Source organism: Cyrtonyx montezumae, unplaced genomic scaffold, assembly GCF_038088225.1.
Source record: "Cyrtonyx montezumae isolate F1298 unplaced genomic scaffold, pur_monq_1.0 scaffold_21, whole genome shotgun sequence".
Lineage (NCBI taxonomy): Eukaryota > Metazoa > Chordata > Aves > Galliformes > Odontophoridae > Cyrtonyx > Cyrtonyx montezumae.
Window position 1 is genome coordinate 115438 of NW_027071948.1, and position 67620 is coordinate 183057.

Below are 67620 nucleotides of genomic sequence, written 5' to 3' on the forward strand. Positions count from 1 at the left end.
CCCATGGGATACCTCTCCCGTGGAGTGGGTAGGGCCATAAGGAAACTTATAACCTTAATTAAAAGTCACTGTTGCTCGTAATGGGAGGCACTTACCCCCTCAGATCCATCATTTGGTTTTATTGCTGGTAATAACTCCCAGGAAGTCACCAACAGATGGAAATTTTATTTGGTTAATCATCACCATCTGAGCTGCTGTGGGAAGGCGCTGGGCAGAGAAAGCAGAATGGGGGCAGAGATGGGGCTGTGCCCACCCCAAATCAAGTAAAATCCACAGTGCTGCACCTTCCCCAGCCTGACCCATGAGTTTTTCATGGCTCATAACTTGCAGGAGGTTTTAATTTTGCAGGGGGCATTGCAAAGCTCCCTGAGCATCACATGCTCCTGCAGCAGACCCCAAGAGTTTGTAGCCCTGCAAACAGCAGAGCCAGCCCATTTCTGCTAGGCACACATCATGGCAAAGTATGCATTTATATCTATGGGAGGAGGCAGTGCTGCATAGGCCTCTCTATCACTGCTGTACATATATATATATATATATATATATATATATATATATATATATATATATATATATATCTATATCTGTATATGGTTACATATCTTTTTAGTCTGATTCCCATGTAAACCACTGCAAATCTGCTGCTCCCCACAGGCAGCACCCAACCCTACAAACTGGAGCTGCTGCAAAAGGCTGCACTGAGAACCTGTGGGTGGGTTCAGGGCACGACCCCGAGAATTTGCATTAATTTGGAGAATTTCTGGGAGAATTAAACCCGAATAGGGCATATGCATCAATATATAGGGTGGAAGGTGTAACCTAGTTCAAAGGCTTCATGCCCTGATGAAAAGTCCCTGAGTGTAATGGAGGATACCAACCCTCCCCAAATCCAGCTCAGGATCAATATATCACCATACAAAAATCCATTCAGTACAATAATAGAGGGTTGGGGTTGCATCCCCCAAAGTAAAAGCATGGGGGGGGAAGAAGGGGGGATTAGAGCCACTCCTGCCCAGAGGGAAGATGAGCTCATTATCTGCAAGTTAAGCTGGATTAAGCCCAAATTGCAAGCCAGCAGCATGAGGCAGCACCAGGGGCTTTGCACTCTGCTTTGGTTACAATGTAAGAAAAATAATAATAGGAACATGCTCCAAATTCAACCTCCTCTCATTTTATTTTATTTTCCCCTTTCCCTCTCTCTCTTTGCTAGGGGATAGCACTGGGGGAAGTGTTATGTTGGCACTGCTGAGCCCATGGGATTTTGAAGCTTGCTGCAGCAAGGAAAATATTGACAGAGCAGGGCTGCTTTGTCAAGTCTTTATATCAGAGCAAAGCTGACTTTCATCCCGCTCTGCAGCCGCTTGTTACTTTGAATGGAATAATTTGCACATCGCCAGCAGTTCAGGGCTTAATAACTGTGCACCTTCAGCAAAGACCCCAACTTCTTTGCATGGGAACACTGTTCTGCTTCCATGCTGCATCATTGCAAGGGGCTTAGCTCACTCCATCTGTATGCACTGATGCTCTACAAATGCATGCCCTCTCATAGAGCAGAGCTAGGAGACTGGAGGAGGATTGTTGTGCCAGGGCACTGGGATACACTATCTAATTCATTTTCAAAGCAAAAGAGGCAGCACGCAAGCAGGGTCATGGTAAGCTTGTTCGCTGCGCTACACACACAAATACTTATGCACGTTATCTGGATGCTTCTAACCACGGGCTGGGGAGAGCAGAGAACACCGGCTTGGTGCCATGCATGCAGCCCCCACCACAACCTCAACCCTCACCATTCCACCCTGCATTTCTGAAGTGAATTCATAACTTTCGTCTTTTTATTGTTCAGGTCTACCATCCCTTCCAAGTCTCAGCTGAGCCCACCTTCAGAGCAGACCTTCCCCTGCAGCTCAAAGCAATTCCTCCTCCTCTGCTCCTCCACCCTCACTGGGGGGGGGGGGGGCGGAGGCTCCTGTTCTGTTTGTTATCATTAGAAATTTCTGCACTTTTTTTTTTAAGGCTCTCCTCCAAAGGGCATCACTGGAGGGTACCACCTATCTGCTTTGCTGGGAAGGGACACGGGGACCCTTTGATATCACCAACCCTTTGGGAAACAAGTGTCCCCTCCCTCCCCAACCACACACAGATAAAAAGACTCTTTGGGGAGAAAGGTCACTGAGGGGAAGAAAAGCCTAGGAGGCATCAAAATACTTTGATCAAAGGCAATGCAGGGGGAGAACATTTTCAGTACCTCAGTTTTCTCATAGCCACTCCATGGCACAGCAACACCACTTACCACTACATCCTTTGCTATTGCACCATTGCACTGCTTACCAATCCACCACAACTGGACCATTTTGCAGATATTTTTTCTTACCTTACCTTTGACAAAGAAGCACAAAAAGAAAAAAAAAAACATGAAAATATTTTCTGCTGCTCAATCATTTGTCTTGGAAAATCAGGTTGGCATCTCCCTTCGACTCCAAATAATAAGACACCCCCTCATGCAGAGAGGCTTAATGAGAACAATGAAATGAATGCTGGTTTGGGGGCTGAAAGCCCCCAGGGGCTGCTTTGTCCCTTTCCCAGCCTGCCCCCACAGCGTGGGTTTGCAGAGCTCCCTTTCCCAAAAATAAATCCCAGCCACAGATCATCTCCAGCGCTGTCAGGTTGCATTTAAATTGCAGAAGCACTCAGCGACTGCACCCAGGCTGAAAGCAGGCCAGGGCTGCTGCTTGCTTAGCCCTGTGTCCCAAAAAACCATCTGCTGGTGGCTAAGCAACCCATGCTGTCCTCTGCCCCAGATTCCCACAGCGTGTTGGCCCTATAAGGCAGTCCTTAGTGAGCACAGTGATCTTCGTTTGGGGGAGTAGGTCGCTAATTTCTCATTTTAATTCCCTAATGACTCAAAGCAGGGAAGGGCCATGAGCTACTACTGAAGTCACCTGGAGCTGGTGACAGCAGAAACAGCCTGGATGTGAGGGAGGGACTGATCCTCATCCACACAGGATCACTATTCCCATCTGCATCACACCATTAGGAGATGTCACCTAGATGTCCACTGAGAGATGCAGCAGAGACAACCTGGGGACACACCACAAGGACACTCCCTAGGAGATGCCACCATGGCAGCTTTGGGACAAATCGTTTTTAAGCACTTAAAAGATGCCACCAGAGCACCTCTGGTATTTAACATCGTGGCACCCCTGAGACATAACTCCATGGCACTCTTCGGAGGTGCCACCAGGGCCTCCTTAGGACCTACCATTGTGGAACCTCTGGAAGATGCCACTATGGCATTTTGAGACTCCATAGCACTCTTCAGGAGACACCACCAAGGCCCTTTTGGGACCTACCACATCCACATCCGTCCACCCAGTTACATCAGTGTGCCCACAAACCATTCCAGCGGGATTAAAAACTGTGGGAAAAGAGCCACTACCTCTTTGGCACCATTCCCCATCAGCCATAAAACTGGTTTTCATCAGCTTCACAGCTACTAAGGAATGTCACCAGCCCCATTCACACCATATCTCATTTCTGAGACAGGAAGAAAACTTAATCAGAAAAAGACTTTGAGGGCAAAAAAAAGAATAATCCCAGCAATGCACACGTGATGGCTAATTAGAAAAGTACTCAAAAATTGGTGCAGGACAGATAATCTTTGCTCACCAGCAGCAGACGCCACACTGTCCCATTTCAAGGTTGAATTGCTGGGAACATCAATCTGATAATTGTAGTGCTACAAATGAAAATCAAATTGGAGGCAGTTAGAGAATTACATTATAAATTGATTTAGTCCGCAGACAAGTTTCCACCTCCCTGGCCTTGGGATTCTCTATGCAGATGGAGAGGTCTAGGTATCAGAGAAAAGAGATGGGGTGCCATTAGAAGCAGTGGGGTCCCCGTTCATGGTGGCTTTCAAGAAATATAGAGATGTGGCACTTGGGGACATAGTGGTGATAGGCTGATGGTCAGACGATGTTTTTAGAGATCTTTTCCAACCTTAATTATCTTATGATCCCCTCTGTCCATTATCCCCTCCATTCTACACCATTTCTGGGGAGAAAAAGGGCAATTTTTGGGCTGCTTCTTGATTTCTGAGCATGAGGGTCAAATCAATTCGCGGAGATGTTGTTGACAAAGCTGAAGAGAGAGCTGCAATGGAAAGAAAACATCTGCACAAAACAGGTTACAAGTATTGCAAGAAAACATGGTGATTCCTATGGGGTTTATTCCAGGCTGAATTTCACCCCAAATTTCCTGTCATTCAGAAACAGCTCCAGTGCAGCAATGGGAAGTCCCCAATCCAGCTCCCAAAACATGGGATTACGTACCACAAATCCTCAATTCATGGTCATAAAAAGGGCTAATTCAGCAAGAGCCCATTTCAGCACGGCCAGTAACCAATGAGCGTTCACACCTCTTCTTTATTTCTGCATCTCCAAGTGTCCCAATATATACAGATTCCTTCTTTATACAGGTCATAATATACACTATATTTATATATATATATATTTATAGATATTCACACACACACACACAAATGCCTTCAGCACAACCTTGGCACCTCCAAAGCCCGCAAGGAGGTCACTGCTTCCCACATTTAAAAATTCCTCTGACCCAACATGCAAAGTGGGGAAGTGGGGTGGGATTCTTCTTTTTCTTCTTTTTTTTTTTTGGGGGGGGGGAGTAAAAAATGACAATTTTTGTGGTGTTTTTCCTATCATTTTCTTTTCCTTATTTCTCCTTAAAAAAAAAAAATAGGGGTGGTGCACTCACCGACATGACCGCCCCATGGCAGCGAGTAGGGTGGCTTTGAGGTAGGTGCCACCTGGGCATCCCCCAGTTGCTATAGCATCAGTGGGAGCTGCCAGATGAGCAGAGTGCTGTCAGCATCACCACCCCGGCGCTGTGGCTCAGAGCTGAAGTTACGGTAACCTCTGCCCCCTGAAATGATGGCAACAGAGGAGATCTCCTTGCGGGGAGCATCACGGGTGCAGGGCCGGCTCCGTACCCACACATCAGGGTCATCGGCCATCTCATAGATGGAGCCATCTTCCTCTGTATGCTCCGGGGTGCCAGTCCCAACCGGAGCATCCCGCACCGATAGCAGCTGCCCGGGGAGGTGGGAGGTGGAACGGAGGCGGTACTGTAACAAAATCCCTTTTTTCCTTATTTCCCGTGGTGGGGGTTCATCCAGCTCTGGGGGTTTCTCTTCCTCACCTTCCTCTTCCTCTTGGTCACCTTTTAGCACATCAGGGGCCAATGTGCTCAGTGCCACCGCCAAGAAGTCCACAGGGCCACCATGCCCATTGAGAGACACCATGCCTTTTCCTGTGCAAAATAGAGGGATTTAATTAACAAAGAGCCCCCAGATCTTGTCTTATAAGGGAATTTTTGGGGATGCTCACCAGTGATTTTGGGAATGCCCTCCAAACGGGGCACAGGCAGCAGAACAATGATGCCCTGATCAGTGCCGACCCACAGCAAGCCCTGGCAGATGAGCAGGCTGGTGACACGGACATGTCTTTGCCCTGAAAAAAGGGAGAAAAAGGGAGAGAGGGGGTTTGCAGCAGCATCATCCCCCTGCAAAGTGAATAACTGCTATCCCAAAACTGAGCATCACCCATGCATGAAGATCTTTGCACAAGAAAAAATGCTGAAAATATCAATAAATAAAGAAGAAAAAAAAAGAAGGAAGAGGAGCAGAGAGAAGTGAGGCTTCTAATGACACATGAATATTTTATTGCAGGGACTTAGTGCTGCAGCGTCGCACTCAGTGAAGCGATATATCTGCAGAGATGCAACTCCAGTTCTCGGCAAGAACTTTATTAATGGGCTGTCTGGTTTAAAAGGATGAGGGAGCATGAGTTCAAAAACGCATTAATACCCAATGCTCACTCGCCCAGGAAGAAAAGGAAGTGATAAATATTTTAATATGCCCTAAAAAAAAAGAAATACCAACTTACATGAGTAGCACGCGTATAACAACTAATCATGCAATTACGATGTTTTGTAGCTGGAACAAGGGGGAGGCAACCTTGCAAGCCCAGGGCTGAGCCTTGTCCTTTCCTTGGCACATCAGAGCAGCTAAGAGCCAAAGAGGTGGAAACAGAGTGCATGAGGTAGAAGTGTGCATGCTTGGCTGCATGCACAGTGCAAGAATGGGTGCAAGAATGAGGTTCAAGAAGGCATGCAGCAGTCCATGGATTCACACACAAGTGCAAAGATGAGAAACATGGACGGATGCAAGGGCACAAATATGGGCACAAGGATGAGCTGCAAGGATGTGTGCAAGGGTGAAAACATGGGTACATGGATGCGTACTTGGGTGCAAAGATGGGGCGCATCCATGCAAGCACAGATGCACATAGGTATAAGAACGGGGTACATGGAAGCACATGGGGGCAAAGATGGATGCAATGATGGGATGCATGGATGCATGCCTGAGAGGAGGAGTGGGATGCATGGATGGCACGTGTTGATGCGTACACACATAGGAGTGGGATGCACAAGTGTGATGAGTAAATGTATGAACAGATGCCCAAGTGCCAAGACTGGATGCGTGGATGAAGAGAAGGGGTCTCATCTTCCCAACAAAGCTCAGCTTTGCTAACACCCCACTCAGACCTGTCCAAGCCCATCTCAAAGCTCCAGCAGCCTAAAAATTGTTCCAGCAGCCTAAAAACACCCCTTTCCCTCAAAACATTAGAAGCTTTTGAGATAAATGCTAAGACTCCACAGTGATGCTCTCAGCTCCATCCCTGCAACCTATAGAAGGAGACCACAGGACAAAGCTCCAACCTGTGGAACAGATAAACTCCCTACACAATTTCTCTGCAAAGCAAGGCACCCAGAGGATAGATGCCCCAGGTTTTCAGTCATTGGGATGAGAAGCCCACCTGGGAGGACAAAGGTGGTCCTGGTGGCAATATTGATCTCCTGTAGGTGCTCCAGTGTCTCAGTGTGGAAGAGGCGGATAGAGGAACCTGAGGAAAACGCCATCCAGACACCACTGCCTGCCTTGATCATGTGTGTCACACTGGCCTCTGTGTCTGGGTGAGCCTCAAAGGTTTGCTGTCAAAGGGGAACATCAAGACGAGGTCAAAACAAAGATGGAATCACAATAAAAGGTTGCTGGCTTGGACTCTAGAAGCTGTTATAGGGCTGCAGGCTCATATGGGGAGGGGAGGGGATGGAGGTCCTAGCCTTCCTCACCAGCTTTGCTTTTAGCAGAAACCAAACTCAGCCCCTCACCAATCTCCTCTCGGTTCTGTATGGGCACAATTCAGCCTTTCCCACTTCTTTTTCCCAATTCTCATTTACAAGGCTTATTTGCTGAACCTAGATGCATCTTTCATCTTTCAAGCTTACACCAATGTGGAACAACACCTTCCTGCCTTCTTCCTGCCCCAAAAGCCAGCAAGCAAAGACTCGGCCCCTCCACACGACCCATTTAAGATTTGGTGGTGTGTGGTGACTTCTGAACAAGAGGAACAGAAACCAAAACATCCTCTTCTGACATATTCCAGCACATCCAAAATTCCAACCGACGCCACGTATACATGTTTTCTACCTATTTTACCACCTCTCCCTGCTGCAGTGAGCCCTGTTTCATGATCCCTCCAAATATCACAATGCAGAGCACTGGAGTTATGGACCTGAAACCATCTCCATGAAATGAACACCCTGAAAAATCTCCCAAGCAGCAAGTAAGGCATAAAAAACTCAGGTTACTATTGAAGGCAGGTTGGCAATGGCTTGAGCCTGCAGATATGGAATGCTCTGGAGGAAAGCAGGCTCTGGTAGCACAATAGTGCTGAGAAAAGGGAAAATTTATGGGATTAACATGATGGAATCTGCTGGGAGCAGGAGTGTGGCTGCAGCATGCACTGCATGTGATTCTCTGGGTGCTGATTTGCTGCTTAATTGCAATCTCAGGGTCTTGCTGCAGTGCAGCTCCTGCTTTCCACATTGCAGCAACAAGCCCACAACCCAGCAGGCTGGTGAACAATGTGCAGGACTGAATCACCTCCATGCACCCACTGCAACGTGACTTTGCTTATGGATTTGAAATTTTGCTTTTTAAAGAACAGGAGTGGCACTGGAGCCCTCCTTGGAGAGCATTAGTGTGGTGCAGCATCCCAAAATTCTTGCACAGAGCAGAGGTGGATGAAGATTACTGGGTCATCTCCTGCTTTCTCCCATCCCATGTGGGATTTATTCTCTAGGGCTACATTCCCAAGCTGCTATTTATGGACCTGAGTTTGCAGAGCTGCTCTTATACAGGACAAGTACAAGTTCCCATAGGGAATCCAACCCAATTCAGACAAGCAGGGAGCAGCAACTGGAGCTGTAACCCACTGCTTGCATATTATCAACCTGCACTGAGCCCCAGACCCCATTCCATCCACCCCTTAGAGATGCTCTGTGTATCGCCCAGGCTGTGCCCCCCTCTATCTCTCCCATGTTTTTCTTCTGCAAGAATTCCCACCTGGCTCCTGCCATAAATCAGATCGGAAACAGAAAACTAATACAGACCCTCAATGCATTATTCATCCTCAGCACTGGTTTTAGGATGGATTTATGACAGCTAACACATGCAAACTACGTTTAGGCGCTAAATTTGAAAATTAAATGTAAGACAAAGGTTTGTTGTTGTTTTTTAAATAGAGGTGACTATTCAGCATCCCCTGCTCACACAGCTACAGGAAAGCTGCCCCAAAAGGAGCACAAGGAGGTGATGATGACGCTGGGTGTCCCCAAGGTACCTGAGCACAGAGGGTGGAGGCATCAAGGACAGTGACCTGGTTGGCACAGCTCGCCCATAGGGTTTCATCCAGCATCAAGAGGGCTTGCACAGGGCCAGTGCCCACAGGCAGGCAAGTGGGCTGCTCAGTCAGGTCCCACAGCCCCCCTAAGACAGAGCACAGAGAACAAAATGAGGCTCAAAATTACGGGGAAAAAAACCAGATATTTTCACACAAGCCCAAACAGAGCATGGGGATGTGCAAAGAAATGCTAGCACTGGGAATCCCTATTGTGCAAAGGTATCGCTTTTGGGTGCTGGGGTCACTTCCTGCAGACCCAAACCTCAATACCATCACTGGGAACACAGGTGCAAGCTTTGCCCCAATCCCTAAGTCACATAAGCAGCAGTCAATCCTGGGACATGTGGACATCATCTCCCTTCTATCATCTGAGCAAAAAGTAAAGGACAGGGCAGTATGCACAGGCAGCAGGCTCCCCCAGTTTGCAGCACCCCGAGCTGGGAACACTTTGCTATGCAAACACCCTGCCTGCAGCTGCAAACAGCTGCTATTACACAGCAACCTGCGATGCTTGGGCACAAAAACTGCTCCCCCACACACACCTTGTTTTTTGTTTTCACTCCTAAAGTGCTACTCCAGAGTTGATTCATCTGGGGCCAAACTGGAGTGTCTCAGTGAACAAGATCCAGTCTGCATTCCCATGAATTCCCCACAACCAATTGGTAATTGCCATTGCTTTCAAGTGGGCAACCTATTTTCACTGCAATTTTAAAACCAGATACTCAGGATAAAAGAGCCTTGAGACTGTCAATGCTCTGCTCTCAGCAGCAGGACTTTGCTGCTGAGCAAAGCACACTGTAGGTGGGCTCTGCTTACTGCTATTTCAGGAAAGCTTTGCTCTAACAAAGCCACACAGCAAATTTGCAAAAGACAGGGAGGAGATACGAAAAGGAAAAAAAAAGAACGAAAGAACGAACGAAAGAACGAACGAACGAACGAACGAACGAAAGAACGAACGAAAGAACGAACGAAAGAAAGAACGAACGAAAGAAAGAACGAACGAACGAACGAAAGAACGAAAGAACGAAAGAAAGAAAGAACGAAAGAACGAAAGAACGAAAGAACGAACGAAAGAACGAACGAAAGAACGAACGAAAGAACGAACGAAAGAACGAACGAAAGAACGAACGAAAGAACGAAAGAACGAAAGAACGAAAGAACGAAAGAAAGAACGAACGAAAGAAAGAAAAAAGAAAACCCTGCTAGCAGCTTGTTGTTTTCCATGTGCATTTGTGCAACGGAGGAGAAATTAAATCCATGCTATTCACTTGTTTGCACACTTGCTAAATGGGAAAGTGGGGTGCAGAGCACCCAAAAATGCACTGTAAGTAGCACTGGTGCTCCTTGCTGCAGATCGTGAGCGAAGCCTTTTTTTCCAGAACAGAGCGCTATTTAAGGCCCTCTTCTGTCCTCTAGTGATAAAGCAGAGAAAAACAGCAGGGAAATGCCTCCAACAAGTTCTCAAGTGCCACCCACCAGGCAGAACATTTGCTCCCACATCTTCCCCTTTTTGGCTACTGAGACCACTTTCTGCACATTACAGGACCCAAACTGAGCCCTATTCATTGTACCAATGCAAAATGCAATCCTCCCACCATCACTCAAAGCTGCAAAGCAGGGGATGAAACAGTGCAAAAATGGGGCTTCCAAGGCTATTTTAGCAACCAGCACACCCAGCTCCCCATTTTCGAGGGGTCACAGCAAAATATGCACAGGGTTGCTTGTCCTCACCATTGTTCCTGGGGTATGCGGCCACTGTCCCATCCTGCAGCCCCGCAAACAGGAACTCAGGGCTGTGCTTCAGGCAGAGGACAGGCTGCATGCCGGGGCTCTTGCAGGTCAGCAGGCATTGCGTCCCCGTGTCCACGCTACCATACACAGCGATGCTAATTGGAAAAATGCAAAAGCAGGATGCAGAACAGGAGGTGCTGCTGGTAACTGCATCAAAATGTTGTTGCAGAGCTCCTTTGTAGTGACTGCATACAAAAGAGCAGTGGATGCACAACTGCACACTGGTGCTCACCTGCCATCTCGTAGTCCCAAGCAAACAGTGGGATGCAGAGCTGCAGTGGGCTGCTCAGCACCTGCTCTGGGCTCTTCAGTCCCCACTTTGTCCCCCTCAGCCACTTCTGGTATATACTCCATGCACAGCACTGGCGATGCCACTGGGAAGGATTTTACTGTCCGTGGCACCGAGCGATTGAGGGAGAAGATCTCCACTTGTCCCCCTGCACCTTCCTGGCCACCCCCAACCTGTGGGGATCACAACTACGATTTAGCATCTCAAGGGTGGAAATAACCCAAATCTAATGCTTTTTGCCCCATTTTGCTCACCCAGAGGTAGCCCTGCGGCAATGAGGTGCTGACAGCAGAGAAACCCAACAGTGAGGATTGCACAGGGTTGTGCACTGCAGCGCTGAGCTGTAGGAGACACATGCATTTACCCTACTCATGCCCCAAAAAATCAAAATGCTCTACCATAGCCATTTGCTTTTGTACCCCTGCCAGCCCAGATTGCATCAATTTCTGGCAAGCAATTTTGCCACCCCCTCCCAAACTGTCCATCAGGGGATTTCAGTCCATCACCCCAAAAATGGAGCAGAAGGGGAAAGAGCTATATGGCAGGTGGACAATACTTTTACCTGCAGATCAAGGGCTTTGGAGGAAAAGGCAGGCATGTGGCAGGAAAGGATGGGGCACCAGAAGGGAGCCTTGCTCTTCTTGTCTTCATCGGGACAGAGCCAGCCTGGCTGGTTCTCCTCCCCTGCAAAGACCAGAGTGGATTAAGGACAGCCCAAAAATAAGCATGGTTGGATGCAGCAGGAGATGCAACATCACCCACCCCAACACCAGCCTTTGGGATGCTGCAAGCCACCACCATCCAAGACGGACATCCCAGCATCTTCTCCAGCTCTTGCACAAGCAACCACATTAAGCAGCATCAACCCCCTCCTATACATCCCCCCCACAAAAAAAAAAATCATAAATAGATATGAAAGGAAAAAACTAATGCAGTTCTTCACATTAGACTTTAATGTGTTTTCGTTTCTAACTCATGGATACAGGATTATCCCCCAGGCACTGCAGATTAAAAACAACACAAACTGCTCAAAACAAGAGAATTAAAAATCATTTGAAATCGTGTTTGAGTGCCTGGATTCCCCCCTGGGCTGGAATGATTTTTCTGCCATTAAACTTTTTTTTTTTTTTTTTTTCTGCAGTGACTCATGGTGTTAAATAGGAGTAGTGATACAAAGATGCCAGGAAGAAGGACTCTTCCCTTGTTATTTGCTCTATTTCATGGGAGAACAGGGCAATGACAGCAGCATACGGCCAAGCTGAGATCCATCACTAAGCATCCCAGAGATGCCACTCAAGAGTATCAAAACAAAACATTTTGAGGACGAAATGCTATTTCCCACTTCCAACCAATCAAACACTTCTCCCACCACCTTCATCCAACTTTGTCCCCTGCTCCCAAACAACCATCAGGATGCAAACCCTCCCCTGTTTCCAGATTTTGCTTTTTAGAACCAAGACCACTCCAAGAGGTACTCACGCAGACCAATCTTGGCCAGGTGCAGGCAATTGACCCAGGAGATCTTGCTCAGAGGATTTGGAGTAATGAAGACCACCATAACACTGATGGGGCGGCCAGACCTGTGGGGGAAGTCATTAGATGCCTTCATCCTCCTCCTCCTCTGAGTGGATGTAGCAGCAGGGAAAGCCCAGAATTGGAAACTCACTTGTCTGGTTTGCCAGGCAGCAGGAGACGGAGGCGGCACTTGTTGGCAGAGTGGATCTCTTCCTCCTTCACCTTCATCATCCTCTGAAGGGCCAAGCACCAGTCCTGGGCCACTGTCATGTTCAGGTTCTGAGGGAAATAGAGCAATGGTGGAAATACCTCCAGAAGGCTGAGTCCCCAGGATCCATCTGCAGGTCAGTTAAGGAACTCAGGAAACAACCACCCATCCATCCAACAAACCACTGAATGACTTGGGTTAGGAGGGACCTTAAAGGTCATCCAGTTCTAGCAAGAACATTAAAGAAGGACTGACAGGTATTCAAGGGGCTAGCACAGAGCATGCAAATAAGCCCCCTGCAGCTCCCCAGGCCAAGGCTTAGCAGGTTTTGCTCTCAAAACCACAAAATATTTGCCCCAAAGATGACAGTACTTGGGTCCCCAAAATGGTGGAGCTTTGCCAAAGATCCAGCACTTTGGTACCTGGTAGGTGCCATGCAGCGTGCTGATGAGCAGAGTGATCTGTTCCACCACTGCCAGGTCCTTCTGAAGGTCCTGCAGCTCCTGGAAAAGCCGTGGTGGCCCCAGGTAGACTTTATCTTGAAGAAGAAAAAAAAAAAAAAAAAAGGAGAAACGTGGGATTGGAAGCAGTGCCACCCACACAACCCAAAACCACGTGGCTCAGGGCCAGGTGCTCACTGTGTGAAGCTGGCCCAGTGGGTGCATGCTTCTTGGCACCAGCGTTGTGGATGACCACGTTGTCCTTGTCATAGCCACCGCTCTCCTGCCCTACTTCCACCACCTGCACCTGTGGGAGGGCTGTGCTCCACTTCACCACATATTTGGGCCCCAGTGGCACCAGGCTGCTAATTTCCAGCTGGCCTCTGCCAAGGGAAGATGTAAAATACCAATCAATCAGCAGCTGCTATTGTTCATTCTGCAAACCCCAATGGATTCCCCTTGCAAAAAGCAGATGGTGAGCACAGCTTGCAAAACCATGGCGTGCACTAGTGCATGCCTGCACCCCCAAACACAGGGCACAAACACAAAAAAACACACTCAGTGCCTACCTTGGGTTCACTGGCCTGGAATTGGGGGGGGGGGAGGAGGAAACATTAATAAAAACGCATTACTGGGGACAAGAAGAGGGTTTTCCCCTCAACACCATCAAACAACAAGACCCAAAAAACCCCATGGGAACTCCCTAGCATCATGGCACAAGGATTATGGGGCAAAATAGCCCCAAATCTGGGCTTCCTCCTCTGAAACAAGGTGAAATGGTTTGGGGGTAAGGCTGGTGAAACCCTCTAAGCCCAAAATCAGAGTGGGGAAGGGGAGAGGTGCTGGTGGGGTCATTTTTGCAAAGTGGCTCTGGAACTTGGGGCTGCTGGCACGTACTTGAAGTTGATGTTGGCACAGACTAGCATGTCGTTGAGGAGGAAAACTTTCCTCTCCTTGGACTTGATGAGCTGCCCCCGGTCACCATACACAGTCTCCGTCAACGTCTCACAGAGCAGGAGCTGCCGCTGCCCTGAGTTCAGCAGCTGCAGGAGGATACAGCAGGTAAGGGGCTCAGACCCAGGGTTCTTGCACGCCTCCTGCCCTGCAATTTGGTCTGCAATGGGTTTGTGCAAATATTTTCCATTCCCAAGTGGGACACACAACTCTAAGCACTGCAGAAATGCCTGTGCAAAATGCTCGATGTATGGCAGCTGTGCAAAACACTCCAGCTCTGCATGACACAGGCCATTTGCACCACACTGCAACCACTTTGCACACAAATTTCACTCTGCCAAATGCAAAGAGCCCTCAAGGATGAGCGTGACCCTTCTGCAGCCCCCTTTTGGATTTTGTTTTGTCCTCCATCCCTAAATGCTGTCCTCAGGGCCAGGCTGCTGAGGTCATCACGTGCTCCAAGTGCAGCTCAGGATGTGTTGCAATAGCTTGGTGCAGGGTTTTCCACAAATGGTTGCAAAATCAAGCAGATGGATGGAGGGGAGGAGGCTACAGATGAAAATTTCCTGAGTCGCAGACTTATTTTTGCTTTTGCTAAATGCCATTGTTTCAGGGAAAACAAGAGCTCAGCTTCTCCAAAAGCCCCTCCTGGGAGCCCCAGACTTCAGCACTTCTGCAAACACCAACCAAAGGGGACAGATGCAAACCCAGCCCCTAAAAATCCCATTGCAAGGGAATGAGCAAGAGGAGCGAGGCTGAAACACCCACCTTACTGAGGCTGCTGCGGTCACTGATGCTTTTGCTGAGCTGCTGGATCTCAGACACCTGGTCAGCCACGCGCTTCTGCTCGTTGAGCTTCTCGGCCAATGTCTCCAGCTCAGTGAGAGCCAACTGGAGGGACAGGCGGTCCGCATGGCCCTTGGGAGTGTTCTTCAGCATGTCCTGGGAGGAAGAAATATCACCACGATGTCACTAACTCCAGCAAGCTATGATGGAGGAAAATCCCTCACTGGGATAGGGAAAGACCAAAAGACACTTCCACAAGCCCCAGGCAGGCTGCCAACCCCAAAATGGTGCCCACTGCTGAGCCACCCTGAAGCACTGTGCTTGCCAAAGCGGTGTGCAAAGCGTGGGGTCACCCATACCTGTAGGAGAAGGATGAACTGAGGGAACCTCTGGATAGGTTTCACCATCAGCCCATAGAGTGTCACCCGATCGGTGCTGGCCATCTGCCGCTTCTACTGGGAGTAAAGGGGAAAAAAAGAGGGAGGGGTTCAAAATGGTGGCTAGAAGCTGCATGTGCCCACATTTGGGACCTGCTGACCTTAAGGAAATCGAGAAAGGCAGGTTTGGTGAGACAAGCCTTCTTGATAAGGGACATGGCAGTGGTGAAGTTGTTGACATAATCACTGTAGACATCCAGCACCATTGACTTGGAGAACTTGGTGCAAGAGAAGAAGGCCAGGATTAGTTCTGTGAGGCACCCTAAAACGGGGCTATGGGTGCTTAGGCTGGGGGTACTCATGGAGAACGCATCACTGTAGTCCTCCAATCCCATTGCTGGGAAGGGGTACTCAACTCTCCTCCTACCGAGGCCACGAAGAGGTCCCCAATCTTCTCAGCAGAGTCCCATTCGGCCACACGGGAGGACAGGGCGATCTGGAACATGGAGTGGCACTGCAGAATTTCCTTCAGGCGGAAAAACACCACCTGGCATTTCCTGGCACTCAGCACTTTGGGCTCCATTTCCATCAGTGGGTTCCTGTAATCCTACAGTAAGTGGTAGAACATCAGCATCCCCAAAATCTCTAAAATACTCCTCAAACACCTCCAGAAAGGGGTCCCCACCTGCAGGATGCGCTTCAGGGAGTCCACATAGCTGCGCTCACTCTGCACAATGGAGCCCAGGATGTGTCGCCGCACCACCTGCAAATAATTGGGGAAAGGGAAAAGAAACCTCAGACAAAAGTGACCCCAGTTACACTGCTCACTCATGTTTAAAATTATTACTTGAGTTGTTCAAAGGGAAGGCAAAGGAGGTGCCCATCCTGCACCCACCTGCTGGGGGCTGAGCCCTGTGGGCATGGGGCCAAGTTCGGGCGGTGGGTGCTTCATGTCAGAGACTGTGACCTCCAGGAAACCAGTGTCCTCCTCCTCCGAGTCTCCTACCACCAATAAATAAATAAATGAACACACCCACAATTTATTTTTCATTTTTCTTGGAAGTCTCTTGGTGCTGAGCACACTCCCAGTCTAGAAGAGGATGCTCCAGGGGCTCTTGATTGGGTTTATGGCTGCTGGCATTGTCTGTCCCCAAGCACTGCGGCTGTCACCAGACACCAGCGTGAGTCAGGGCTCTGTGAGCCAAGACACTACCAGATCCCAGCTGGGAAGGAGCCAAATCCTCCCCCAAAAGCGACCCATATCAGGGAACCCCCTCAATTTCCTCCCTTCAATAATCCGAGCACGGAGAGGCACAGAAAATCAGCAATGCAAAGCAAAGTGCAGAGCAAAAGCACAACACAACCGTCCTGGCACCCAATCCTGCCTTACCCGAGGCCGAAGCAACTGAGGAAGAGGAGGGTGAACGGATCACAGTGTCACGGGGCAGGGACGACCGCTTCTTCCACATTCTGTATTTGCAGCCCCCACTACAGCCGCCCTGGCCCCCAGCACCCCGCTCCCATCCCTGTGCATATAAATAACCAGAGGGGAGGGAACTGCTGCCTGGGTGACCTTTTTCCTTCCCTAATTTTGGAAGGGAGTATCCCAACACGTCACTGGCGGCTCCGGGGGGCCACCCTGGGTTCCTTCCTCCCCCCCATTAAAACCAGCATTGCATACAGGATGCTTGGAGCATCCTTCTGGCCAAAATCCCACCCCAATGTACTCCCATCCCACAGACTGGCAGCAGGATATGGCACACTCAGCAGATCCTCAGGGGCCCCAGTGGATCCAGAGGGGCCACCCAGCAGGATCCTACCTTGTCCGCAATGCTCCAGTGACCCTCTTGAGATGCCAGGGGTGGGTGGCAGCTTTTCCACCTCCTTCACCCTTTTCCTACGATCCCCATCCCCTATGGGGTATGAATCATATTATGGACACCCAAAGACACTGCAGTTTTCCTTCTTTTGGCTGCAAAATGGGGCTGTTTTTCATCTGCCAAGGGTGGGAAGAGCATAAGGAGCCATCAAAACAAAGTAGAGATGTGGGAGTTCCTTCAGAGAAAGGAGCTGTCAACACCCCCAAGTGGTGCTTCAGCCCCAAACCTCACTGTGTAGCATTGATGGGATAGATGCAGAGCACCTCAGATCTCACCTAAAATTCATCATTTCCTGTATCGCCCTGAAACCCATGCAAATAGGACACCCATGGACTGGGTGCTCTGGGAAGGGGAAGGAGGGGGCTGAACAGAATAAGCGAAAGGGAAAACAGTTTTAAAAAAGCACGAAATGTTGAAGATAAATTGGAGAAAGAACAAGGAAGATGCCAAATGGACATGGCTTAGCGAGCATTGTGGCAAAGGATCAACAGTTGGTCTGGGTGATCTCAGAGGTCTTTTCCAGCTTTAATGATTCCAGATCAATTGACATAAGTGCGGAAGGGGACACACCACTCACCTGGCACTTCCTTACGGTGCAGGAAGGTCACCTTCCTCATCACCGCGATCTTGGTCTTCTCCAGCCCATCTTTGGTGCCGCTTTTGGCCGCTTTCATCAGTTGAGTCATCTGTGCAAGGGGTTGGGATGCTCAGTGTCGTGCAGCACTGCCCGCCCCCCTCCCCGATGCTTTGGGAACATCACACAACCCCATTCCTCCCCAGGAAGGCTGAGACGATGAAGAAGCTGAGGAAGAGGAGAGGGTCTGAGCACTCAAGGGGCCACCTCTGTTTCCTCTGTGGGGACACAGTGATGTGACAGCTTGCAAGCAGTGCAGCAAAGCATGAGCATGCAGCCAAAGCCAAGAAAGGGAGGGAAGCATGATGTGAGGTATTGCAGCAGAATTTTGTGATTAGGGCAACAAAGGATGTTCATCCTTTGCACCTGGACTTGCAGCAGTTTTAGTGCCAATTGCAAAAATCCCAGCGTAAATCGGCTGCAAACTACCAACCTGAGTGCACTGAGGCAGGCAAAGGTTTTGCAATAAGTCTCTCTCCCACTCCCAATAATCTCCTTCCCAACCCTGTAGAGGGTAAAACCTTCTCCGCTCCACTTAGCATACCTGAACCTCGCTTTGTCCAAACGCCCCTTGAAAAATAAAAACCCAAAGAGTTGATGGGGTGGGCAGGTCAGGGACATAAACACCGGAGGGATGCAGATGAAATGGGGAAGGTGACAGTGATGGATGTCCCCAAGTCTCCAACCATCATCACACAAATTGGGCTGAACTAAGCACAGGTGCACTCATATCCTTACAGAGAGGCTTTTGTCTCCCCAACTGGAAAATTCAGGGAAAGGACCAAGGAGGGACAGTACCTTCCAATCATACTTCTGTTTCAGCTCCTGCATGTCTTTCCCCCCAACTCTTAAAGCCAGGATGTCCCTCTTAGTCCTGGCGTATCTCTCCTTTAGTCTATTCAGGTCTGGAGAAAGCTGAGCCCCAAGCAAACCAGGCAGGAGGAGAAGGCAGAGGACGCAGAGAGGGCAGAGAAGAGAGATTCAGGTGAGAAGCCAAACATTTTAAAAAAGAAAATAAAAATGGAGAAATCATGAAACCATTCCAAAGCAGCACAATATGGGTGGTGGGTTCCCATAATCTGGAAGGGAAGAGGAGTGAGCAGGGAGCAGCAGCCATGCGTTGAGATGCAAAGGGGAAAATAAAAAAGGGGAAGGAAAAGGATAAATAGAAAAATCAAATCCAAAAGCAACGTTGTGCTGATTGCGCATCACGTGGGAGCATGTGGAGAGTGAGCCCTGAGATATCTCCAGTAAGCGTATGGGGACAAAAAAATAATAAAAAAAATCAATTAAAAAAAAACAATGAGAATAATTAACTAACAGAGCCTCACCTTGGGCTGGAAGGAGGCCCGCTGCTTGGCCGGCTCAGCCTCTGGTTTGTTCTCCTCACCTGACTCCTCACTGTAGCTCTCAAACTCACTAGAGCTCCAGCCCAGATCCTCGCCCCGCTGCACGTCCTCATAGATCAGGCTACGCCCTGTAAGACAAAATCCTGCTTTTCTCTATGGACTTGTAACTCCACCAGCCTAGCTGTTCTGCTGCTGCTTTTCCCCTTTGCTGTCCCTTCTAGCAGTACAGAATGTGGATTTTGCTCCCGCTGTATCAGTTTCCCCATCTGTGAAATGGGTTCACAGTCCCAGCAAAAAGAGGGTCCTGGGAGAAAGGGCTGTTCCTACCATCCTGGTTGGCATCGAAGTTCTCACAAGGGACATCGTCATAAATCACATCGTCCTCTGCTGCCGTGAACTCAAAGTGCTCACCTTGGGGGGGGGGAAAAACAGGGAAACAGCCCCAGAAATCCACATCAGGACCCAGCTAGGGTAGGTAAATTACTCCCCAATCCCATGGCTAGGCTGGGATTTGGGGTTAGAACTGAGTTCTCTCTCTCACCCCAGGTGTTTTAACCTACCTCGGCGGCCACTTTTTCTCTTCCAGATCTGGGTGTTGATACTGGGGGGGTCATCACAGGTTTCCCCATTGCTAACCCCCTCCGGCAGCCTGTGGGGAGGGCAAAGACACCATCAGTGTAAAACCCAAGGGCTGGGAGCTTGCAGAAGCCCCCCCTGTGCACACATGCCCCAAACCTCACCACTCTGCAACAAGAGGGGCTCGTTCCCATTTGCTAGGACTGGCCCAGAAAAAGCACACAGGATTGAGGCACAAGTGGCAAAAGGGAAAGAAAAAAAAAGAAAAAAAAGCTTTTTTATTAAATCTTTGTTCTACACACAGCTGAAGATCAGGAGGAAGATGCTCCAGCGAGGTTGGACTTGGTTTCCACACTTTGCTGCATCCTGTGCATGCTCCTTGTTGTCAGACTTGTATCTTTCCCCGTGTACTTGTGTGCATGCCCACCTCAGGTACCACAAAATCCCCCTGCAATACCTCCAAGCTCTTGCACGCTTCAACCTCAGACCCCATGCCCTCAGTCCTTTTATAAGCAGCAGTGGGAATAAAATGGTGAAATTGAGGAAGCACCAGGCTGGAACACTGTAAGGAAGGGGGTGACCCCCAAAACTGCATTTTCTCCCCAAAACTATACATACCCTTCCCGAGACTCTGGCACCAGCCCCTCTGTAGGGGGGAAAAGCAAAGAGAAATCACGTTGGTAGCAGATCTCATGATCTTGACCAGACAAAGTAGACACAGTGGAAACAATGGGACCTCACCGGTGCTGGAGCTGGTGGCACGGTGCCTGCGAGGAGGGGCCTGAAGGACTGCTCCCCTGCTTGGCTCAGTGGCTGAATCTTCGTCCTCCTCTTCGTCGCTGTCCTCAAAGTCAAAGGCTTCGCCCAGATCCACCTCAGAAGGGGGAAGATCGCTGGGGGGCTGTGAAGTAAGGACAGTACCTACTGTGGGGCAGGGTGGCAGCTGGGATGAAGCCATAGCACAGGGGGTCCACACGCTCCGCCTGGGCCCTTCCCTGAACCTTTCCTGCAGGAAAAGAAAGGAAAAGAAAAATGGATTCAGAAAGGAGAGCAACCTCATGTTTATCCTTTGGACTTCCCCCAGCACCCCACAGTGGAACGGATCCTGCTCAGTGCTGCAAAACCTTGCAAGGAAGCAGAAACAATTCTCTCAGGTGCACAGCAAGTTTGCATTACCAGATCATTCCTATGTATGCATATATCCAATCTGGCCCATGCATGGCCAAATTCAGCCTCCTCCCAGCCTCAGGTATTCATCCTGAATGACTGAGCCATGATCGGGGAGGGGGGAGAACCAAGCATCCTCTGTGCAGTCAATGGTTCATCTGCTCCAGTAACACAAGACTGAAAGGTCACCAGAAGAGGAAGGGCAGAGCAGAGTCCTGAGCCCAAGGGAGGATGCAAAGCGGGAGAAATCAAAGCAGGGCAAAATATGTCCCCAAAACAGCCACTACTCAGGATACAATGGATGCCACCACCATGCTTCAAAGAGACTACCCAGCACTGCATTTCACCTGCAAAATGAGCTGCAAACCCCTTGCAAACAGCAGCATCAATTCCTCCCCACGTGCATAAGTGCCCTATGCAACCCCAAGTCCTGGGCTGCACATCTATGGGTGCTTTGGGAATGGGAAGCATGGCCCAGTCTGATTTCAGTAACCCCCAAAAGCATCAAGTTGTCCTTTTCCTAACAAAAATAAATTCCCATATCCCCCTTTTACAAGTTCACATCACCCCATTAGGGATGGGAAGGCTCCAGGTTTATCCCTACTGATGCAAATCAAGACTCAGTAGAAAATACATCCCATAAAAGTGCCCCCCAAAAAACAAAGAATTAAAAAACCACCTGGACACCAGAGAAAGATGTTCCAGGAACAGCTCTGCTTGCAGCCTGGGTCCAGCACACCAATGCTTTTTGCTTTCAGGGAGGAGGATGGCAATGTGATGCTCAGCCCAGGTTTGATCCCACTATAAGGTCAGTTACTGTTTTGACCGTTGACATAAGCTCCCATCAGCCCATGTGTCCAGGGATGGTTATTTTCCCATTGGTATCACGGGGCTCCAGCACAGCCCTGAGCTTTGATTGCCTCTCTGTAAGATGAAATTAAGGTGTTGCCTTATTGGGAACAGGGGTAGAGGCATCTTGCTGGGAAAACACATCTGGATGGGATGGGACAGAACAAGATAGAGAAGCCCAATGTAATATTGGGATGATATCTTGAAAAAAATGGATTTAAAGCCACTTGAGTATGCCAGCTCTGTCTCCCTCCCAACTGGGGGAAATAAATAAAGATGGATCTAAATAAAGCCACAAATGCAGGGCCAGCTGCTAAAGGCAGCATCCTTCTCCCAGTGCTGGCACCCAGCCTCAGTATTTTTAGTTCTGTGCCCGAGCGACAGGCCCCAGCTGGTGGGGAGGCTGCCAGCCCAGGACATGGCCCCAAAGCCCTTCTTGGAGTAAAGGGGGCAAAAAGGGGCTTCCACCCCACAAATTCCCAATTCCTGCCAATGCAAATGGGTCAGCGCATGACTTGAATTCTAGGTGACAGCACTGGCAAAAGGATGTCCAGGTGCAGACCTTGAGATCCCAAATGCAGCTCTTTGAGGAAACAGATAGAACAGCAACAGGCGGTGTTCCAGCACTAACACATAAATCACACATAAAAATGGGTGTGGGCAGCAATAAGGATCCTCCACTGCTTCCTCATCCGCCTCCTTATTGCTTCCTCCTGCCCATGGGATGCATCCCTGTGTCCCATGCCACCTCTGGGCTGGCTTTGGCAATTGAGCTTTGCTTCATCCCAAAAATAGAGGTAGAAGTTGGGAACCCGTGGGCATTTCCATGGAAAGTATCATCCACATCTATTATTAAAATATTAAAAGTATAATAGGACATAAGATGGGGATCTCAACCATAGATGCAAAGCAGAGTTTTCCTTAAACACCAATTGGGTTAAAAAAAATTAAAAATGATGTGATATAATATGAGGATCTCTATAACAGCTGCACTTTAAGCACCAGTTGGGTCCATGCACTTAAGGGCCACATGTGTGAATTTCTACATTTACAGAGAGATACAAGGCTTTGGGGAGCAAAACACAGAGATTTTAAGGCTTCGGTTTGGGAATGAGGCCAATGAGGAAGAGTTATCCCGTGCTTTCCAAGCACTCCAATTTGGGATTCGGGGGCCAAGAATTGGTGATGGCAGCCAGAAAGGGATGCTGAGCAGGTACTGGGGATGAAATAAGGCAGAAAGTGTCACTTTCTCCCCCAAATTATCACTCTGCGGTTTTCTGCACCCAAAACTCAACCAAATGAAAATTCAGAATTCGATGCTCTTTCTCCTTTTCTTCAGCTCACTTGCCAAAAAGCATTGGTGTATGGGAGAAGCTCCTCCTGAGCACAGCAGTTGCATTTTCGCTTCAGAACAGTTCTTCTTGGGGCAACATCCTCACTGCTGTGTGTTTCCAGACAGAACCCACATCCCCAGCATTGTGTTGTTGCCACTTTCCCTTTTTTTTTTTTTTTTTGGCTTTTCAGCATATCTGATCAACTGGAAAATTAATTCCTCAGCAAACATGCACCACGAGAAGTGCAAATGCAACACACAAAAGTGAAAATCAGAATAACGGCCCTCAAAAGCCATTAAAAAAATACAAACACAAATCAGATTAAAAAAAAAAAAAAAACATTTTCTGAGAGCATTCCCAAAAATCAGTACCAGGGGCGGACAACAAATTTGTGATCACTGACCCCAACCACCTTCATTTCTCCCCCACGCAGAGCTGCTTTGACAACACATATCCAGGCACACCATGAGAAGCTTTTTCTCTTGCCCTGTGGACATGTTTTTCCACTTTTATTCCTGTTCCCCCCAATATTTTGGGGCAAATCTTGCTTTGCACACCGAGCTGACACTGAAACAAAGCTCAAAAATAAAGGAACAGAACATCTTCATCCCCTTTGCAAACTTCGTGCCTCTGCAGCACACACCATACCATCCCTTCTCAATGCACCTCCCTTCCCCCCCCCCCAAAAAAAAAAAACAGAAATAGGGATGAATGTGCAATTAACACCAAGCATTGCACTTGCTGACTTTAGCAAAGCATGCATGAAAATAAGCAGTCAGGAATATTATGCATAAAGGAGAAGTCCTTGCTGCTAAAAAAAAAAAAAAAGCACAATTTGGGGGCTGCTGCAAGCTGCAAAAAATGTGAGGCGTTTTCTTCCAAATCTGCAATGAAAAAAAAAAAAAACACTACAAAACAACGTGGGCATGCATGGGTGCAAACCCTGCAATTGCAATTCACTTACTCCACCAAAGCACCACAGCTCTGGGAGTGGGTGCTCAGCACCTCAACGCTTTGCTTACATGCTGGGGAGGGCCGCAAGCACTGCATAATTTGCGAACAGCGCAGAAAACAGGGAGGAATAGAACAGGAATGGGTGTAGGAATAGCATTGTGCTGCACAATAAGGTGCCAATGCTCAGCATCTTCTCCTTTTCCCACCCTATTCTCTACTATACATATCTATATGCAATAATAATAAATAAATATAAAGGGAAAGCTTCTTCGTGCAGCAAACCCCAACTGCTTGCAAAAGAAGCATAGGGATGAGTCTGCCTCCTGCCTACAGAAGGGCCACCTCGTTTCTATAAATTTAACGTTATGGGTACATAGGGTATACATAGACACAAACATACACATGGGGGTGTGGGAAGAGGGAAGCAAGGAAGGAAGGGATGAGGGCTGTGCTGACCTGGGAAGGCCGCGTGTCCTCTGCCTTTGTGTCCGCATCGGCCAAGCAGGATGGCAGTGGGGGCAGCAGCAGGCAGTGGGGGCCCTAAGGCTGCCCACACCCCTTCCAGCCCCATAGAAGGGTTCCCATGGCCGGGGTGGGGGCTTCCAGCTGGGGCCGCAGGCAGGCAGCGCGGGGGCTGGCGGAGCTGGGAGTGTTGGGCAGCGAGGGATGCCGGGATTTGGGCAGCTTTCCCCCCCCCCCTTTCCCTGTTCTTTTCCCAAAGCATCGCTGATTTACACCCTCACTGCTACCAATCCAGTCTGGATCTGGCCCCCCTTGCCCCCCACCACCCTCCAAACTGACTTTTAACCCTTTGCACGCTGCAGTCCTGTTAACCCTCTCATTGCTGAACACGTTTGCTCATACAAAAAGAGCCCAGAATCCAGCCTCAAGCAAAGCTGGGAGGAGGCAGATACAGGGTACAGGAGGAGGTTACAGAGTGTGTTCCCAAATTTCCAAGAAACAAGTATTTTCTCATCGAATTTCCTACCCCAAAACCATTTGCTGCAGATTGCAGCCCCCAAAATGCAGCTGCTATCCACAGGAAGTCAACCACATTCCTATTTCGGAGGTATTTTCCCCAAAGCTGTAAGACACTGCCACACACAGGATTTGCAGCCTCATCTCTGTCCTCATTCCCAGGGCAGCTGCTGGTTTCTGGCTCCGAGCAGAGCTGGGGAAGTTCTTTTCCACTCCCCATCTAAAAAGTACCCCAGCTACATTCAGGAGCAGACACCAATGCCTCCTGACCCCAAACACTACAAAATCACTGCCAATCCACTCACACACCCATTGGACCAGCAAATCTCAGCACCAAACTCACTGCACACTTCATCCTAACCACTCTCCCTCCCTCAAAACACCAGGCAGACCAAACTCAGTAAGTCAAAGCAACGCAAAGGCCACCCCCATGCACACATGCATTTCATGCAACATCTCTCAACAAATTTCCCCCAGTCTCACCTGTGTCATCAGCACTGAGGCTGCGTTTTCCCAGTACAGGAGAGCCCCCCCCCCCAGCACACCCCACTGCCGCACCTCTGTACAACGCCTCTTCATAAACGCAGGCGGTGGCTGAAAGGCTGATCCCAGCCCCAACCGGATGGACAAGCCCAGCAAAAAATATATATATAATCACTACTGGTGCCCTTTGGGTGACTTAGGAGAGTCAAAAACACCTTCTCCTGCAGGTAATGGCATTGTTGCTTGCTGCTTTTCACCCATGGAGGTGCGTGTGGGAACAAGAGCAGTCCAGCAGCAAGGACTTTGTCCCAAGCAGCTCTGTGTTCTCAGGGTTGGGTAACAGCATCCCAGCTGCCACTGTGCAAATTCAAGTTAATTTCTCTTTTTTTTTTTTTTTTTCCATGTGCAGAAGATAATCATTAACAGTAAATCATAAGTTTCTGAGCTTTTCCAAAGGTCACCCCAAAAACTCTGCAGCAAGAACTGAGAGCCTTCCTGCTGGACACCCAAAAGAGCTTTGCAAAAATTGCAATGAAGACAAACACTGGCAAAGTGGACCCCAAATGCCCAACCTTTTGCAGGCTGTTTGCACACCTTTGCACCAACCAAACACGCTGCATGCACCTACAGTGCAACACACACATCTACAAAATGCATTGCACACACAGCACCAAGCAGTGGTTGCAGTGAAATTACAGGGGATGTTTTCACCCACAAAGCTCTTTGCAGTGCTCAGTGTATAGCTGGACAGAACCATGGATGCAGATGCAGTGAGACAGCATGGCCTCATGTGTGCACCTGCACACATCCCAACCCAATACATGCAGCAGTGGGGAACTGCACATAGAAGAACAAAAGAAGAGAAAAAAAAATCACACAAAGCAACACCTAGAGAGGAGAAAGCAAAAGGCCAGAAGGAGTATAGAAGAACAGAGCCATGCTGTGCAGCTGGACTATGCTCCTGTCCCAACCATGGAGGTTTGTTCACCCAATCCGTCCTGCCAAGGGGCGTTCCATGAAAATGCAATGGTGTTGGAGAACTTCAAACAGCCAGGAGAGGACTTCCAGGAAAACTGGGTGAGCAAGCTGATTGCCGTGGTGGGCAGCACTTAAATGAGCTGTGCTCATCAGTGCTGACTGGTGTGATTCTGTAGCACCGAACCCTTGCAAGGGCTGCAATAGGGAGCAGGTACAAGAAATTGTTATGCACAACTGAACCATACACAAACAAAACAGTGTAGAATGAAAACTGTGCAAATAAAACTGTGCACAACCAAACCTATGCAGGAGGATGGAGCTGGTGCAGGAATGCCTTCTGCTGGCACTTCCCTGTAAGACTCAGACACCTCCTGAGGGGACCCCAAAGCTTTTTTGGCAATGGAGGCACCCAGTCACCCCATGTCATCACCCCATGCCCACTTCCTGCTGCACCATACTGGGTCAGGTGTGCAAAGCAAACCTTGCATCTCAAAAGGCAGCTGCCACCCCCCAGTCCATACTCACCCATTTCCTCACTGCAAACTTCACTGCCATGCAAAGATCTGCTGCTGTGCAAACAACCCCGTGTCCCCTAGAAATGCAAATCACACCTATGGTGTTTTTTTGTGTTTTTTTTTTTTTTTTTTTTTTTTGTGGGGGGGGGGGGATGTTGAACAATGGGACTAAAAGCATGCATTCCTCCAGCTCACCCTTGCTTGGAAAACTTGCCATGCACCAAATACAACTTCACAGACACAACACAGCAAATGAGCATATGCAAAATGTTCCCTGTTCCCACGCTGCACCCACCCTGTTCCCAGAGCAAAGCAGGGTGCTTTGTGCAATGCAGGGTGTGCTGCAACCACCCCACTCTGCAGCTGCTGAGAGTCTGGGCATACCCCAAACCTCATCTACTGGAGGTGCAAAGGCTGCAGATGGATCTAGAGGGGGCTGCAAAGCCCATCTGAGGGCATTTGGGGTGAAGTCACTCCCCATCCAGCAGCTTTCGGGAAGAACAGGCTCGACCAGTTTGTCCTCATCCCAGAAAAAAACAGTTTAACCCTTGGCCTGACGCAACCAGAGCAGCCGCCTTTGCCAAAAAGGGGAAAACTCTTTGGAAGTGAGGGTACCTGCATTCAACCCTATTGTATGGATCTGTCCGGAGTAGGGGAAAAAAGCCCCAAAGAAATTAGATTCGCTTTACTCCCCCTCCACCCAACTCCTTTATAACTCAATTAGCACTCTGGGGAAAATACACACGTTCAGAGTTGAACGGCCAGCACTTTTAATCACTTCATTAAGACTGCACCCTGGAATTCCCAGATGAGCAGGGTCCCTGCATACCCATAAACAAATCTTTCAATTCCCAGCGCTGATTTCTATCAGAGTTAGGACAAGTGTCTCAAAACACAGCATGACACTGCCAGCGTAGGGTACTATGGGAAAATAGCTGCTGTGGGCTGCGAAGGTAAATGGGAGGAACTCTGCCTCAGTGCAACTTCACACTGAACCCAACCCAGCAGCAGCAAAGGGATATCGCTGTTCTGCAAACACCTTTTGCAAAGCCCAGCACTGCACAGGCATCTTGTTGCCAATCTGAAAGCATATTCCTGCCCCTGTTTTGCTTTTGGTCTCCAAATCATGCTCCAAGACGCAGCACAGATGATTCAGTAAGCAACTTAATTTTTCATTTTCGCACCACTGAAATCAGCCCTCTTGAAAATGCAGTTTCGTATGGGTTTGGCCTTCAGCAGCATTTTGCAACAGCTGGAAGTGGTGGTGCACAAAAGGCAGTGCCCACCACCAGCCCCTGGGGAGCAGGTCCCAGAATTGTGCATACATCACTGCTGTACAAAAACACAGCTGCTAGGGAGGCTTGGGGAGCATGTACACACCCACCCCCAGCAAAATCCTTGCAAAGGGAAGATTCCCTTGGCAAAATCTCAGTAATAGCAACGAGGAATGTATTTTCCTTCCTGTAAAACTAATAATACAAATGCATTTCTCCTCTTGCCAAGGGGAACGAGTGTACCTACCCTGCTTCCAAAATTCATTTGCACGATGAGGAATCAATCTGTGCATCTTCCTCCTTCACAAGGGGAAGGACTGAATCTCCCCCTTTGCTTTGCAAGAAAAAAAAAAGTGCATCTTTGACCGTGCAAAACACCTTTCATTGCAGCATATGTGGAATTGGTGCACCTTCTCTGCCTCTGCAAAAAGGGAACAAGTATACCTTCCCTCTGTCTTCAAATGTTATCTCTATAAGGGGAATGAGCGCATATTTCTCTTCAAACTTTATTTGTAAGATGGGGAATTAACGCATCTCTCCCTTGCAAAAATACTTGAATAGCAAGAGAAAGGTGCGAGTGCACCTTTACTCCTGAAAAAGAAAAAAAAAACCCCTCTCCTCAATAAGGGTAATGAGTGTATATTGCAACTACCTAAAAAAGAAATGCCTTTACCAGTGCAACCTTTCTCAACCAAATAATGCTCTGCAGTGCACGCACCTTTCCTCACCAAAAAAAAAATTTTGCAGGAAGGGGAACGGCAGCGTCCCCCACGCAGCGTGCTGGGGCACGGCTCCCGCCCCCCCGCAGTCTTCCTGTCCTAAAGATGGAGCTGTGAGTGCACCACCGGACTTCGCAGCTTCTTCCTCTCTGAAGCTTTTTTTTTTTCCGCTTTTCTTTTTGCATTTTTTTCCTGCCTGTACATGTGTTTCTGTTTTGTATCGCAGCGTTTCTTCTGGCGGCTCGTATTTACATTTTAAGTGCATCTGGTGGGTGGGCTCTAAGGGGGAGGAAAGGGAGAAGGGGAGGAAAAAAAAAAAAGAATACACAACCTCCTTTTTTTTCTGCAACAGGAAACACCACCAAAAATATTGCAAAGGCCCCGGGGTCGGTGCTGTCTGTATGCTGCACCCTTCGCTCTAAACCAGGTTTGCAAATGGTGGGGGAGGGAGTGGGGAAGGCAAGGAGTTGGGGGGCCAAAGGGAGTGGGGGGGGGGGAAAGGGAAAGGGGGGGGAAGAAAAAAAAATGAAACAGAGAGAAGGAAGGCGGATCCACGTGGTGCAGCGGGAGACAGACAGAGATCCCATTGTTCAAAATCAATTACAGAGGGAAAAAAAAAGCGGGGGCAGACGGAGGGGAAGGACGGGGGGAGGCGGGGGGGGTTTACCGCGGGCTGCTCCTCGTGCAGCCCCCACTTGGACTATTTTTTGGCGTTCCTCCCCTCACCGAAATCCCCCCCGACTCGGACATAAAAAAAAATCCCCCCCTCCCCCCCAGCAAACGGCCGCAGAAGGCTCGAAGGCGGCGGCGGCAAAATCGGGGCCCCCCCGAGAGCAGGTGTGCGGGTGCGGGGGGTGCGGGGTGAGAGGGCCCCCCCGGACCGCTGCTTTCCTGAAGGGGGAGCGGGGTGATGGCCGCCGAGTCATGTTTTTCTTGGGGGAGAAGGGGGGGCTTTTATAACGTGATGGCCTTCGCCCGCGGCCCCCTCCTCCCCCCCCCCCCCATTCCAGTCGCCCTTTTGTAGCCCTCTCGTTTCAGCCCCTAATCCCATTTGCACATCGCTCGTTTGCACCCCCCCCCCCCCCCCTTTATAACCACCCCCCGTTCTACCCTCCCTTTGGACATCATGTACTGTGCTCTTTCTTTACGGGTCCCCGTTTTGTAATTCCTCAGATCTCCCCTCTGCCCCTTCCTCCCCCCCCACCTTTAAAGAACCTTCAGTACCCTCCTCCTTCCCCCGCACCCACAGTTTGTATACCCCCCCTTTACACTCTCCCTTTTGTAGCCCCCCCCCCTCAACCCCATCTCACCCTTTCCGTACCCCCCCATTTTATCACTCCTCCAACCTCCACTTTCCCGACCTCCCCTCTTACAGATAACCCTCCGCACATTGCTCCCGTCCACCGTTCCCAGATCACTTTTTCGTCCCGTCCCCCCCCTCCATTTAACTCTCCCGAATAAGACACCTTCCCATCCCCCTGTTTCCCCCCCCCGCCCCGTCCTCATCCCAGCCGGGGTGTGAGCCCCGCACGGCGCACGCCGCCCTCCCCCCACCCCGGGGGGGCCCTCTCTCCCCCCGGCGCCGCTTCGGGCCCTGAGGCGCTGTGATGGCGGTGCGGGGTTTGGGGTGGGGGGGTGGGTAGTCCCGCCCGGGCCGCGCTGTGGCGGTGTTGCGGGGGAGGCCCCGCGTGGGGCCGGGCCTCGCGGCTCTGCTCAGCGTCGGGGCCGCCCCTCGCAGGCGCCATGCCCCGGAGGAAGGCGGCGGGGCCGCCCTGGGAGCCCGGCCCGGGCAGGAGGAGGCCCGGCGCGGCGGGAGGGAGGCGGAGGCCCCGCAACGGCGGAGGAGGCGGCGGCAGCAGCGGCGGTAGCAGCGACGAGGAGGCGCCCCGAGAGCGGAGGCCGCGGGACGGCAGCCCCGGAGGAGGAGGAGGGAGGAGGCCCGGCCGGCCCGCAGCGCCCGGCTCGGGTTCGGCTCTCGGCCCCGGGCCCGGCGGTGCGGCGCGGGGACAGGCGGTGGTCATCTGCGAGCCCGAGCACAGCAAGGAGCGCATCGTGAGCGGGGGCTCCAGCGCAGCCCGTGTGCCGTTCTACGGCCCCAGCGCACCCCTCGAGCCCTTGGCACTCCCCTTAACGCACTCTCCTTTCGGTTCCCCCTTTGCATCGCTCCGATTCACCCCCGCATCCCCCAGTGCATGCACTGCAACCCCTTTAATGCACCCCTACTTTGCACCCTTCTGATTTACTCCTATTTTGTACCTCCTCATAGGAGCACCCTTTGACACACCTGCTCTCCCCCCCATGAACCTCCTTGCTTTACCTTCAGCAGTCCCCCAGTGCTCCCCTTAATGCACCCTATCGTTGTACCCTTTCGACCTCATCATCACAGCCCCCCATGACACCTCTTAGTACTCCCCCTTAACACACTCGCATTGTGCAGCCATTCTATCCCTCCAGTGCTACCCCATAATGCACTCCTATTGGCACCCCCTTAATGCCTCCCTTCATTGCACCCCATCACGAACCTCTCCTAATGCCCCTCCACGCCACCTCTTTATCACACACATATATTTTGCTCCCCTTTTATTTCAACCATTTGTGCTCCCAGCTAGCTCCCCCCCCACCAAAACTTGCATCTTATTGGCATCCCCAGTTGCCCTAAAGCACCCTGATGCATCTTCCCATTGTGGAGGGCACAAGCATCCCCCCCAAAGCTTTTCCCATTCGAGGGGAAGCTCAGCCACAGCTTTTGGATCATTTTTTTTCCACATTGACCTATTTGGAGAATTTTTAACTTGATGAAGAAGTGAGAAGCTCAACACACAAGTACACGCCTGACCCTCACCTTTGCATTACAAGCACTCCATTCTCTTTTTTTTTTTTTTTTTTCTCCCTTTTCTGTCTCATTTTGGGTTTGGCTTTTTTTTTTTTTAGGGTTTTTGTTTTGTACTGATTAACCCTTTGCACTCCACCTTGTGCAGCCAGTTGGTGCTACACATGCTTTCCTCTCCAAAGCATCACTCTTTTAATGGAGGAAAGCCATAATTCACAATTAGCCGGCACTGGAGATGGTGCACATCCATGCTCCATCCTGCAAAGAGCAACCCCCATCCAATTTCAGACCCATTTATAAGGAGTGCTTACATGCAATGTACTTAGGGGGTTTTAATGCAGAATTGGAAAAAATCCCCGTCACTTTGGCTCAGAAATGCCATTTGATTGCAGGCTTGGATACAAAATAAGGGATGAACGGGAGCATACTTGCAAACTGGGATGTTTCACACCCTGACCTGTTGCAACCCTATATCCACCCTGCATGCAAAAAATCCCCTCGTGGCTGACATCGCTGCAGCTCTGACAAATCCTCACTACCCCTTGCAGAAACTCGAGGGCTCCAAGTGCAGAGGACAGCTCCTCATCTTTGGGGCCACCAACTGGGACCTGATCGGCCGCAAAGAAGTGCCTAAGCAGCAAGGTGAGCAAAACGCACTGCATTTGTATTACTAGATGTCATACAACCCAACAACAACAGAAAAAAAAAACAGTGTTTCATGCCTTACAGCTTGTTTTTATTGTTTTCCTTCCCTCCACCAGCTGCATATCGAAACCTTGGCCAGAATTTATGGGGGCCGCACAGGTATGGGTGTCTCTCAGGTATTCAGGTGCGGAGCGTGGTTTCGGGACCATGTGCAGCTCACAGCCTCCTCATCACCACTGAGGGCAAGCTATGGAGCTGGGGTGAGCAAGACAACAAACACCTCCCAGAAAACCACACAGAACCCTACAACACAGACCAAATCCTATTGATTCCCATAGGTCGCAATGAGAAGGGACAGCTGGGCCACGGGGACACAAAGCGCGTGGAAGCCCCTAAGCTCATTGAGGTGCTGGGCAGCGAGGCCATTGTGCTGGCAGCATGTGGCCGGAACCACACACTAGCTCTAACAGGTATGGGGAAATCTCAACAAAATGCCCTCAAGCTGCTGCATCCTGCCTCTGTTTCACGGCTTTCCCTTTTTTTTTTGGCAGAGAGCGGCGCCGTGTATGCTTTTGGGGAGAACAAAATGGGGCAGCTTGGTCTTGGGAACCAAACAGATGCTGTTCCAAGTCCTACGCAGGTAAATCCACTCTGTTCTATGCTTTCCTCACTTCTCTTCATTGAGGCATGTAATGGCCGAGGGACAAGCACAACAAGAAAGCATTATGAAAAAGAAGATAATGCTTACCTGTCTCCAGAGATGAAGGCTCACAGAAGAAATTCCACAAAGGAGGAATCTTGAACAGCAGATCCTTCCTCTGTGGCAGTCAGCCCTTACATGAGCTCTGAGAGGGGTTGAGCCTGGCTCCACCCCTTCCAGTCGTACAGGTGAACTGCCTCCACCTGTGCTCCCAGGGCTGACCAGGTCTTTTCTGCAGGTGCTCAGTCAGTGGTTCAGGCTGTGTCTCAGCAGTTCCCATACAGGGTGAAAAACAGCATATTTGTATTTTCTTGCTGAAAAAAAAAAAGCATTAGCAGAGGCCAAACCCCATTAGAACGTTGGGATGTACCCATTTAGGGTGTAAGGGCATTACAATTGAAGATGCATTTAAATGGGGTAGACAAAATGCAGTGTGAAAAAGAAACTGTTAGGAAAATACAACTTCATAGAAATATTGTGGGATTTTAGGCTGTCTCATCAAGCCCCTGTTCCGTTTTAGAGTGAAAATCCTAGGCTATAGGGAAGCTTGTGGCCAAGGAAGATGAGATACAATGGGGGTGAGCTCCCAAAGCTCTCCCCCCACCATCCTCCAGAAATTCAGCTTTTTGCCTTTTTCTTGTGTTTTTCACAGATCATGTACAATGGGCAGCCCATCACCAAAATGGCCTGTGGGGCTGAGTTCAGCATGATCATGGACTGCAAAGGAAACCTCTACTCCTTTGGGTGCCCAGAGTATGGGCAGCTGGGTATGGTTGTGTTCTGGGGTAGTTTTCTGAAGGTTTGGGCTACTATGGAGTTTTGGGGGTAGGAAACATTCCCTGCCTCAGTTTTCCCATCTCTGAAATGGGTTCAGAACTGATGAAGCAGCTCCCAGAGGAAAAAAAAATCACAAAAAACAGGACCCAAACCTAAAAGAAAAAGGGCTTTGCAAGTGGTAAAGGATTTCTTGGTGGTGTGGTATCCTTGTGCAGGGCACAACTCGGACGGGAAGTTCATCGCCCGAGCGCAGCGCATTGAGTACGACTGTGAGTTGGTGCCGCGCCGTGTGGCCATCTTCATTGAAAAGACCAAAGATGGGCAGATCCTGCCTGTCCCCAACGTGGTGGTGCGGGACGTGGCGTGCGGGGCCAACCACACGGTGAGCAGTCAGCAGGGCAGCCCTTCACTTTTCTCTTTTTATCATTGCGTTGCTTTTTGCAAATGAGTTATTGCAGTGGAAAAAAAAAAAAAGGCGACCCTTTCTGCCAGTTCTCCCTGCTTCAGTTTACAGTGCACACTTGCGTTCCCTTAAGGATAGATCAGCAGTATTCATTAAAGGATAGATTCTTGCACTGTCCATTTGAAGATGAGTACTTACAGAATGCAGGGTAGAGAGATGCAGCGTGCATTTAAGGAAGAAGGCTTGCAGTGTGCCCACGGTTTGCAGTGTACTCTGCAGCCCGTACAATTGCTGTGTTGCCCACACCAGGCTGCACACAGCCCAGCTCACTGTACATCCCCCTGTTCCCAGCTGGTCCTGGACTCCCAGAAGCGCGTTTTCTCCTGGGGCTTTGGTGGCTACGGGCGGCTGGGCCATGCAGAGCAGAAGGATGAGATGGTGCCACGCTTGGTCAAGCTCTTTGACTTCCCAGGTCGAGGAGCTGCACAGATCTACGCCGGCTACACGTGCTCCTTTGCCGTCAGTGAGACAGGTGGGTGGCCACCCTGCATTTCAGTTGATTTGAACAAACCCACCCTTATAAAATCCCACAGATAGGAGCACCCCTAATATGTGTCCTGGGGGCTTGCAGGTGGCTTGTTTTTCTGGGGTGCCACCAACACCTCCCGTGAGTCCACCATGTACCCAAAAGCAGTGCAAGACCTGTGTGGCTGGAAGATCCGCAGCTTGGCCTGTGGGTGAGTGATGGTCCTTGCAAAATCTCCCTTTTCCTAGTTTTGGAGTGCAGGGGGATTGCTGATGCAGGGTGCTGGAGTCAGCACCTTGCATCATGCTGCAGAAAGAGCAGCATCATCGTGGCAGCAGATGAGAGCACCATCAGCTGGGGCCCATCTCCCACCTTTGGAGAGCTGGTAAGAAGGATCTGTGGTACCCTAAACCATCCAGTTCTACCCCTGACATCTTTTGGAGCAGGAGCTCTATGTGTCTGCCCACTACATTTTTGGGTGGGTTGTGTTTCTGTCTTCCAGGGCTATGGGGACCACAAGCCCAAGTCATCAACGGCTGCCCAAGAGGTGAAGACCTTGGATGGGATCTACACGGAGCAGGTAGGCAGGGACCCAAACACTATTTGTGTCCCCAGCAGTGGCTGGGACCATAAATAGCTCATCCCATCCATGGGATGTTCCTATTCATGGGGTGCTCCCACCTAAGGGATGTTTCCAACTACGTGATGCCCCCACCCGTGAGTTGGTGCCACCTATGCAATGCTGTCAGACACGGATTGCTCCTGTCCATGTGATATTGACACTTGTGCAGTGCTGCCACTTACGGGATGCTGTCACCCCTGGGTTGTGCCCTCTGTAATGCTGTCAGATGCAATGGTTCCACCCACTGGATGCTGGCAGCTATGCAGCACACCTACCCATAGGTTCTTCCCATCCGTCAGCTGCTGCCATCCATGGGTTCTTTCACCCAAGCTGCGGTGCCATCTATGGGAGGTTGTCACCCATGGGTTATGCCCACCCATATAATGCTAATACCCATGAGATACTGTCATCCATAAGATTTCTGTCACCTTTGAGACACTGCCACCCATAGTGGTTCCCACCCAAGAGATGGTGCTACCTGTGGGATGCTATCACCCATGTGTTGCACCTACCCATGTAATACTACCACTTGTAGAATGCTCCTCAGGATGTTCCCACCTACGGGATACTCTCACCCATGAGTTGTTGCCACCCACTGGATACTCCCACTCACAGGATTCTCATGTCCTAAGGGGTATTCCCACCTGTACTTTGCTTCCACTGTGGCATGTTCCTCAAGCTCAGCCCGGTACAAAGGAAGGGGGTCCAACGCCAGCAGGAGCACTGCTTTGCCTCATTTTGCCCTCCCTACAGGTGGCCATGGGCTATGCCCACTCACTGGTGATTGCCCGTGATGAGAACGATGCTGAGAAGGAGAAGCTGCGCAAGCTGCCTGAGTACAACCCCCGCACCATCTGAGGGCCCAGTTCAGGCAACCCACACTTCTACTACCTGTTCTCCTACAATTTCCAAAGCGTTGGGTTTCCCCTTCCACTGCCAAGACCTTCCCTCGTAGCTTTTCCATTTCCCATCCCCACCCTAGCAGGACCTTTTGGCACATCCAGGCTTTTAGTTGTTGGGCTTTGGGGGGTTTTTCATTTGTTCATTTTTTTGCTGTTCCGCACAGAAAGGGGGGGGGGGGGGGGATGCTGGGTCCAGCTGGGCAGGTACAGTGGTTTCTTTTATCTTTTATTACCATATTTCTCTGGTTGTGGGCTTGGAGCAAAACTCAACCAGTAAACCCCTCATTTTCCACAACATCACAATTTTGAGGGGCATTTTTCACAAATAATATTATTTTGGGTGCTATTGTTTTAGGGTTGGGTGTGTTTCCCAACCCTCTTCTTCAGCATCCCTTTTCCTATGGGGATTTGGGACCAGATGCATTATCTCATACCCATAGGGACAAGCTTTGTGGTCCCTTCCCCATCCCAGCATCATTTTTTGGGCTGGATGCCTCCAAATACGTGGATTCCTCAAACCCCCCCACTGCCCACCACAGGGCAATCTCAGGTATGAAGAGCAGGCCCTGAAGCATTGTACAAGCTTTTTCCTTTTTTTTTTTTCCATTAATTATTATTTCTATTATTATTGTTATTTCAGCCTGGTATCTGCCAAAAGCCCTTTCTGGGGCAACGCTGTGCACTGTGCTGGAGAAACAAGGTGCCTTTACATGCAGAGCCCAGCTCTGCCTCCACACAACCTAAGGGTGATATTTTATTATCTTATTTTTTAGTTTTTAGGATTTAATTTGGATTTTAATAATCCCTCTCCACTCCCCCCACACAGCCATGTGGGGAGCCCTGCAGTACTTTACAGAAAAAATAAAATAAAAGATTTTACAAAAAAAAAACAAAATGGGGGCGGGGGGTCTTTACGTTTGCTTTGGGGTCAGGGTTTATTTTGGGTTGTGTTTTTTGTTGCTGTGTTAGAGTCAAAGCTTCCAGGACGAGGAGGAGAGCAGTGGGGCAGAGGTGTCAGATACTCCATTTTTTTTAGCAATATTTACATTTGCTGCAAGGGGAGGTCAGGGCGTGCAGCACTCCCAATGGGGCTTTTAGAACCTTATTCCCACTTTTTTCTACCTGCAATATTTCAGGGTCGTCCCCAGCAGCTGCCAGCCTCAAATGGGCATGAACAGATGCTGGAGCCCAAGAAAAGGGGTGGAAAAACAGCAAAAAGATGTTTTCACCCCCTAAAAAAGCAATTTGGGCTCCAGGTCCCATTGTGCCCCATTGCATCCCAGCAAAAGGAAGAGGCTGGAAGCATGAAATAATAATAAACCACGCTGCTCTCAGAGCAGTGTCCCCTTTAGGTGAGGCAGCAGGTTCCTGGTTAGTGCTGTCATTGTCCTCATGGTTGTTTTTTTTTATATTTCTTGGAGTAAATGTTTAAATAAACAACATTGTGTACGTCTCTCGGCTACTACATACACCCAGATCCCCAGTTACAGCTCAGAGCAGCAGTGCGATCAGCAGAAGCACCCCAACATTCATCACAAGGGTGAAAAGTTCCTCACCTCCATTCCTGCCCCCATTTTCTTTTCTTTCCTAACCAAAATAGACAAATAAAGGGAATGTTCCTTGTTCACCCCAATGCAGCATGCCTAAAAGCAAACACACAGCCGTTAGAGGGCACCATCCTGCTGCTAAAGCAGTCCTCCATCCCCAGATCTCCTCACCTCGGTTCCATGATACTGCAAGCAGGATGCAGTGCAGCAGTGCATAGCCATGCATTCTTGTGCACACACGCATTGCATTGCTGGACATGCAAGTGCTTTTTACACCATACACATCGCTGCAGAGCACGGCATTGTCCCACCAAACACCGTTTAAAGATATCTTTAACCTCAGCAGAAGGTTGGGAGCAGGCACAGCCCTCATTTATTTCCAGGGCTACTACAGAAGGCACTTACAGGTATGGAGAAGAGGATTTGGGGGGAAAACAGGAGGAAAACGGTCAGTTCAGGGCACCATCCTCCACCACTTGAAGGCAAAGGGCTTACGGCGGACGTTGGTGCCGCAGTGCACCTCCCCAGAGAGTTTGTGGTAGGAGAAGAAGTCGTTGATAAAAGTGCAGGAGAGCCCCAGGGGCTGCAGCAGCACCCGCACCCGCTCCTCCAGGCAGCACTGCCCAGCTACCAGTGGCCCAAAAGGCTTGGGGATGCCCAGGTGTCTGCCCAGCACCAGCATGTTCACCTGGAGATGGACCAAAAGTAGTTTTTTCACCCAAGTGGTGAACAAGGAAAACATGAAGGGCTGCCAGCATGCAGCCCTAAATTCACCTTGAGTTGCTCATTACCATGTCGGGGAAATAGGCCATGGCTCTGGCTTGGTCATCAGCTTGGAAGAGCTGTGGGATGTCGATGATGTCCTGCTCAGCCAGCCCCAGCTCCCGCTTCAGGATGTCCCGGTTCCAATTGATGCAGCTCTGTGAGGAGGGAAGAGTGGTTGTGGGTGGGTGGGGGAGATAGGGAGGGGTGGGGTAAGGGGGACAAATGGACAGGAGGATGGGGACAGAAAGACAGAGATGAGAGAATGAAGATGAGGACACAGAGGAACAGAAGGGCAGGGGGACAGAGACAGGGAAATGAGAAGATGAGGAGAGGAACAGACAGAGGGACAGGAAATAAGGAGAGGGTGGGATAGGAACAGAAGAACAGGGATAGGGATGAGGGGAGAGGGACAGGACTGGGAGAAGGGGAGAGGGGGACAGTGGTACAGAAAGATGGAGGGATAGAAAGAATGGGAGGCAGACAGACACAGATGGGGAAGGATGGACAGCAGAGCCTCACCTGCGTGTAGGCATTGAACTTGCGCAGCGCTTCATTGCCTAGGATCTCATTGATGCTTGGCTTGGGCACTCCATGCAGCCCTGCAAACAGAGCAGGGAGCCTCACCCCATGTCAAAACAATGGGTATTCTTGGGGTGGGAGGTCCCACAGCATCCCTACCCTGGAACATTGTTGCTTCCCCATAGCCCATCTCCTGCTTCTCCCTCAGCAGCTGGTAGCAGGTGCTGGGGCTGGCAAGCAGCAGCCGAAAGCCCTATAGATGAAGAGATCAAAGTGAGCTCACCCCATGTTTCCCCCAAAAAATCACCCCATAAAAGAATTTCCTACCTTCCTATCAGGCGCAGGGATGAAGCTGAGGAACTCATCAACATGTCCGACCTGCAGCCAGTCCGAGAAAAGCTCCACAGGTGCCTGCACCCTTTGGGCAGCAAGAAAATTCCGCACTGCTTTGGCCATACGCCGGCCACCAAACCTAAGGGCAATGAATGGGACCTCAGCCTTGGCCTCTGGGGGTGGTATACCCCCAAACCCCTTCTCCCACCTGGGGAAGCTGCTGCCGATGAGGATGCGGCCCAGCGGGTACTCCTTACTGCGCACTGTCACTGGTGGGCTGACCTCCAGGTTGCCAAAGGAGTCGAGGCTGGAAGTGTTCTCTGGTGTTTCCTGTGCCACATAGCCAAAATCAGGACCCTGGGGGAAAAGCAGAGTTGGCATTAAGAACACGCCTTGGGAATGCCAAACCTTGAAGAACGATGCTCCCAATTGCCCCTGCTGACTGCTAATCTCTTTCCTATAAATTAATTTATCCTATTATGGATTCAGAGAATCATACAGGTTGGGAAAGAGACCTTCAGGATCATCACGTCTAGCCATGAGCTTGACCCTGCTGAGCCTTAACATGGCCCTTAGTATTTGCTTGTATTCTTATTATCCTTGTTCTTATTTCTTCTCTGATTCTTACTCCTATTCCTACTCTTATTCCTTTCTCGTTTCTGTTCCCGTTCCTTCTCTTATTACTACTCATATTCTTAATTGCATTCTCATTCTTATTCCCATTTCTACTATTATCCCTGCTACCACTCCTATCCCTAATTCCTACTCTTATCCTTATTCTTATTCTTTTCCTTATCCTTTTGCAGACTGCCACAGTGCACATCACTCCTCACTAGCAGCAAAAAACACAACACCAGGAGTTGGAGGATACATGGCTTCAGTTGGGTACCAGGATGCTCCTGACTGGGAAGTCCTTCAGGCCTCGGTCACGGGGTGAGTCAAAGACCACTGGAAAAGTTTTATGGGGTGCTTGCACATAGCCAAACTCCACTTCATCCTGCAGAGGGAACAGAGGAAAAAGGAAGTGCTGTGAAGCCACAGCCCGAGTGCTCAAGCGCACATCACCCACCTGGATCCAGCGGTCATTGCGGTTCTCAGGCAGTGGACAGACGGTCACTGGGCACTTGGCTTCCTCAGCCAGTGCACTGATGGCTGCCACAAAGTCCTCATTGTCCTCCACGCTGGGAAATAAAACCATGGAGGCACAAGCGTGCAGTAGAGCCTGGAGGAATGCAGCCACCCACCTCTGACACCCACCTGCATACAAAGACCTCTAATGGTGCCAACGTGTTGGGTGTCATGATCCACGGAGCCACACGGAACACCACCGTGTCCGTGAAAATCGGCGTCTCCAGCAAGCCCTGCAAGGGGGGAGTGGGTCTGAGACGTTGCTCACCCCATCCATAGTTGAACCTATGTGATTTAGGGCATCACCTTCTCAGGGCTCTCCAGTAGTGTGACATGGAATGCAACCAGCCCTGAAAAACCAGCATCAGGGAAGGCAAGGCCCTCCACATAGAAAACACTTTCCTCCTGATGCCGGCTGGGCTTCACGGCGTAGGCGAGCTTATCACCCCCCAGCACATGCTTGTACTCCTCCAGTGCAATGCTGTCTGTGGATACAGGACACAGTGAGCACACCACTACCATTGGGTGCACCACTGAGTGTCCCATTGTACCACTGGAAACAAAGCAATCTCATGGGATACATTTGGGATTCTGGAGGTTTAGCTCTTATTTTGCCCACCTCATTAATGATCCACAGAGTGGAACAGCTCTCCTATGAGGACAGGCTGAGAGAGCTGGGGCTCTTCAGCCTGGAGAAGAGAAGGCTGCAAGGTGATCTAAAGCAGCCTTTCAGTATCTAAAGGGGAGCTACAGGAAAGAAGAATACAGACTTGCAGGACCTGTGGCAATAGAACAAGGGGAAATGTCTTCAAGCTCAGGGAGAGCAGATTTAGGTAAGATGAGAAAAAAAAACTTTTACAGTGAGGGTGGTGAGGCATTGGAACAGGTTACCTAGTATTGTGGTTGATGCCCCATCCCCAAGGACTTTCAAGGCCAGGCTGGGTAAGGCCCTGGGCAACCTGATCTAGCTGTGGTGTCCCTGTTCATTGCAGGGGGAATTGGACTAGATGGGTTTCAGAGGTCCCTTCCAACTCTAAGGATCCTATGATTATATGATGAAAGGGGGGGGGGGGGCATAGCCCATACTCACTGCCTCCGTAGAACACGCCGACCTTATCAGCATCACTGAAACCCACATGTAGGACGAGGCCATGGCCAGTGAAGATGGTGCGTGGTCCACGGGTCCGCAGAACCATCTGTGACATATCCTTCAGGTCTGGGGTGACAGTGAGGACAGATTGGGGAGGAAAGTCACCAAAAAGAGGAAACAACAAAAAGGAGCTGGCCATACCCTCATAGGAGCACACAACGCTGTCACGATTATCTGTCAGCTGGCTTTTGGGTTCATCACCATCACCCATCAACTGGCTTTTGGGGTCGTCGCGGTCACAGTTGACAAGCAGGATGGCACCATGCCCATCAGGACCCCACGTCCATGTGGCCTGAGGACAGCAAAACAGAGTTGGGGACACCATAGGGGCCACCCATGAGGCCAGGAACTGTCATCTTCACTGCATTACCTTATCCACCAGTGTCCTGCTGACCGACCCACTGCGGCCAGTGTCAGCATCCAGCGAGACTTCTGTGGGGACAACAGGTGCTCAGAGGAGTGGTGGAATGGAGGCACCACTTTTCAGCATCAAACATTCCCACTTACCCACGCAGGTGAGGTACAGCATGGCTCTGCCCACCGGCACCCCGCTGGCTTCACCAAAATAGGAAATCCTGACCTGTGAGGCCACAGCCACTGAGTTCAGTATCACCCAGAGATTGTCTGGGTGTTGCTGGGCAGCTGTTACCCACCTTCTCATCCCCAACATCCTTGCTGATTGCCTCCATAGTGAGCAGCACCTCAGTACCGGCAGCCAAGGGCCAGCGGGTGACACTGGAGGGCAGCTTCACACTCTGTGTCTCATGCACAACGTAGACTTTCACGCCTGGTGTGCCCTGCACATGGAAGGCGGTGGCATCCTTGGGTGCTGACCTGGGGGAGCACAGCTGTTGGGGCACTGCTGCAGTGGTGCAGCAAGTCCTGCAATGTACAGTTGCAGCAAATCCTGCAGTATGTAGAGAACCCCCACAAAATGCAATGACTTAAAACATTCAACCTCAAGAATTCCTACAACAAATCCTGCAAACAACACCAAATTCCTCAAAATGCATCTGCAGTAAATCCTGCAAAGTGAAATAAATCCTGCAAAGAGCAACAAACCTTGCACAACATCAAGCCCAAGAAATCCTGCACTATTCAACTGCATAAAACCCCAGAGCACTTTTCTTATGGCATGAGGTCTCCCAGATATTTGCATTTCACCCTGCAGCAACAAATGCATCCCCTTCAGAGCACAGTAAACCCACAGCAGGTGCAGGAAGCAAATGGGGATGGAGGAAGCAGCAGCAGGCAAATGAGCAGGCTGCAGCATGCAGCACTTGGTGCAAGAGGGCACTGCCAGGGCAGGAACTTCTGCAAGAAGGGGAGAAACCCAGACTTGGATGCTGTGATGCTACTGACGTCCATGGGGCAGAGGGTGCATTCAGGGCAGCACAAAGCAACCAGAAAAAACAAAACTACAGCAAGTTGAAGCTTTAAGGAAAACGGAAGAAAAAGTAAATCTTGTTGCTGTAAACTGGGCTGTGGCCAAACACATGCAAGGCTGCAGGGAACGCCCCAGCAAGCAATGCCTCCATGGTTAACTCTGTGTTCATTTACACAAGGAAATATTTCTATTTGTTGTTGGGACAGTGCAGTAGTCCCTGGTATGGGCTGCTGGAGTCGAGATGGAGAGTGCAGCCAGGTTTGGGTTTTTGCACCCAAAATCTGTTTCTTTAAGGAGGCTGCAAACTTTTCCATTCATCCTGAGCCCTGAGTAGTGGTGCCATCTCAATCCAGGTGCTGAAAGTACCTGGGAGCAGAAGGAGCAACCTCCTTCTAGATACTGAAATCCCAACAGAAGCAACAGGAGCAATCCCATTCTTTTGGGTGCTGAACCCCTTGGGAAACCCACTTGAATGCATTAGCATTGCTTTCCCCCAGCTCACCCCATCCACCTCTATTTTTACCCTCTCCTTGCTTAACCCAGCTTTAATTCCTTCAGGAGAAACAAGAGAATAATAATATAAACCCAAAGCAGATTTCCAGGCACCCCATTGCTTACCCCTGGACGTCCAAGGAGAGCTCAGTGCCCAGCACACAGACGGTACTGGTGGGCCGCTGGGTGCAGAGCTGAACGCGACGCTGCTGGGCCATGCCACCACACACCCCGAGTGCTGGCGGGGACGGCACGAGGGGATTATAAAGGCTGGCAGCAGGGAGGGGATTAACACAGCCTGATCCCACCCAGCTGGTGCGCACCGCTGAGCTTTCTGACAACGGAGTGTGAATCAGTGCTGATTTTTCACCCCAACACCATTTTTCCCTGAACAGTGCTTTATTTTTTTGTTGTTGCCTTTTTTTTTTTTTTTAATCCAATATAACAAAGCAGCACTGTCAGCAAGGAGAAATCCACGCTGTAAATTATTCAGCACGACACCAGAGCTGTGCTGGTGCTGTGCCAGGCCACAGTTTCCTAGTGTGCTCCTCCTCAAGCTCCTCACAGATCCACAGGGGTTGGAGGGGACTTCAAAAGACCGAGTCCGACCCCCCTCCCGACCTCCCCCACTAAAGCAGGAGCCCTACAATTGGTTAAACAGATCAGCAACCAGACAAGTCCTGAATATCCCCATAGAAGGAGACTCCGCAACCACTCCGGGCAATTTTCATCAGTGCTCTGTCACCTTTACCATAAATAAGCTCTTCCACACGTTAGCATGGAACATCCACTACTCCTTGTCTTATCCCTGTGCACCACTAAGAAGAGCCTGAACTCACCCATTTACCTCCCACCTCCCTCCAGATATTTATAAACATTTATAAGGTCCCCTCTCAGCCTTCTTTTCCCCAGGTTACTCAGCCTCTCCTCATACAGGAGGTGCTCCAGGCACTTCATGATTCTAATGGCCCTCTGCTAGACTCCTTCCAGAAGTCGAGACTCCTTCCTTGTCTTTTTCGATCTGGGGAGCCTAGAACTGGGCACAGTAGTCTAAATGCAGCCTCAACCAGGGTGGAGTAGAAGGGAAGGATCATCTCCCTCCACCTGCTGGCCATGCTCTTTTTAACGCATGCCAGGATAACACTGGCCTTCTTGGCCACCAGGGCACACTGCTGGCTCACAGACAACCTGTCATCCACCAGGACCCCCAGGTTTTTCTCTACAGAGCTCCTCCCCAGCAGGTCATCTCCTAACCTGTAAAGGTGCATATGGTTGTAACGCTATAATGGGATGGAAAGTACCATAACAGTGAGGTAGCAAAGCCTCTACAGCAAATGAGAAAGAGCCCAACTACACCAGCTACACATACAAAGAAAAGAGCTGCTTACCTTTGGAAAGCCTCAGATACGCAGGGATTTTCAGCAAGAGAAACCCTCAACTCCCCTTGCCAACCCTTAAATGAGGGCTGGGAAGGGCTGGATCCCAGCTCCAGATCCCGGCTCCATCCCTTCTGCTCCATCACATACATTGCATGCACCTGAGCTCCCCTGGGCTGGCCCTGCCTTCCCACCAGGTGCTCCATCACTGCTTTAGGACTGAGCATTTCCGTTACAGCAGTTATTCCTCCCAGGTGCAACACTCCATATTTGCTCTTGTCAAACCTCATCCGATTCCTCCCTGCCCAACTCTCCAGTCTGTCCAGGTCTTGTTGAATGGCAGCACAGCCTTCAGGTGCATCAGCCAATCCTCTCAGCCTTGTAACATCAGCAAACTTGATGAGGGTAGACTCTATCCCTTCACCAGCCATTCAGTTCTCAAGAAACTGCTTAAGCACCAGTCAGCTCTCACGGGCCCCCTACCTTCCAACACAAAGCCTATGGGATACCTCCAAGTACATCTTTGAAGAAGTCAAAGTTGGCTCTCCTGAAGCCCAGGGTAGCAATTCTACTCATTGCTTTAGCATCCTCCACCTTAATGGTTCTGTAGTTCGATAAAGGGACATGTCGATGATGTGTTGATGACTGGACTCAACGATCTTAGGTCTTCTCCAATCTTAATGATTCTATGTTTCTTTTGGGGGGAACTTGGAGGGCTTTATTTAGCACAAAACTGGGACAAGGGACTGTAAGACCCAAGATCACTGAGATGGTGGCAGTTCAGTGTGTGCCACTGTGCATGCAACATGCTCACAAAGATCCTTCCCATAAGAAAAATGTCTTCAACAGTATTCCAACCCAATGACAGGATGGAGCACAAGTTAAAACTGTACCCTCAGTGCTCATGTTGATGAAACACTTTATTTTGAGATGCTCCAAATCCCTCATTGGGAAGGACCAGAGACTCTTCCTGTGCACTTAAGGCACCACATGCCACCATTTGACAGCCAAGGGCTTACGGCGAACATTGGTGCCACAGTGCACATCCCCAGAAAGGACATGGTAGGAGAAGAAGTCGTTGATAAAAGTGCAGGAGAGCCCCAGGGGCTGCAGCAGCGCCCGCACCCGCTCCTCCAGGCAGCACTGCCCAGCTACCAGTGGCCCAAAAGGCTTGGGGATGCCCAGGTGTCTGCCCAGCACCAGCATGTTCACCTGGAGATGGACCAAAAGTAGTTTTTTCACCCAGATGGTGAACAAGGAGAACGTGGAGGGGAGACAGTGAGGGGGAGTCATGCGGTGGTGGCCTCACCATGTCTGGGAAGAGAGCTTCTGCACGGCAACCCCGCAGGATGAAGAGCTGGGGGATGTCAATGATGTCCTGTTCACTAAGCCCCAGCTCATGCTTGAGCAGGTCACGGTTCCAATCAATGCAGCGCTGTTTAGAGGAGGGACAGTGTCTCACCACCCCAGATCCCATGCAGGAAGCCCTATACACCCCATGTCCCCCACTGATTCCTTTTTCAGCAACCTCCTGAAGTCACCTAAGCAACCTTTGGTTCCACACCTCCATGGGCACTTTGGGGCATCACCCATTGGGATGACATCCTGTTCCCAGCTAGCACCAAAATGTGCTCAGTCCATTTGCAGCCCACCTGTACATGTTTGTTGTCATTCCTCAGCCCTTCATCTGCCAAGATGTCATCAATGCTCCTCCGCTCACTGCCAACCATCCCTATACGGGGACATTGGTGAGGGACATCGCTGGTACCCAATACCATGGGGCCACATTTGCCCATTGCCTTACCCACGAGCTGTGTGGCCTCGCCGTGTCCCTGCCTCTGCTTCTCCTGGAAGAGCTTGAAGCAGGCAGTGGGGCTGGCCAAGAGGAGACGGAATCCCTGTAGGATGAACCCATAAACCCATTTTTGGGATTTCAGTAGGGTGTTTTCATGCACCAGCTCATGCATACCCAACACCAGAATGACACCCAGGAACTCACTGCTTCCCAGGAAGCCACCCCAAAAGGAAGGTGATTCACACATGGGGCTGAATATGCCTATTCCCCATAAGCCAAGCTTTTTAGTTTTTATTGCTGACTTGCAAAATGAAAAGGCCTTCTGCATCATCATATGAGGCTGAGGACGTGGAGATGGACATAAGGCCATTACCTTTCTGTCATATGCGGGGACGAAGGTGAGGAACTCATCCACGTGGCCCACGCTCAGCCACTCTGAATAGACCTCCACTGGTGCCTGCACCTTCTGGGCATAAAGAAAATCCCTGACAGCCTTCGACATCCGACGTCCGGAAGCCCTGGGGGCAGAGGCAGGAGGAAGCAGGGTGACTGCACACCAAAATGCCCAACCCACAAGGGAAAAGGGTCATTGTGAGTGGAAACATTCAGAAGGTAAGGGGAGGTAAATTGATCAAATTGGATAGCCACATCTAATCCGAAACTCCCAACATTATATAGGGTATTGAGATACGTAACTCATCTCATCCCTCTGTGCCTCAAATCCCTCCCCACATTTTCCTAGACAGCCAGCAGCAGGCTGAGAGAACATTAATTAAACTTCTTGTAATAAGAGATAATTACAGCCCTGGTGTGGCTGGGAAAATCCCATTTTCCTGTCAGGGTAAGCGAGGAATGGAGCAGCATGGCCTGTTCCGTTTGCTGTCCTGGCTGAAACCACAAGATTCAGCCTCACTGTTGTTTGTCCAGATGAAGAGCTGCCTTTATGCAGAGTTTTGCAGGATACTGTTGTTCCCTGTGCCAAGGGCACAGAGGAAAACAATTCCCAGTTCTTCAGGATTTTACCCTTTGCTGAACTCCTCTGCTTTTCTTTTCAATAGAGGAAAACTAAAAGTATAGACATGGTGCTTGGGGTACTGTAAGATCAAGGAGAAGGGGAAGAGGGGAGATAATTGGGTTTCACAAGGGGAGAACAAACCGCAGCATGGTCTGCATGTGAAATTTGCAATTAGGATGGCACTTTGGTGGCATTTAGCCCAAATACTTTTGTAGCAAAGCAGTTTTGAGTGCCCTCCTGTCTCACCAGGGCAGGGGGCTGCCAATGAGGATGCGTCCCAGAGGATACTCCTTGCCTCGCACTGTCACTGGAGGGCTCACATCCAGGTTACCAAAGGAGTCAAGGCTGCAGGCATCACATCCTGGGAGCACACGGGTCACGTAGCCAAAATCAGGGCCCTGGGAACAGAAGGGAGCAGTGATGGGGAGCCCTTGAGGATGATTTCTGGGGATAAAGGTGATAGCAATGCCCCAGCGCACCAGGATCTTCTTAAAAGCAAAGTCTTTCAAGCCTCTGTTCCTGGGCGAGTCGAAGACCACAGGGAAGGACTTGTGTGGTGCCTCCACATAGCCAAACTCCAGCTCGTCCTGTTGGGGGAAAAGAGGAGGAAGAAGGCTCCTGGGCATGACAGCCAGCATGGCAAAGCACATGGCAAGTTTGGAGCAGGACATGGGGCAGACCTGTCACAACTCAGTTCTTGCAGTGTCCCACAGAGTCCCTCTTGCAATGGGATCCCTCTTGCAATCCTCTTTGGGGTCCTTCTTGCAATGGGATCCCTCCTGCAATGCCCCACAGGGTACTGCTTGCATTGGGGTCCCTCCTGCAATTTCCCTGGGGTCCAGCCAACATTCTTTTCTGTACTGTTTGCCCCTACCAACAGCATCTCCCACTGTTTTAGCTTATGATTCATCTCTTAGCATCTGCATGCTTCTATAAGTAACACAGCTGGCTCCTCTCAGGGACAGCATCCCACAAGCCCATAAGAAGCCCCAGAAGAACCACACGTTACAAGCATCAAGGACTCACCTGGATCCAGCGGTCACTGCGGCTTTCAACCTCAGAGCAGATGGTCATCTTGCAGTTGGCTTTCCTCAGCAGGGCCTGAAGCTCCTCCAGAAAGACTTCATTGGAGTTGATTCCCCTCCTGATGCTGGAGGGAGAAGAAGGCACGAAAGACCTAAAGAATCCCTCTCACTCCAAACATCCAGTTTCTGGGTAATAGCTCTGCACAAGCCCTTGGAGAAGGTCTTCCAGCTTTCTTGGGGTCGCAACGAGTGCAGTAGCAACATCAGGCTCTTGCACAGCATGCATAAAGGCCATGCACAAAGCAAGGAAGGGTAAAAGCTCCTTCATGGAGAGCCCCCAAGGCAGGAGAGCTATAGAATGGTGTTTGTCCTACCTGCAGACAAACACCTCCAGGGGCTGCTGGGTGTTGGGTGTCATTATCCAGGGCGCCATGCGGAAAACCACCGTGTCTGTGAAAACGGGGGTGCCAGGAGAATACTGGAAGGGCAAAACACCAGCAGAAGTGGTTGGCAAACCCAGTGGGGGGTTTTGTGGGGTCAAGGATGGGGGTAGATCCCACATACCTTATGGGGCACCTCCAGCAAGCTGACACTAATAGAAACCAACCCACAGAAATCTGCATCAGGGAAAGCCAACCCTTCCACGTAGAAGGTGTTTTCTCCACTTCTGACACAGTCTAGCATGCAGGAGAGCTTGCCCGGCCCCAAAACAGGTTTGTACTGGGGGTGTGAGTCACTCCCTGCAGAAACATTGAAATAGCCAGCCCACATGGGTGCAAGGAGGCACCATAGAGGAGGTGATGGTGCCAGCGTGGTTTGCAGAAGAGCGGGTGTGCCGGCTCTTTTCTGGGGAGCACACTTGATCTGCTCGTACAAAGAGGACTCTATGCCCTTGGGTCAAACCCTTTCAAGATGCATGTCTCAAGTTAAGCATCTAATGATACAAGTGGCTTCCCTGACCTGATTTTCAGCAGGGAACTGCTTGTATCCACCAGCTGGGGTGTTCAAAGGAGAAGTGCTCAATCCAACGAGATGGACTGCTTTGACAGCTGTGTCACTGCCTGCACTTATCCTCCCATGAAATTCTCAAAACTTCAGAAATCCCACTGAACAAAGCTTTGTTTTCCATTATTTTTTTCCCTGTACAGTCTTTACATTCTCCCTGTAGCCCCATCTTCAAGACCAGTTTGGGGCATAAATGAATGCATCGAACAAGTGCTGGCACTCAGCCCTTAATCCTACTGAGAAAGGGCTTACCCACTGGGGTCATACTGTGTTGGCATAGAGACTTAGGAAGGAAGGAATAAATACTCACGGATAGCATGGTAAACCCGCACCTTGTCCGCATCTGACTCGGAGACATGTAGGACAAGCTGGTAGTCAGCAAAGATACTGCTGGGTCCTTGAGTCCTCAGCAGCATCACAGACATGTCCTGCAGGTCTATGGAGGAAACAAGACAGAGGATGCTGGGAGGTTTCCAGCCTCCAGCATTGCCTGTGGGCTACGCTGTCCTCCAGTTGCAAGTGGATTTATAGGGCAAGCCTGCTGGGATGACGCTCATTGTGCTTTTATAGGGATGTCCAGGAAATTAAAACAAGGGAAGGAGTAGTGGAAAAGAGCCAATTTCTGTTGCAATGGAGGAACAGGTAATGCTGTTGCTATCTCTAATTGCTTTGCAAGCGTCTGATACTATTTTTGCCATTTATTTCACCATCGCAGGACCATGAATGAGAAGGATGGAGAGACTGCAAAACAACCCAGTGAGATAGTATGAACCTAATGGATGAGCCCTACCTGCAGGGGTCTGTATGTCCACCTGGCTGCTGTCTGTCCCCACCGTGCTGGGGCTGTCCTTGTCACAGTTGACCAACAGTACAGCTCCTTGTCCATCTGGTCCCCATGTCCACTTGGCCTGAAGGAGAGACATCCAATGGGGATGGAAGCAAATCCCAAAAAACTCCACTCTCCCAGGCTCCTCCCAGTGATGGTTGGGATGGCAAAATGCCACAGCCATGCTCAGAGGAGATCCCACAGTGAGCAATCAAAAAAGCTTTGGCAACGATGCTATCAAGCCACTAAATTTCCTCACCTCAGTTTCCAGCCAAGCCAACAAGGACTATTTCAAACAGGTCTTATCTTCTAACAAGCCACATTATATCTGTCAGTCCTCATTTGAAAGAGAATATCCCATTTCTAGAAATGTATCTCATCTTGATGTACAGTTTGTGCTGCCGATCAGGCTGCAGTTAATTATCTGGGTGTAAGTGCTTGGGTATATGCAGATTTCTTGCCAAAGGGGTAAATCTCTTGCTGTTTGCTAAACTTGCAGATGAGTCATTCAGCTGCACGTTTCAAATCCAAAAATGAACAACAACAACAAAACAAAGTCCTAAGGCTGGACTGGAGAGGCAAGATATTTTGGTACAAAATAAAAAAAGAAAAGCTCCCCTCCTCAATTAGAGGGCTGAGAATTTGCTGCATTATTTTACTTATTTCAGACACCACCCAAATCCCTCTCCTTCCTGGAGATTTTCCCTGTGTTTTCCCCCTCCTTGTGTTGCCCAAAGCCATGCAATGTTTTCCATTACCTTGTCCTTCCCTTTGCTCCTCACTCTGCCATTACGGCTCACGTCCACATCCAAGGATATATCTGAAATATCAGAGCAACAGGGAAACCATTGGCAGGTGAATGAGCAGTCGTGGACATTTGGGGCCAATCCTCACACCAGCAGTGAGTCACTCAACACCAATTCCACCTTTCTGCTCTAACACTGCCTCAAAACACACCAGTAAAAAGCAAGCACAAACTCTCCATGGCTTTTCCCATTCCAGCTATTTTCTTCCATCTTGAGTCCCCCATCAGGGATATACCCACTGGTTTTCACCAATTCATATTGGTGAAATCTCATAATTTCATCATTGGTGAAATAAAAGTCTCACCAATTTCACGTTGACCATAGCATATTTTCATGAAGCCAAAGGCATGAAATGGGTGAATGGATACTAAATAATTATTAGAGGTGATGTAGCATTTGAGAAAGACTTACCCTTAGAGAGCTCTTGGACCAAATTGCAGGTTTACCAGTAACCTCATCTTTACCTTACATAAAGCTTATTATAGCAACGTATATCCACCAAATGGGACAGCATGTGGAAAATGTGGGTGCTGAAGCAGAAATTGTCCTTCGTCATTAAGAGAAGATGACTTGGAGAAGCTGAGCCATAATTTTGGAAATGAAGTCCTAAACCCAAGCAAGCAATACGCTTCTGTAAGGTCAAAGCTCTGTGGACAGTGGTGGCCTTCAATGGCTCCAGTGGAGCCCATGGATGTGGGAAACCATCTTCAGGAGCAATTCTGGAAAGCATGTCCGTGATTTGAGGACACAGATCTGACTATCGTGTGAGAGCTTCAGAAAATTCCAAATTTAGGATAATTAATCCATCCAAGTAAAAGACTGCATCCAGACTAGTAGTCTAGACTCCCTTTGTAGTCAGCAGAGGAAAATAGGCATTTCAAGGGAATGATTCATCTCACCCTAAACTCCTAAAATAGGTCAGACAACTACACTTCTGTGCCTATTCTTCCCCACCAGCCACACTGGAAGTTGAGAATGGACTTCCTGGTGGAAGGTGGGTGAGATGGTCATCTTAGGATCCTGTTCTATCAATCAAATTGTCTTAGTGGTCAGAGTATGCTGCTCATAGAGTACAATGGGTGGGGATGGAGCCCAGCCTGTGCCTTTTTTGCACCACATTAGGTGTGTGAGAACAAGAACATTTTAATTATTTCCCTCCTGCTTGTCAGCATAAGCTGTCAACACCCAAACCTTGGCTTTGTGTTCTGGATGGGCAGCCTGCATCCCCACTTAAGTCCCATCCCATGAACCAAATGAGACTGCGGCATCAGAAAGGGATGGCCACGGTAGGATGAGTGTTGTCATAATACACACCTACACAGGTGAGGTACAACCAAGCCACCGAAATCTCATTCTCTTCCCGTCCGTAGTATGAAATCTTAACCTGCAAAGACATCAAGACATCTCCAGACTGTGACCCAAGTCCTGTGTCTCATCACGCTGAGTAGGTCTTTCCACCCAGTGGGTTGGTCCAGCAATGCCATACAGCAAGGTGCTGGAAGGTTTATCAATGTTCTGCTGCTTTAATCATAGCCCAAACAAATATTTTCTGCCTGCTTCAGTACAAAAACAGGCATAGAAAAAGACAAAGAATGACTATTTATTTCACCTAACATGGAACTTCCAACACTGGCTTTTGCATCCACTCATCTCCTCAGTTTCACATTACGTACGTGACAATCACACAATTCTATGTAAATTTGAGTTTATTCTATAAAAATGTCTGATGCCATTACCTAGAAACATTTGAGCCTGCCCATCGTTATTCCTACTTTACTGGGAAATTTGACTAATATTTCTAGATTTGGTACATAAAAAGCAACTAACCTTATTGTCATTGACAGTCTTGCTGGTGACACCGATGGTCACTACAACCTCTATATCCGGATCCAGTGGCCATCGGGAGTTAAGCATGGGTTTCGTCATGGGGCTGTGGATGATGTGCACTGTGACTGCAGAGGTGGCGTGAACATCAAATGATGTGGCACCTCTAGGGGTACATCTGAAACAGAGAGCAGCATGGAGTCATGGACTGAGTTTTCTTTCCTCTTGTCCTCTGTGGACCCGTATTGCTGAACAGGGATCCCTAGGGTTAAAATTTGCCCCATCTTTCCGAGGCCAGATTGGATGGGATTCTTGGCAGCCTGATCTAGTAGTTGGCCACCCTTCCCATAGCAAGAGGTTGGAAGTGGATGATCACTATGGTCCCCTCCAATCTAAGCCATTCTATTATTCTGTGAAAATCCAACCTTAACCAGGTCTTAGGACTCAGAAACCATCTTCAGGTGATGAAATGCATTGCCTGAATTTTATAAGCATTATCTCTGTGGCAGAGTTGAGCAAGCAGAGCGCCATCACATCCGGCTGTGGTTAAGCCCCAATTGCACATCTCTGAAGCTGAGGCACCCAATATCCCTTGCCAGCAGGAAGAGAACCCCCAAATCAGCATCCCACCACAAAACCCAAACCAAGATTGGGGCTGGTTTTGATGTCACTCACTGGGGTGCTGGCTATTGCCAGTCCACCCTCTGACCTGAGAGATGCCCAGAGTGGAGCAGAACCAAAATCAGAGCACAGGGAGCCTTCACTCACCCTGGCCTTTGAAGTGCTGCCTACCTGCTCATTACAGCCCCAGCACCTTCATGCAGGTTGTGTGAGTGCTCCAACCTGTCTGCTGCAGGGAGCCAACCTCCCCAGCCATGCATGGAAAGTGACATGGTTGTAAATTTTAGCAGAGAAAAAATGACAATGAAAAGATAGACCCCCAATGTTGCCCTTGGCATGGCATCCCGAACACCTGCAGTAGCTTGAATAGTAAGATCAAAGCATCGTCCCACCTGTCATGCTGTGCAATTACTAGCACGCAACACAGCAAGTCTACCTGCAGTCTATCCACATGTCGCATGCCATGACATCTCAAATTTGGGTCTGTTGGCCTTGATTTCATTGCCTTCACTCCTCTGCTTTGTTATGCTGACATGGAAGCTCACTGAGCACCAGGCTTCCACTGCACTTTGTCTTCTGCCCCCAAAGTCCAACTCATGGGCAAATGTCCATCACTGAATTTTCTCCAGCATAGAGAGAGCTGTCATTCCTATCAATGCTCTGCAGGCATGAAACATCACCTACATTTCTAGCCCTGATGTTGAAAGAGCACCTGCCATGTGCCTATCTGCCATATGCCTTTTAGGACCAAAGCTCAGATTTGCTACCAAGGAGCAATATCTGCTCCTTCTGAGACTTGGATCCCATGCTTAAATGGAATTAAGCTTGCACTGAGTTCAACTTGAGGAAAAATAACTCAAATAATATGTTTTATGTACTCCCACTTGGCCAAGCATAAAATTAATAGGTTTCAAGGGCAGCTACATTGGGGGGATGTCAGCTCCTCCCAGCACAGCTCCAATATACAACCCAAATAATTGCTCCAGTTGTGATCCCAACTGGCTTGGCCTGTAGTCGCTATCATTATGGATGCAGTTTATTAAATAATGACAACGTAAGAGGAGGGTAAGTACAGCCTCATATCTAGCCAATAAAGCAACCCCTATGTTTAACATCAGAAAAATTTCTTCTCGTTACGTCAACTGTGCAAGCCCGCTCATGGATTTTTTATGCCTGAGACACACATTTGTTCTTTAACCCAAATTAGCTTTGAACAAGTTGCTCGTCTTGAAATGCTGTTGCCCAATGCTCTCTCTGCCAGAAATAGATCCCACTTAGCTGGGGTGTGCATGGGCTTTGCCTGTGAGTCGTCATTGCTTGGCTACACTTCGATGCCTGGCTTTTGTTGGATTCAAGATCCCTCCTTCAGGCATCTTAAAGCAGATCCACGAACACGTTCTCCATCTCACTACCATGAGATCTTTCCCCTTAACACCCTTTGCAAAGAGCAAAGCCACCCAATGACATTGGTTGCCTCCAAAATCCATCATCCCTATGGATGAGCCTTGACCCCCCTGAGCCTTACCGGTGGGTGTCAAGGAAGACCTCAGTGTCCACCACGCAGACCCCATAGCTGGCATGACTGGTAGACATCTGCACGACCTGGCGCTGAGACATGGTGCTCTGGGGACCGCAGCTGCATGTGAAGAAGGTTGCTGCCTGGTTGCCCAGTTTGTAGGTGAACCAGCATGACTGGATTAAAAGGCTGGGGAATGTAACTCCTCCTTCCTCCCTTCCCTCGATGACGATGGGGTGGACCGGGGACCCTGCCATCTCCACCTCCGCCACCCGCGAAGCTGCCGCCCCACTCCGTGATGCTGGCGATAAGACAGCCCCTGGGGCTAGGTGGTAATTGCGGGGCCAGGAAGGGGGGACAGGGCAGGGGATGCACAGCACTCAGCTTCCAGCACTCATTCTCCCCTTTTTGTTCTCACCTCCCTTATAGTTCCATATAAGGACTCCAAAGCTTTATGCATTACATGTTTCTACCCCTCTCGTTAAGCAAGATGGTTGTTTAGGGTTATTATAATACATGGTATCATTAGAATGAAGCATTTTCTTTAAAACAACCCAAATTTTCCATGTTGGTGACTCATGGCCCCAGCTACCCCATTAGGGCAATGCCTGTGTAAGGCTGCAGCAAAAGGAAATGTTTGCTCAGGTCAGTCCTTCCCTCCATAACAATGTCTGGGTAACAATGGGTGCAGGGAAAACTGGTTACTTGGCAAGTAGGGCAGCAAAGAAAAAAAGAAAGCAAAACAAGGCAAATGGCTTCCAGTGGAAATTAGGGATTCTTGGGTGTTTTGTTTGCATGAGGCATTTGGGGAACTATTTTTTTTTTTGGAAGCTCCCATGGGAAACGCGCTGGTTGCTGGAAGAAATGGCTTTTCTTGGAGATAATCATCTCTCTCCAGGCAATCCCAGGAGACTCCACTAGGCAGCAAAGAGGAAAACCAGGTGAGATGGGTCTTGGTGCTCCTCCAAGAGGGAGCTTGGAGCTGAGATGAAGGCATGTCCCACGGATGGAGAGGAACAGCAAGACAGGGAAACTCCATCATCACTGATCCCCCTGAAGAACAGACCAAGAACCTCACTGTGGTTAACTCCATTGCAGTAGAGATGATATGACACAGCAACAGCACAGTCCCCATTCCCATGGAGTGATACCCCAATGCTCCACGGCAGCTGCCTGGAACTTCTTTGAGCAAGCCTACATGAAAGGGCTCTTCCAAGCCTAATTACGGCAGCAAATAGCACCAAATCTCACATGCCAGCACACTGTTAATAGAATCAGCAGAGCCTGACCAGGCAGCCAGGATGCTTGAGAAGGGAACACTAGCTGAACTTTAAATTCTCTAGGACCTTGACTTGGGATCTGGGGTAAAATCCCACGCCCTGAAGCCCAACAAGAGACAAACTCACGATGCTCATAGATTTGTGAAGTGTGACAACTGTAGATTGGAACTGTATTAGCTCTCAAATTCTACTGCAGGAAGGTTTTAAGGACTCCTGTACCCCTAAAACCCATCAAGCTGCTGCCAAGCAAATTCATCATGAGAGCCCTAATGAAGATTTTGGCCAGGATCATATCATCTTTAAAAAAAAGCACTATAGAAAGCTTCAAGTTGGATTTTTCCCAGTGGTCGCACTGGTTTAGACTGGGCACAATGCTGAGCTCACTACCTGCTGTGATTTTGGCACTGCATCCTGCTCAGCTGGTTTGAGCCCTGTGCTGGACAGAGAACACACCTACAGCCCCATGGGGCCATGCTGTGCACTCTATAATCTGCAGGCAGGCGGAGGACGGAGGTTTCTGTTTCCCAGGGCTTGGGCACAGAGCTCTGCTCCTGCAAAACGCATCCATCAGGGACAAAATTATGGAGCCAAAGCCTCATGTTTGTGTAGGATTTGATGCATTATTTTTTTCCCCATGGACAGACTCAGCTTTAATCACAGTGCATTTTTGGCTGTGGGTCCAGCACCAGTAGCTCATCTTTGCTGGTGGTCAGCTGCTTCCTCCTCTTTTTCCTCCACCTGCTATTGGCACCGACATGCCCATGCATAAGAATCTCACTTTTAAGTCATCTGACCCATTCAGAGCTGAGCGTTTCTCCCTGTTCCAAGGACTGCCACAAAGGCTTAAGGTACAATGGCTCACAACCATCTGTGCCTCTTCATCAGACCCAACTGCCCCTGGTTTTTGGGTTACCTTGCTTTGCTCCCCTCAAGTCAGATCTTTGTATCCACTATAGGGCAGGACAGACAGGACCCCCCCACGACCACCCCAGATCCCACAGGGCATCTTTTCCCCTCTCACCCTTCCTGCACTGCCACTCAGTCAAGGAAAGTTTGATAATCCCCCTAAGCCGATAATTACACTTCAATTATTACTCTGTATGTGTAATTGCAGACAGGAAATTTTGAGAGCCTTGTCAGCCTAATTACTGGCAACAGGGGAAGGCATCGAACCAGTTATCAAGTCCCGCTCCTGTCTGCATGAGGCTTAGTGCTTAGGAGCATCCATGCACTGCAACAGGCACTGCATCCCCTGTCCTGGCTGAGATTTGGGCCAGCAAAAAATGCTTTGAAAAAGTGATACAACCAGGCATTGCTCCTGCTTGGACAGGCACACGTTTGTACCTCCTCATCACAGAATGTCACTTGGAGCAGACTGGGTCCCTCCTACTCCTTGCTATCACACATGTGCCTGCAGGGCTACAAAGCTGCGTGCATGAAAGCCTGCACAGAGCAGCTGCTAGGGTTGCTCACATACTCCATGCTGCTATCTGCTCCCTGTCCCCAAAAATAAGGTTAGGGAGAGATCTGTCAGCAGCAAGGATGCTTATGCAGTGCAGTTCCTAATCTGATTGTTAAAAACCAGAGAACTCCTCTGACCAGACTGACTATAGCAGCGAAACCACGAGCCTCCAGACATCAGTGAGTGCATATTTATATCTGCACACACGTCCCGTGATGGTTCACCAGCTCTGATCTCCCACCTGATAGCGCAGAGCAGCTTCCCATTCCTGCTGAACAGACCTCATAACGATCACCCCTTTGCAGAGATTCCCCTGATCCTTCTGCCCCTTATAGAGATACTGTAAGGACAACGTGCTTTGTAGAAGCCCTCACAGCTTGCAAAGAGCCCTAGAGCCTCGCACAGATCTTCATAGACAGAAATAAGACAGTTTACCTTTTGCAAAGTACCCAAGAAGCTAGAAAAGACCCCATAAGACTTGCAAGGATCCCAAGAAGACTGTAAAGATTCCCAAAGCCTTACAAAGAACCCAGAAATCCTGCAAGGACTCCACACATTTTCCAAAGAATCTACACAGCTTGCAAAGACCCCAAAGTTCTACAAAAACCCTAGCAACATTGCAAAGACTTCAGGAGGCTTCCAAAGAATCCCAAAGACTTGCAAAACCTCAGAAGGCTTCCAAAGACCCTTGGAAGCTTGCAATGACACCAAAAGGCTTTCAAAGAACCCCAAAGCCAAGCAAAGACCCTGCAGTGCTTCTGAAGATCCTGGGAAGCCTGGAAAGACCCCAGCCTACTTCCACAAATTCCCGTAAGAGGAGAACCAGCACAGCAGCAAACATAACCCACTGAGCAACTGACCCCAGCTTGCAACCCAGACATCCTTCTCCCTTTATGCCTTAAATCAGGACTTTCCCCAAAACACCAATAGGGCTGAGTGCTCCTTGGTGTCCATTTGGCCCTCCTGCCATGCCTCCATGTGTCATCATTCTAGGGATATAAATACATCTATCTCTATATAAAGGCACAGAGAACCTGCAAGCAGCTGGATGGAAATTCTCCTGCTGACTCAAAAACTGCAAGTAACAGGGTGATCCTGGGGTCTTTCTGTATGATAGGAGGTATTTGGGGTTGTATTCTTAATAAGAAAACACAAACTTCATTTTTGCATGCACACACACAAAAAAAAAAAAAAAAAAAGACAAAAGCCCAGTTTGCTCAGGTCATGGGAAAAGTGAAATAAAAGTGATTTGCTTTAGATGGGAAACTGGATTTGAGTTCATTTCCTATGCCCCGGTCACGGAGAGAGAAGAGAGCTAAAAAAGAAAAGCCCAAAAGCGATGCAAAAAGGGCAGATCAAACCAACACTTTCTGCTCCTCAGTCTCTAATTGCTCACAGAAGTTCTTCCAAAATCTGGGGCAGAAGGTTGGTTTCCAACATGAATATTCAGCTCAGGGATGAAAACACCCACGTGGGCTGTCGGCATGCCCGGCCACGGCGCCGAGCTGGGCAAAGGAACGCAAGCTGAAAGCAAGCAGGGCAGCACCCTGCTCTAGCCTCAGGGTTGGGAAATTTTGTGTCTTCTTCCCTAATATTTTCCCTAGAGAGCAGGAAGGGGTGTAGAAGGCAGAGAGGATTGCAAATCCCAATATGGTGCTGCAAAAAATGCCACTGAGGTCAACGTGCATTCTCCCTGTTGAGAGGATTGTCCCATTTTGGTGCATAGGACTGGGAGTGGGGTGGCAACAAGCCAGCTGCCCTCCCTCCCCATCCTTCCCCTCCCTCCTGAGATCGCTTTCCTGTGGATCTGGAGGGTCCTGTGCTGGGGTGAGGGCTTCATAGTCAGCATCACAAGCACTGTGAGTTCTGAAAGTGGATTGAGTTATTGTGGGGGGGGCGGTTGAAGAAGAGGAAGGGAGGAAGACTCTGCAGTGAGCCCATCACCGGGGCATCCCGGCAGTGAGATGCTGCAGGAGCGCACACTGCGGCTGCAGCCTGGGAGCCGCATCCATGCACTGTGCGTGCTGGGCACCCACATCGCCACAGACGTCTACGGGTGAGTGGGGTGCGGTGCCCCCCAACCTCAAACCCTTTTCTCCCTCTGCAGTTTCCTTCCAAAGCCACAGTTTGGTGATTTGATGCAATCAATCAGCACAAATCCTCAATGGGCTTTGCAAAGCTGCACAAATCCCAAAACCCTTCAAGCGTCAGCATGTGCATGGGTTTGCAAAGGCAATGGGTTTGGACCATACCTCAGAAAACTGCTGGAAAACAGTGGGACGAGCAGGGATGGGGCATTTCAAGCAGTATCCACAGGGATGAATGGGAAAGGAGAGGGGAGGAAAGCAGGAACTGGGAACAATCTGCAACCCCCATGCCCCTAAAACAATTCTAATGCTGCCCTTCAAGGTAACTGCAAGAAAAACAAAGGAGACATGCTTTGATCCCTGTGCTCACCCAGCTGCTTTTGCAAATCTCAAGCCAAATAGTGCATCTAGCTTCCCTCTGGGTCCAACCTCCTCCTGGTGGGATTCCCCAGGCTCACAAACTCAACGACTTTTGTATGGGTAATTAAACAGAATGGAGCAATTTAAGAAATGCCCAGGCAGCACCAAGCAGGCTCTCAGGTTTCCATGCTCAGAATCCCAATAAATGATGCTGTAACAGTGATCCTGTGCCAGTGCTCGGATGTCAGTACTCAAAGGGAGCCAGTATTTCAGGAGCCCAGAATTAATAACCCCAGATAAATGAGAAATTAGGGAGGGGAGAGGTGAAGGGGACACAAGGGAAAAGCACTTTGGCTGGAAGTGCTTCTTTGAATGAAATAAAATTACCCTCAAAATTTAAGTTTCCCATGGTAAAGTTTTCCAGCTTGGGGTTCTGACCTGGGCAACTCTAGTTGGCAACACAGATTTCTGAACTACAGCACACACCAAGCTGGGTTATTCGGTTAGAGCAAAACAAAATGTTTTGGCTGTAATTATAGTAAATAGCAATCTGTACCAAAGGTTACAATATTCATTTTGCTAAAATAGCACCTTCCGCCCTAAAAAATAAAACACTTAGAACATTCCCAGACAGCAAAGAAAGGTAGAAAGGAGGCAGTGATAAGCACAGAGTTGTGCAGTTTGGGTGGTGAGATTAATTACAATTGGAATTGGGCGATTTTGGGGTGCCAGATCTGCATACCTATGAAAATTGGGTGCACACACCTTTGAAAATAGGATGCCTTGCTTGCAGGGCAGCCCCAGCCGGGACCGTCGCCTTCGGGGTGAAGCACACAGAGGGGGTGAACGTGGAGGTGGCTTTTCAGGGCCGAGCCGAGCCAGGACTACTGCCTGCTGTGTCACATTGGCCACTGAATGAGGGGACAGTGCTGAGGTTCAGCATGAGCCAGGCCAGCACTGAAGTCAATGATAACAAGGCAAGAACTGGTGTGCTGAATGCTGGACCCCTTTCTTGGCTGGAGATGGAGAGCATCCTTCTAAAAGTGAGGAGATTTGGGTCTTCCAGGTAATTGTCATCTTCTACGCAGAGGGAGGACAGCCCATTGACCAAGCCAGGGTCTTCCTCACTGGCATCGGTGAGTAAAGGCTCCAGCTACGCAGCATCTGAGTGGGTTCACTAGGTGGAAGGGGTCATTTACATGTACACAACATGCTCCGTCTTGGACTCAGGGATCTCTCTGGATGTCGATGCAGATAGAGATGGCGTGGTGGAAAAGAACAACCCCAACAAGGTAACCTAGCTATATAGAAAGTCCTGTGGTCTGCAGGAACCTTGCCAATGGATAAAGCATCCCCCTACCTATCCCCATCCCACTGAGACCCAGTATGGTGTTACAGGCTAGCTGGACGTGGGGACCTGAGGGACATGGGGCCATCCTGCTGGTCACCTGCGACAGAGACAGCCCCCTGAGCCCTGCCCAAGATTGTGATGATGAAAGGGTATTCAGCAAAGAAGGTAACAGCTCCAGTCCCAGTTCCACTCCAAAAATAAAGCAAAATCACAGCTATTCCCCCTCTTTAATTTTTTGGGGCGTGAAGGCTTGCTTGGGAATTGGCTGCTCTCCACTCTGACTCAGCCAAGCTGCTGAGTAAGCTCCCCATGTGGGATCATGCTCCTGTCCTCATATTTTGTTTTAATTACTGCCCTGAGGTCATGCCAGGGCACACAGTGTGGCCAAAAAAACAGCAGGGCTCAGCCAAGGGATGCTTGGGGCCAGGCAGCAAGGAATACCCGCCCGTTCCTGGAAAACCAAACTGCGCCAAGCCAGTGCCCATTGGCTTTCTGAAGCCAGGGACTGGTTGTGCCAGGGAGGAAAATAAAAAGTGTTTGTGCCAAGCACAAGACACAAGCCTTGCTAGCAGGACTGAAGGATGGTTTTCCAGCACGCATGCCAAGGTTGGTAGCAAGGAAAGCACATACTGGTCAGTACAGGGCAGCAGAGCTGCACCCAGGTTTATTCTCATATGCACCCAGATTTGCTGGATATGTCTCGGATGATGTTGAGGATGGAAGGGCCACTACATCTGCCCCGGGGGTATGAAATTGTGCTCTACGTTCACATGTCTGATGCTGACAAAGTTGGAGTCTTCCATGTGCAGAGTAAGTCTTCTGGATTGGGATGTTTTATCTCCTCCACAAGCTTGTCTTCCTATCACTGATTTTATTCAGTCCATGCTTCCCAGTCTGCACTTCCTTGTGCCCTCATCCCTTCCATTGATCTCTCTAGCCTTGAACCTTCTTACCATCGGAAAAGTCAAGAGGCATAGGGTAGTAAAACCATTTATCCACAATCACACCACAAAGCAGTAGCAAAAAAAAACACAACAACACACCATACATGTCCTGGCACCAAGAGCAGGCAACATGCTCTAAGATAATTGCCCTTCCTTGTTCTCAGCTGTAGATGTGACATTTTGTTCCCTGGACTGAAGGGAACAAAACCCAGCCAACACTGATGTACCATTAAATTTATTAAATCCATCAGCACAGGGTTCAGTGGCAGACTGGGGTCTGCCAGGGCAGAAGCCCCATGAGAGTCTCTTTGTAATGCTGGCTCCAAGGACAAGCTTTCAGACACCCACCTTGTACACAACTGCAAAATCCAAAGTGCCAAACTAACTTTTCAAGGTGTTTGCCTTCACCCACATCGTTTAACCTTTGGCACAAAAGGGTGATGGAAATTTCTTGCTCACAAGCAGAATAGGCCAAAAAAAAAAAACCACCAGGAATTCTGGAAGTTACCTGCTTTTGCTGAAATTGCCCTTTTGGTCCTTGCAGACCCATTCTTTGGGCAGCACTATGTCCATGTGCTGGGCAGGAGGAAGCTGTGCCACATGGTGAAGTATACTGGTGGAGCTGCTGAGCTCGAGTTCTTCGTCGAGGGGCTGCAGTTTCCTGATGAGTCCTTTCCTGGGCTGATCTCCATCCACGTCAGCCTTCTGGAGACCTTGGCTGAGGTTGGGTTATCTGGGGAAGGGGAGCAGAGGAAGGATGAAACAACCCAAGGGGCATGGGGATGAGGAAGGAAACATTATATTTTCCTAAAGTGAGCTCAGGGTAGGGTATTTAGGGAGGATAGCGGTAAACTGGGAGGGGAAGGTCCCTGATTTCTGCTTGCATCCCCCAGGGAATTCCCCTGTCACCAATTTTCACTGATACAGTGGTGTTCAGGGTAGCACCATGGATCATGATGCCCAACACGCTGGCACCAGAGAACGTCTTCGTCTGCAGGTATAGGCCAAGTGATGAGGTCTCGATGGCCAAATGGACATCACCCCCACCCAGCAGCCCTAATCCCCTTTCTACCCACCACCAGTGTAAAGGACAACTACCTCTACATCAAGGAGATCAAAAACCTTGTCAACAAGGCTGGCTGTGACCTGAAGGTTTGCTTTGGCTACATCAACCGTGGGGACCGCTGGATGCAAGTAAGTGAGCAGTGGGAAGGGGGGAAAGCCTTCCTTCCCTGATGTGCCCCCATGGGGGTGTTCATTCCTGTTTTAGGATGAGATCGAGTTCGGCTATACCCAGGCCCCCCACAAAAGCTTTGCAGTGGTGCTCGACTCCCCCCAGGACACAGGACTGGAGCAATTCCCCATAAAGGAACTGCTGGTAACCCCACATGCATTATAATGAATTACATGGAAGACAATAGTACAGCACTGTTTCTTCCCTGTGTGGAGCAGAAGACTCCAGCAAAGAGGTGTATTCTTCATTCCAATATATGAGCAATCATTTAGGCTGGAAATAACCATTTTGAGATCAAGCCCCAAAACCAACCTAACTTACAGAGTTATACCACAAATCATGTCCTACTCCTCTCTGCCCTCTTTAGGAATTGCACTTCATATTTAGAGAAGGGATTTCAGCCCCTGGAGCTGCTAACATGTTACACTCCAATCTCTGCTTTGGAGCCTTCCCTAATCCCACTGTTATCCTCCCAGACTCAGACAGGACTGAGTGACCAAACACAGGGCATCTCCTCCTCTCACATGGCCACAACCTAAGCCCCGCAACCCCACACCAAGGAAAAAGGAGACCAGAGGGAATTAGCCTGTCAGAATCCCTCTGGAACCGATAGGGCTCAGATGCAGCCCTCAAACCTGGGATGAACCAGCACCCAGACAGCTGAACCCTATTGGCTCCATAGTTTATTTAATGAAATGGGTGGGAGCAGGTGTTGCACACTCAGAGCCTTCTATAGCTCCCAGCTTCTCTAAACATTCTCCCTCCTCTTTCTTTTTTTATTTTTTTAAATCAGCTGTTAGACCATAACTACATGCCTCTGGATGTCCTGGCTCATTTTTTTCCAAACTGTTTTTTTTTTTTCCCCCATAAGCACATCCCTGCTGCATTTCTGTCACCTTGGAATGACACTGAGGTTGCTGCACCCAATTGAAGCTGGACTTGGCAGAATGCCTGTGCAGGGTTGATGTGGACAGAGCAGCACACTGTGCACATATCCACTTACTGCAAACACCCCTGTGCCCATCCCAGCAAATTAGGAGAAATTTGCATTCACTGAAACGCCAATGGTTTACCCCCCAAGGAAACCCAACACCCAGAGATTTAATGGAAAACAACAGCTATCTGATCCTGCCCAAGCCCACACTAGCTAGAGACAGAGAGCAAGGACAAGATCTATGCTGCCAGCGCCACTTCCACCCCATCTGTAGGACTACAACCTCCCCTGGCCATTAGCTCCTGGCACAACAGGTTAATCACCCAACGCCTCAAATCCCTGATATATTCAGTCCTGAAAATCAGGCTTAGATGAGATTTAAGCAAAGCCTAGCCCTTCAGATGGCTCTTATGCCCAGGAAGGATTTACCCACAGGGGCTGGAGCTCATCCCACTCTACACCAGCCAGCCAGAAACTCCACTTCAGGGCTGCCCACAGCATCTAATTAGCTTAACATGGATGCTTAAACAGCAGTCGTGAGATAGCAGCAACCCACACTTCCAGCATTCATCATTTATTACTAAGCCCAGACACCCCAGGGACTCTCACTCTTTTGTTTTTCCTTTAGAGTACCATCTCCCCCTGCCCAGTATTTTCACCTGGGGGAACAGAGCTGAGCCCAGCAGGAGCGATAAAGACACAGAGGGACCCAGGGCAATGCCCACAGCCATTTCTCTTCCCCCAGGGCCCCAATTTTGGCTATGTGCGCAGAGAGCCTCTCTTCAAGGCCATCTCCACCCTTGACTCCTTTGGCAACTTGGAAGTCAGCCCACCTGTCACTGCAGCAGGGAAGGAGTATCCACTGGGAAGGATCCTCATTGGCAGCAGCTTCCCCACGTAAGATATAGGGAACATTTGTATAAAGGCAAAGGGACCAGAACAAACACAGAAAGGTTACAAAAGGACAGAAAGAAAACAAATACTCACCCATCTCTGAAGATCTGGGCTTGCAATGAAAGAACTCCAAAGGAAGGATTTCCAACAAAAAAACCTTCCTTGGTTGCAGTCAGCCCTTAAATAAGGTCTAATGGGGGGCGGTGGGGGAGGGAGCCTGGATCCACCCCTTCCAGTCGTACATGTGAATTGTCTTCACCTGCGCTCCCAGGGCTGACCAGGTCTTTTCTCCAGGTGCTCAATCAGTGGTTCAGGCTGTGACTTAGCAGTCCCCACACACTGTGTTTGGGGGCAAAGGAACTATAGACACAGATACCATAAAAAAACTACATTAAGCTGCTTAACTGGCCATTCCAACCAACTGCCAATTGCCCCTTTACAGCATGGGTGCTCTTGATCCCACTGTTTTCACTTCCTCCAACTTGGGAGAAATTGTGTATGTGCACAGTGACAGATTTTTTTTCCCCTTATTCCCCCTCTCAGTCATCATTGGTATTGAGAGACATCGTTTAGTGAGCATGGTGGTGATGAGTTTTTGGTTGGACTTGATGATCTTAGTGGTCTTTTCCTACCTTAACGATTCTATGACTTCGCCTCCAGCCCTGCAGGAAGGAGAATGACCAGAGTGGTGCGGGATTTCCTCTTCGCCCAGCAGGTGCAGGCTCCCGTGGAGCTCTTCTCCGACTGGTTGGCCATGGGCCACGTCAACGAGTTTGTCACTTTTGTACCCAGCCCTGATGCAAAGGTACTCTGAGCCCCTGTGCTGTTTCCCCTCTGAGTAATTAATCCCATTGAGGAAAATCTCAAAACTCATTTCCTTGAGAGTCCAAGCTGGTATTTCCTTGGCTTCTCTCTGATGTCCCCAGAAGGAAGACTAAAGCCACAAGAAGACACGTGCTTAACTAACAGCAAAAGTCCTTATGTTTGAGATCTTAACCTTCACCTTCTTGCAAAAAGCCAAAAATGAGCCTGCAGGGGCAGATTTCACAGGGAGAAGTACTAACACGGTGCTTTGGGATAAGCTCCTTTTGGTGACCATTCTTCCTCCTACTTGCCCCAGCGATTTCGGATGCTGATGGCCAGCCCTGCAGCATGCTACAAGCTCTTTCGGCAGAAGCAGAAGGAGGGCCTGGGTGAAGCAACCATGTTCAAAGGCAAGCAGGCAGCAGGCAGCCTGGGGAGAAATGTGCAAATCCCAGCCAGGGTGGGTGGAAGCCTGCTGTTCACTGTCCCTAAAATAAAAGTTGAGCTTTGATGTAGGGCAGGACAGTGCAAGGGCGGCAGCACTAAAAATGCCTGGAGCAACATGCAGGTGACAAGGACGTGAGGAAGGGTCATTTTCCCATTCCATTGCCCTTCAAGGTTGGCAAGAGGGGCTGGTGTGCCTGTCCTTGCAGCAGGATGCCTGCCCACCCTCAAGCCCTATTTTGGGAAACGGAGTGGGATGGGATAAAGCCCGGTGCATGGAGAGGATGGTGGTGGAGTGGGTCGGAAGATCTCTGTAAATGCCAGTTCCAGCAGAGTGGCACGATGGGGGTGGTCTTGTGTCGCCTCAGCCACATTTCAGTTACTCTGGACTGGCAGCCAGTTTGGGCAGCCCC

The 67620-nt window shown here is 49.6% G+C and overlaps 5 protein-coding genes across 14 annotated transcripts in view; 2 read left to right on the forward strand and 3 right to left on the reverse strand.

The window, feature by feature from the left end:
* Positions 1 to 4648: 4648 nt before the first annotated feature.
* Positions 4649 to 25413, reverse strand: ARHGEF10L (Rho guanine nucleotide exchange factor 10 like). Of its 8 annotated transcripts, none has more exons than XM_065737862.1 (29): positions 24388 to 24578; positions 20549 to 20633; positions 20369 to 20466; positions 20246 to 20273; positions 19612 to 19700; positions 19379 to 19462; positions 19034 to 19179; positions 17646 to 17754; positions 17009 to 17101; positions 16084 to 16190; positions 15874 to 15951; positions 15616 to 15795; positions 15350 to 15466; positions 15171 to 15263; positions 14794 to 14967; positions 13969 to 14114; positions 13641 to 13655; positions 13270 to 13454; positions 13054 to 13169; positions 12575 to 12702; positions 12388 to 12488; positions 11471 to 11592; positions 11163 to 11249; positions 10852 to 11081; positions 10560 to 10714; positions 8769 to 8914; positions 6900 to 7074; positions 5409 to 5531; positions 4649 to 5331 (listed from the first exon to the last, which is right to left on the reverse strand). In XM_065737862.1, the coding sequence occupies exons 1-29, from the start codon at positions 24500 to 24502 to the stop codon at positions 4847 to 4849; spliced, it is 3810 nt and encodes a 1269-aa protein (XP_065593934.1). In that variant the 5' UTR covers positions 24503 to 24578; the 3' UTR covers positions 4649 to 4846. The 8 variants fall into 8 exon arrangements, with proteins under 8 accessions (XP_065593934.1, XP_065593933.1, XP_065593935.1 ...); XM_065737861.1 differs by adding an exon at positions 18501 to 18617 and having other exon boundaries at positions 20369 to 20633; positions 24388 to 24460; XM_065737863.1 differs by lacking the exon at positions 17009 to 17101 and having other exon boundaries at positions 24388 to 24577.
* Positions 25414 to 29228: 3815 nt separating this feature from the next.
* Positions 29229 to 36458, forward strand: RCC2 (regulator of chromosome condensation 2). Of its 2 annotated transcripts, XM_065737879.1 has the most exons (14): positions 29237 to 29305; positions 29656 to 29715; positions 30617 to 30930; positions 32257 to 32350; positions 32470 to 32613; positions 32692 to 32823; positions 32905 to 32993; positions 33706 to 33820; positions 34046 to 34212; positions 34585 to 34765; positions 34865 to 34970; positions 35072 to 35144; positions 35262 to 35339; positions 36135 to 36458. In XM_065737879.1, the coding sequence occupies exons 3-14, from the start codon at positions 30622 to 30624 to the stop codon at positions 36237 to 36239; spliced, it is 1593 nt and encodes a 530-aa protein (XP_065593951.1). In that variant the 5' UTR covers positions 29237 to 29305; positions 29656 to 29715; positions 30617 to 30621; the 3' UTR covers positions 36240 to 36458. The 2 variants fall into 2 exon arrangements, with proteins under 2 accessions (XP_065593952.1, XP_065593951.1); XM_065737880.1 differs by lacking the exon at positions 29656 to 29715 and having other exon boundaries at positions 29229 to 29305.
* Positions 36459 to 38160: 1702 nt separating this feature from the next.
* On the reverse strand, positions 38161 to 43827 carry LOC136049550 (protein-arginine deiminase type-3-like). Of its 2 annotated transcripts, XM_065737874.1 has the most exons (16): positions 43731 to 43827; positions 42379 to 42559; positions 42233 to 42305; positions 42096 to 42157; positions 41867 to 42017; positions 41666 to 41791; positions 40882 to 41060; positions 40705 to 40808; positions 40517 to 40628; positions 40337 to 40444; positions 39656 to 39804; positions 39442 to 39586; positions 39274 to 39367; positions 39115 to 39194; positions 38622 to 38750; positions 38161 to 38518 (listed from the first exon to the last, which is right to left on the reverse strand). In XM_065737874.1, the coding sequence occupies exons 1-16, from the start codon at positions 43820 to 43822 to the stop codon at positions 38285 to 38287; spliced, it is 2019 nt and encodes a 672-aa protein (XP_065593946.1). In that variant the 5' UTR covers positions 43823 to 43827; the 3' UTR covers positions 38161 to 38284. The 2 variants fall into 2 exon arrangements, with proteins under 2 accessions (XP_065593946.1, XP_065593947.1); XM_065737875.1 differs by lacking the exon at positions 43731 to 43827 and having other exon boundaries at positions 42233 to 42300; positions 42379 to 42490.
* A 1822-nt stretch (positions 43828 to 45649) lies between these two features.
* Positions 45650 to 55628, reverse strand: LOC136049554 (protein-arginine deiminase type-1-like). The gene is made up of 16 exons (XM_065737882.1): positions 55423 to 55628; positions 53280 to 53454; positions 52767 to 52836; positions 51405 to 51466; positions 50611 to 50728; positions 50131 to 50256; positions 49380 to 49555; positions 49190 to 49293; positions 48817 to 48940; positions 48270 to 48377; positions 48037 to 48188; positions 47149 to 47293; positions 46785 to 46878; positions 46633 to 46712; positions 46290 to 46415; positions 45650 to 46192 (listed from the first exon to the last, which is right to left on the reverse strand). Exons 1-16 carry the CDS (start codon positions 55512 to 55514, stop codon positions 45959 to 45961), a joined length of 1986 nt encoding a protein of 661 aa, XP_065593954.1. The 5' UTR covers positions 55515 to 55628; the 3' UTR covers positions 45650 to 45958.
* Positions 55629 to 59970: 4342 nt separating this feature from the next.
* LOC136049481 (protein-arginine deiminase type-2-like) overlaps positions 59971 to 67620 on the forward strand; it is a 9020-nt gene continuing 1370 nt past the window's right edge. Inside the window, exons 1-13 of the mRNA XM_065737779.1 lie at positions 59971 to 60211; positions 61396 to 61579; positions 61669 to 61738; positions 61833 to 61894; positions 62001 to 62118; positions 62638 to 62763; positions 63442 to 63620; positions 63791 to 63894; positions 63980 to 64091; positions 64168 to 64275; positions 65811 to 65962; positions 66620 to 66764; positions 67080 to 67173. Of these exons, the coding sequence (XP_065593851.1) occupies positions 60120 to 60211; positions 61396 to 61579; positions 61669 to 61738; positions 61833 to 61894; positions 62001 to 62118; positions 62638 to 62763; positions 63442 to 63620; positions 63791 to 63894; positions 63980 to 64091; positions 64168 to 64275; positions 65811 to 65962; positions 66620 to 66764; positions 67080 to 67173 (1546 nt within the window). The 5' untranslated portion in view covers positions 59971 to 60119. The remainder of the gene's footprint in view (positions 60212 to 61395; positions 61580 to 61668; positions 61739 to 61832; positions 61895 to 62000; positions 62119 to 62637; positions 62764 to 63441; positions 63621 to 63790; positions 63895 to 63979; positions 64092 to 64167; positions 64276 to 65810; positions 65963 to 66619; positions 66765 to 67079; positions 67174 to 67620) is intronic.

Coding starts and splice junctions, on each gene's coding strand:
- ARHGEF10L (XM_065737861.1), bottom strand. CDS start 20,585: ATGGCTTCATCCCAGCTGCCACCCTGCCCCACAGTAGGTACTGTCCTT. Junction 15,952..16,083: donor CAGGGCTCAGCCCCCAGCAG/GTGGGTGCAGGA, acceptor AATTATTTGCAG/GTGGTGCGGCGACACATCCT. Junction 11,250..11,470: donor CCAAAGCCCTTGATCTGCAG/GTAAAAGTATTG, acceptor TGTCTCCTACAG/CTCAGCGCTGCAGTGCACAA.
- LOC136049550 (XM_065737874.1), bottom strand. CDS start 43,822: ATGGCCCAGCAGCGTCGCGTTCAGCTCTGCACCCAGCGGCCCACCAGT. Junction 42,158..42,232: donor GCTGTACCTCACCTGCGTGG/GTAAGTGGGAAT, acceptor TTGTCCCCACAG/AAGTCTCGCTGGATGCTGAC. Junction 41,061..41,665: donor CGGCGTGTTCTACGGAGGCA/GTGAGTATGGGC, acceptor CTGTATCCACAG/ACAGCATTGCACTGGAGGAG.
- RCC2 (XM_065737880.1), top strand. CDS start 30,622: ATGCCCCGGAGGAAGGCGGCGGGGCCGCCCTGGGAGCCCGGCCCGGGC. Junction 34,213..34,584: donor CGTGCGGGGCCAACCACACG/GTGAGCAGTCAG, acceptor CCCTGTTCCCAG/CTGGTCCTGGACTCCCAGAA. Junction 34,971..35,071: donor ATCCGCAGCTTGGCCTGTGG/GTGAGTGATGGT, acceptor ATCATGCTGCAG/AAAGAGCAGCATCATCGTGG.
- LOC136049554 (XM_065737882.1), bottom strand. CDS start 55,514: ATGTCTCAGCGCCAGGTCGTGCAGATGTCTACCAGTCATGCCAGCTAT. Junction 48,189..48,269: donor TTGCTTTTAAGAAGATCCTG/GTGCGCTGGGGC, acceptor TTCTGTTCCCAG/GGCCCTGATTTTGGCTACGT. Junction 47,294..48,036: donor ATTGGCAGCCCCCTGCCCTG/GTGAGACAGGAG, acceptor CTCTGCCCCCAG/GGCTTCCGGACGTCGGATGT.